The following is a 72,089-nucleotide window of genomic DNA, read 5'->3' as shown; positions in this document are numbered from 1 at the left end:
CAAAAACTAGTTAAATCCATTAAAGTATAGCACTAGTAAACGGTCCACAATCAACTGCCAATGGTAATACGTATTAACATATTTTAATTTCAAAACAAATCATGGGGTTAAATCTGATTCCACGATAGTACTTATGCAGTATAAAAATAACGATATTAGTAAAGAGTTAATATGAATTATGTTAATAGGAAATTAAATTAAAAATAGTTTACTGTACATAATCTAATTTAAGAAAAATAACGATAATAATGAAATAAAATAATGCAATAATAAAAAGATGGTAACAAAAAGTTTTTTTTATCGTAATCCTGGATTCTCTTGGGTTGAACAACATGGCTTTCCTCAATGCTGCCTCCAGAAGTGCGATAAATACGTATTATAAAACACTCCAGTTTACATTTTTGGTCAGCAAACCACATATGACGAAATGTCTCAATTTTATTTTTCAGACCTGCTCCCCCTCAAAAATTCCCTAATCTCTCCGCGATATCTGTTGTTGCCAATTAACTGATAGTAGTCATAGCTTACCTTTTTAAATGTTGTGTTCTTTGCATAAGGAACAGTTTTCCGTATTCTTTCTTTTTCCTTACTTTTCTTTTTTTCACCTTTTCACTCTGCTGGAAAGGGACTCCATGAGCAGTGTTTGGCACAAGCTACGTGAGAACAGCGAGCAGCTCTGAAGTTGACCGTTTTCAAGGCCAAAGCTGACAGTGACATTTTGATAAGGTCACTGTCGCGTGACTCACCCTTAGGGAGTGAGTATGCCACAGGAGTTGCATTGTGTTTTCGTATGATACTGTGATATTTCTTTGGCAGGAAAATAGTTTTGTAAGGAACCAAAGACGACTGAATATAAAAACATTTGAAAGGTATACTCGGCCTGCAACAATTACATGCCGGGCTTTACTTTGATTAATAAGGACAACCACTACCACAGTACATGTTGTATCAGGAAAGTTGTAGTCTACGTGTCTGCTATGAGTTGGTCAGCAGGATCTATACACAGCAGGCTTGACTTTTGTTTGTTGAGTACAGCACCTGAAATCCATTCATAATTCGATATGAGTGTTTCAACATGTGACAGTTCTTGTGGTTTGTTAACCCTTTGGAGATCTAAACTACTAAAGTAATGTCTTCATTATTCAATTTAAAAAGAAAAAATAAACCTTTTTCTTAAGGATTTTCTGTTTTTTCAAGTCTAGAGGCATTGTAGAACACGTTATGTATGGTTTCGCGCCTTTCTGCGTCGAAACATAGGAGGTGATGACGTAAAAACTTTAAAAAATATTTTGTTTTTAGGCCGATATTAATTTTTTGGGCGGACTTACTTTTGCACCTAGAAGATTGAAATTTTGCACACACATTCAGTCCACCAAACAGTATTTATCAAATTCTTTCCAGGTCTCTGCTTTAACACTGGGAGTCCATAGGGGGCTAAAAAAATATTTTTGACCATAAAATCTTTTTTCGCGATTTTCACGCCTTAGATACACGATGGGGACATGTCAATGGTATCGTTTGAAAGGCAGTTCTATTTTAAAGAGAATAATGTACAACCCACGATCCTAGGAAAAATAGAGATGTCTCAAGGAAATTTCTACAAAAGATCCTGTTTTATACGGGAAACTGGGCTATTATGGGTATATTATTTTTTTGGCAGGCTTAGTTTTGCACCTAGAAGATTAAAATTTGAAGAAATATTCACTCCACCGTAGTTTTTCCAGATCTCTACGTTAAAAAGGGGGGAGGGTGTCCAGAGGGGCAAAAATTTTAAAAGGAAGTTTTAACGAAAAACCTCACACTTTGCGATTTTCCCGCCTTAGATACATGATAGAGACAGGTAAATAGTACCGTTTAAAAGGTACTTCTATTCTCAAGAGAATGATGGTGAACCATGATCCTAGAATAAACACGGATGTCTCAGGAATTTTTTTATCTGCCATCAGGGTCTCTTGCGGTAATCTGGAGGCGCTGTTGGAATTATTGATAAATTAAATAATTTTCCTGCCCTTACTATTCAACATTGAAACTTAAAATTTTGTACATACATATAGTATTTTTCAGTGCATTTCAAGATGTTTGCGTTTACATGGGAGTCCAAAGGGACTAAAAAAATTTTAAAAAATCAGAGAAAAATTCTCATTTCTCTCAAAATTGCTCACAATAGGGAAACGTAAATGCTACACTCCGATTCAAACACATTGCGACAGCTAAAGCCGTGTAGTTGGGCCACCAAATATACACATTCTTATCCCATAATCGTGTCAGGTAAAGAGACCCATCTCTCACCTCCTTTCTTCTCTCCCATACTAAAATTTGCTAACAACATGAGCGCAATTCTTATTTCAAACTATACATGTATTAGTATAGATAAAACGAAATAACAAAACCGAGACGAAACAAGATTCATAGGTTGATGTAGGAAAAAACTCTAAAACTCACGATGAAAAATCGAAAGCAATGAATGTCTATTACACAGAGATTCAGAAATGAGGCAGACAGAGAGAGAGAGAGAGAAGAGGAAAGGAGAGGAGAAGAAGAAAAAGTAACGGGAGTACAGATAAAACTGTGGAATTCAAACGTAGTAAGAAAAGAACCTAATATTATAAAGTTCCGTTTCCGGAAATCCAACAGTAATATAAAAATAACGTTTGCTTTTACATATTTTTTCAAAACTATTCGAATATATAGACGATCCGTTAAATATTTATTATGTTACTTTCATAATGGATAGCATAGTCAATTTCAAGTAGAACTGTAGATCTATGTGACACATCTAGGATAATGTCAAAGTTTAACACACACGCTTTGTTTCCGCGTGGTTCGATTGCAAATTTGGTAGTGTTCGTTGGACGTAATGGTCCAAAATACATTCTAATATACCCAGTAGATAGCGTTGGTCATATCCGCCATTTCATACTACTAATGCAAACTGAACGAGAAAAACGAAACGAAAAGAAAATAGAAAGAAAGACAAAAGAGAAAATTGAGGAGTGCTATTTTATTGCTAAATATCTATCAGATATATCCTATACTAAAAGTCCAAACTGTATCGTAATGGAAAGCTACAAATGTTGGAAAGGAAAAGTTTATGTTTCTCATAGATATAGCATCTTCCAAACTTCATCGTGAATAAAACACATTGAATTATAGGATGGGAAGAAATATTGTATCGAACTAGTATAAATAAAATTTTGTTTCCAAATAACCAAAGAGGTATCATTTTCTAGTCTTTTTCGAAGATTTATCTGTTCCAAACATCCAGCATTGATTTCATCTCTTCCGAATATAACGTAATTTGCACAGATAGAAAGAACACGCTAAAAGCTCAAACGCATCATCGTGTCAGTCGCATGATGTTGGTTACGTTATAGACCACCACTGGATCGAGGAATTTAAATCCGTAGTGCCCCGGTAATTCAACTGAGACTCGGTAACACAGAGGATAAAAAAAGTGCTTTTTCTTATTCCCTTGCGTTTAAACCGTATTTCTGTCTGAGATAACTAAGACCGTTGATGTCATCCCCAGCGAAAAACATGACGCCAAAGTTATCAGTTAATTAGATTTTCCGGACGAGGGACATCAGGCTTCTGCTCCGTTTTAACTTTGGAATATGAAGTGCATGTATGTGTGAGAGGGAGAGAGGGAGAAAAGGGAAAGATGCAAAGACAGGATAGACAAACGTCAAGAAAGAAAGAGAGACGGGACGAATAACTATATGAAGCATACTTATCATTGGAGTGTGTGATGTAGAACGTACACACTATTTACTCGAACTATCGCCAGTGATGCCTTGTAAGTTCTTCATCAGAAGATGAATCTCTGTTTGCAACCATTATTTTATGCGAAAAATCACACTACCTGATGATGAATCGAACCATGATTTTCCATTCGGATGTCTGACACATTACCATTACACCACCGATAGCTTTAGTCAAACTTTGTTTAACAAATGATTTAGTGTTTCTTTCTGAGAACGATAACACGAAAAGTGCATACTGCAGATCAATGATGTCTTTGGAATGTCCTGGTAATTCCCTTGCCCTTTCCCAACCAACATTCGTAAATCGTCTCTATCATGATACAGGTGTTTGCTTTCATATTCTTACGTAATGCTTGTCCAGTATGATGAGTCGATTCTTCACAATCACATTGTAAAAATATTTACTTTGATGTGAATAAGATTTGAACCTATGTTAGATAGCTGTATTATTCGTAAGGCTTCTGCGTTACTCCAACACTATCATGCCACCTGAAATTACAAGCCAAATATTACTTACTTTAGCTCTGATCTTTGGAACGAATCAAAGTACACAACGAAATTGATTTATTCAACGGCCTAGAGAGAAATTAGTAAGGATATGCTTACTAATAAAGGATATGCATGTAATCCAGGAAAACTTACAGAAATGAAAAATAGTTTTCAGTTATTCCGTCGTGCAAGTTCAAAAGTACGTGAATAATAACAATAATTATAAATGTATACATTCACAGTATAGTAGATTATTATTATTATTATTATTATTATTATTATTATTATTATTATTATTATTATTATTATTATTATTATTATTAGTATCAATTACCCGCTTTGTTGGGTTAAATTGAGAAAAAATAGTAATATAGTCTGTTACTCAGTCACTGTTTAGTATTACTAAAGCCCTCTTTGACATTGGTCATTTTCTATGAGTTTTATATATCCCCTCCCCACCCTATGTTGTGGGGCTATGCATCTGCAGTGTCATTGTTGATCTCAGCGAGATGGAGAACTATGAATTCGACACTGACGTTGGTTATTTCGATCATTTTATATGTCTCCCCTCCTCCAAGTAGAGGGACTGTATTTGGATTTAGACAGCATCAGATGTGTTACTGTTAATCTCAGCGACTCCAAAAATTACAGATTCGCCACTTATACCAGTAATTTTTCGTTCTTTGCTAAATGTCGCTCCCCTCTCCATCTCTTAAGTTCCACGATCCATGTGATATGACAGAAACCATCTCAGGTTCGAACTTCATCTAGGTTGAAAATTTGATCAAGATTGGTTTAGTGGTTCAAGAGTCATTGTGTTTTATATATCCCCTCCCCATTTAATTTCATTTAATTTAAATTAATTTAATTATTTATTTTATTTATTTATATATCTCCCACTCCCACTACCCTCTCCAAGTTCTCCCGCGAAAGTGAAATGAAAAAATAAAAAAATATCATCTCAGGCCCGAACCTCACCTATAATACTAATTTGATCGTGATGGATCCTTTGTTTCGCGAGTTATCAACTTTTATTTATACATTTTAACTTCTCCCTCTCCTCAACCCTACGCTATATCGTCAAAGTAAATAGATAAATACCATCTTAGACTCGAACCTGATACGTGTTGAAAATTTAATCGAGATCGGTCGGGTGGTTCAAGAGTGATGAAGAAGCAAAGACAGCCACTTTCATTTCCAGTTTTTTTTACACATATCTCCCTGTCACCGGTCCCTACGTTGCACCGTCAAACTAAAATGACAAAAGTCGTCCCAGATCTGAACCTTGTCAATGTTGAAAGCTTGATAGAGGTCGGTCTGGTGGCTCAATAGTTATTATCACGTTTCCACTAAGATTTACCGTTAAAAATAAATGATAAAAAAGCTTCCCAGACCCGAACCTTATCAATGTTGAAAATTTGATCCAGATCGTTCGGGTGGTTCAAGAGATTAGGAGCCACAAACAGACTTACTTTAATTTTATAATATAGGTTACTAGCTTAACCTGCGCTCTCTACACAGCGCATCATTCGCATATGAGCATAAATGTCCTTATCATTCCTTACAACATCTGTGCATGCTCCTTTACAGACACAAGTGAAAGACGTATTGATTAAAAGAAAGCCAAGGGGTATCATAAAGGGGAGACTTTTATCGATTACTTTTTCTCAATATCTCTCACCGTTTGCAAGATCTGAACCTGCTTCCGGTTGGAGTTTCTAATTCATGCATGAATCGTGTTTTCGTTTCTCTTGCATGCAGTATGTAATAAGCAAATACATTACATACACAATTCATTATAATGTCAGTTATATATGGAGTTCATTGGGCAAAACACTTCCTCCCCCCAAAAAAACTGGTTCATCTTAGACTGGAGAAATGGTTATCCTTCCTTTTCCATTATTATTTGGCATGAAACAAACGCCTGAGACATATACAACCCCTATAAACAAAAGTGTGGTGTTGGAATGTAAAAATTCTTAGGATGTGATGATTTAGTTTTTTTAATTTCAATACTTCCAATGTAGCCGTAAAAATGTAATAAAAAAATAGTGCCCATGTTTTTTTTAATATTCAATTAGAACTGGACAATCTACATGAAATTTGCAATCGATCAGTGAAAACTTCTGGAGCCTGTAATTTCCGAGATCTCATTGTCGAAAGGATTGGACACAAACATATAAATGTAGTTTAAAAGAGCTCCAAAAATGGCAGCACAATTCATTTGCATTTATTTCGAATAAGGTTTATTAAAGGCAAAGGCCTTTGAACAATAATTTAAATGGATAAACTTTGTGAAAAATATTTCTTTAAGTAATTTATTTAAAGTACACTCTTTTAAAAATATTTGCTTTTGTTATAAACGTGAAATCACAAATAACCGTAAATCAAAGGTTTGAAAGCCAAGGTTATAGGTCAGAGCTCGGTCGTTTTAATTGGTAACGTAGCATATTAATAGATAGATTCTTATTATTTTTTAATCAGTGGGCACTTATTTCTCTCTAGACCGTCGAACAAATTAATTTGGTTCTGCGCTTTGTTGCAAATAACGTTACAGGAAGAAGCCGACTCGTTTCGGCTTGCAATTTTAGGTGGAATGGTAGTGTAGGGTTAACGCAATGGTCTTATGAGTAATATTGCTATCTAACATAGGTTCAAGTGCTGTTCACTTCAAAGTTATTTTTCTTACAAAGTGATTGTGAAGCATCGACTTTTCATACTGGACGAGCAATACGTAAGAATGTGAAAGCAAATACTAGTATCATGATAGAGACGATTTACTAATGTTAACTGGGAAAGAGCAAAGGAATTATCAGCACATTCCAAAGACAAAAACTCATCGAAAATGACCGATATCAAAGAGGGCTTTAGTAATACTAAACAGTGACTGAGTAACGGACCATATTACTATTTTTCTCAATTTAACCCAACGAAGCGGGTAATTGATTCTAGTAATATAGTAATAATAATAATAATAATAATAATAATAATAATAATAATAATAATAATAATAATAATAATAATAATAATAATAATAATAATAATATACTATACTGTGAATGTATACACTTATTACTATTATTATTATTATTATTATTATTATTATTATTCACGTACTTTTGAACTTGCACGAGGAAATAACTGAAATATATATTTTTTTCTCTAATTTTTCCTGAATTGTATGCTTTTCGTTTATTGGTCGGCACTAATTTTGCTCTAGACGATCGAATAAATCAATTTCGTTGTGCGCTTTGATTCGTTCTAAAGATTAGAGCTAAGGTAAGTAATATTTTGCTTTAAATTTCAGGTGGCATGATAGTGTTGGGGTAATGCAGTGGTCTTACGAATAATACAGCTATTTAACAGGTTCAAATTATATTCACGTCAAATTTAATATTTCTACATTGTGATTCTGAAGAATCGACTTATCATACTGGACAAGCAAGAAAATGAAAGCAAACACCTGTATCATGATAAAGACGATTTACGAATGTTGGTTGGGAAAGGGCAAGGGAATTACCAGGACATTCCAAAGACATCAGTGATCTGGAGTATGCACTTTTCGCGTTATCGTTCTCAGAAGGAAACACTACACCATTTGTTAAACAAAGTATGGCTAAAGCTATCGGTGGTGTAATGGTAATGTGTCAGACATCCGAATGGAAAATCTTGGTTCGATTCCCCATCAAATAGTATGATTTTTTCGCATAAAATAATGGTTGCAAACAGAGATTCATGTTCTGATGGAGAACTTACAAGGCATCACTGGCGATAGTTCGAGTAAATAGTGTGTGTGTTTTATATCATACACTGGAATAGTAAGTATGTTTCATGTTTCGATTCGTCAAGTCCCTTTCTCTCTTTCTTGACGTTTCTCTATACTGTCTTTGCATCTTTCCCTTCTCTCCCTCTCTCCCCCTCACACTACATACACTTCAAAGTTAAAATTGAGCAGAAGCCGGATATACTTGGCCCGGAGAATCTAATTAACTGTTAACTTTGGCGTCATGTTTTTCGCTGGGGATGACATCAACGGTCTTAGTTATCTCAGACAGAAATACTGTTTAAACGCAAGGGAATAAGTAAAATCTCCTTTTTATCCTCTGTGTTACCGAGTCTCAGTCGAATTACCGGGGCATTACGGATTTGATTCCTCCATCCAGTGGTGGTCTAACCTAACCATAAAACTGACACGATGAAGCGTTTCAGCTATTAGCGAGTTCATTCTATCTGTGCAAATTACGTTGTATTCGGAAGAGATGAAATCAATGCTGGATGTTTGGAACAGATAAATCTTCGGAAAAGTCTAGAAAATGGTAACTTTTTGGTTATTTGAAAACAAAATTTTATTTATACTAGTTCGACACAATATTTGGTCCCGTCCTATAATTTAATGTGTTTTATTGATGTTGAAATTTGAAAGATGCTATATCTATGGTAAACATAAACTTTTCCGTTCCAACATTTGTAACTTTTCGTTATGATACTGTCGACTTTTAATATAGGGTACATCTGATAGATATTTAGCAATAAAATATCACTCTTCAATTTTCTCTTTCTTTCTTTCTTTCTCCTTTCGTTTAGTTTTTTGTTCATTTTCCAATAGTAGTCTGAAATGGAGGATATGACCAACGCTATCTACTGGGTATATTAGAATGTATTTTCGATCAGTACGTCAAACGAACACTACTGAATTTGCAATGAAACCACGAGGAACTAAAGCATTTGTGTTAAACTTTGACATTATCCTAGATGTGTCTCGAAGATCTACAGTTCTACTTGAAATTGAGTATGCTATCCATTATGTAAGTAACATAAAAATGTTTAAAGCTTCTTATATATATTCGAATAGTTTTGAAAAAGTATGTAAAAGCAAACGTCATTTTTATATTTCTGTTGGATTTCCGTAAACGGAACTTTATAATGTTAGGTACTTTTCTTACGTTTGAATTCCACAGTTTTATCTGTTCTCCCGTTACTTTTTCTTCTCCTCTCCTCTACTCTCCTCTCCTCTCTCCCTCTCACTCTCTCTGCCTCATTTCTGAATATCTGTGTAATAGACATTTCAATTTTTCATTGTGGGTGTTTCAGTTTCTCCCTACTTCAACCTATGAATCTTGTTTCGTTTCGGTTTCGTTATTTGATTTTATCCAAAATAATACATGTGTAGTTTGAAATAACAAATGCGCTCATGTTGTTAGCTAACTTTAGTATGGGAGTGTAGGAAGGACGATAGATAGTTTTCTTTTTTACCTGACACGATTATGGGATAAGAATGTGTATATTGAGTGGTCTAACTCCACGGCGTTAGTTGTCGCAATTTTTTGATGCGGTGTGTACCATTTGAAAGGCTGCTATATTGTGATAAAACGACGTATGAAGCATGATCCTACGATAAATAGGAATGAAGTTGCTTTACTGAATGTCTGTAATTTCCTTTTAAACATAGCACACGCTGTAAATCATAGCTCACTCTGTCTCAAACAGATGATGTGTCACAAACGAGTTCACACTCTCATTTGTAGTAATATTCAGGTCTAAGTTAAGGTCTAAAATCATAACCTTCTACATTTAATAATATTGTGTGATATGGAATATGACAAAATTAGATATGGGTTCGAAGTTGACCCCACTCCAAATCAATGCAATAATGCTAATTGTAACATATTTTGCCTCCGTCCACGCACGTCGTTATTATTGTTCTGTCCCAATACTTTTGACTAACCCTGTATACCGCTCCACATGTGTCTTCTCACTGCAAAATTAAATTAATCTTTTTCACAGAATATTTTTCATACTATATTTTGATTCAGGGATAGAAATCGAATTTTAGATCTAAGGGGAAAGTCAATAATGTATAACGTTTGAATAGGCTATGTAACAAGAATACAAACTCCGAAAGACGGGAGTGCACATGAACTTTAATGGAGAATGACTTAACAAATAGCATTTCTTGCAGAGCAATCAACAACCAAACAAAAGTTAAATCACCATTCAAATTTCCTATTTGTTACTAATAACTACATATATTTTTCCTTCTTTGGAAAAAACACTTTAACTTACCAATGGAACAATATACACTTGTGTATACCTGATTTCCATTCATGCTTTCATCTCAGGCTTTTAGCCGCGTAACCGGGCCCTTCTTACGCGGGGCTTTTCTCACTCGGGACTATTTTAGGAGTGGCACTTTCGACTTGAACTCTATTGGCGCAGGGCCGTTTTGACTCCGGCCCTTTTGAAACAGCACTCTTTTGATGCGGGATCATTTGTCGCCGACTTCTTACCCGGGCTCTTTTTACCCGGAGCCGTTTTGACTTGGACCATTTGACTCTGGCCCTTTGGTCGCCGAGGCCTTTTGGCACGAGCCCTTTAGTCGCAGGACCGTTTTTGACTAGGGAAGTTTTTTCATGGGGCCCTTTTGAGTCGAGCATTTCGGTCCTCGCCCTTCTGACACAAAATATATATTCACCTGCTGAATTGCGTTGGCAGGGAGAAGTTATGAGTAAATAGATGATCAACGTTGGAGGGCACAACTATATTAGTCATATATATCGTTCTCCTGATTTCCACTCCTAATCTCAGGCTTTTTATCCGTAGAATTGTATTTGCCGAGCCCTTTGTCGCGGGGCCCGTTTCACTCGGATCATTCTGACGCGGGACCGTTTTGACCTTTGCCCTTTTGAAGCGGGGTCCTTTTGCCCAGTCTTTTTGATATAAATTCCTTTTGACACGGCGTCTTTACTCGCAAGGATCTTTTGACCCGTTCCCTTTTGAGGCGGGGTCCCCTTTGATCCTGATTTTTTGACATAAGTCCTTTTTGACTCGGACTCTCTTCTCTCGATGATCTTTTGACCCGGGCCCTTTTGACGAGGGAACATTTTGACGCGGTGCATTTTTGACTCGGGCACTTTTGTCGCGGGGCTTTTTAAAACCGAGCCCCGTTTTGACTCGGATCTTTCTATCCTTGCCTTTTTTGTCGGCCCCTTCTGACATGAAACCATATATACAGTATATAACGTAGCAGCTGAAATGCGAGGGACAGGGTTCGGGTATGAGTAATCGATTATCCAGGGCACAGTAAATGTGTTACTCCACTTTTCATATCTCCTTCCTTCTCTTCTCTCTACATTATATCTGGAGATGTATGTCCTGACTAATAAGTTACAGTGGCGATTTTGAAAGGTAAGAGAGTATACGCTATCAATGATAAATGTTATGGCTTTTAATATATACATATAGGGCAATAAATCGAAAATTTCTTTATCGGTCTTCTGCTCCCACCCCGTTCGAAAAAATCCTGCGGGCGTTAGTGATTATCATGATGGTTAATTACTGTATTATATTGTGCTATACACGGAATAGATACTTCTGTGTTTTATTTAATTTCAAGAACCTTATTTACATTTATTACGGCCCTTGCTTGACGACAGCGAAACATATTCACGTTCAGCATATTCAGTTTCCATTCTGAAATAAGGACAGTGAGACGAATGAAATAATTCACGCATACATTTAGGACTTAGAAAAGTGTCCTGCGAACATGTCGTTTTAAATTCCTGAAGAGTGAAAAGCGCTAGTAGCAGTTGTTAGCAGTTATTAACTTAATATATAAGAGAAAAAATGAAAAACTAAGAATACGAATCTTTTCAGAGATGACAGTTTACTGATGCTTCAAATTTATACCTACGTTATTTCTCTAGTCAAAAGAAACACTCTTCAAAATTAATCACAATTTCTTATGCAACCATCCCTTCCTTGGAGTACGGCGCGGTCACTTACCTGTCACGGCGATGTAAAGGCACTTTTGGCGACGAGGATACATACATTTATTGAAGATACTAGATGAGGCGATAAATATTTTTAAAAAATCGAGTCGAGACGAGACTTCTACAAAAAATAAGATATGAGACGAAAACGTTTTCTCGTCTCGACTCGTGAGTAACAAATAGATAAGATACGAAGTATTTAGATATAGAGAAAAGACATCTTTAGGATTTTATATTATTAAAGTCTCGAAGTGCAATCAAAATGTCAGCAGGAGTAGAATCTGATCGAATGCAAAATAACTAAGTAACTAACTAACTACTAACTAACTAACTAACTAACTAACTAAATAAATAAATAAATAAATATCCATTCACTTGAATGCATCTCTCTTCAATCAAATCCTTTTTGATTGGAGGGTTAGTTTTACCCTCAGGAGCGATTGGAAATGGCCACGAACGACGATTGAGAAACAAAAACGCATCTAATTTGAAAATTCGATATTCGAAAATAGAATTCGATATTTGGACATTTGTTATTAAACCTTACCGCGAGAAGCGAATAAAGAATAAAACACCTATCTCTAATGGAAGTGGATTAGAATTTAGAAGTGAACAGTCAGTAACTTTATTAGAGCTTTAAAATATATTCAATAATAATAATAATAATAAACTTGTTGCAACTGCCAACATTTGTGTTGTTGGAATACATGATTTTATGTCTGTATTCCGGCGCTGAATAAGGTTTCCAATTCTTTCTGTTAGAACAGAAAAAGTTAGTGTAGACATGCGATAGTAAGTAACAAAGTTCCCATCGTCTTCACGTAGTTTCTTTTATAGTGTGTAAAAAAGTACCTTCTGCATTACGCACAGCCAATAATGGATTAATTCAAAGCTTCCGTGCCCTACGTCTCTTGTTCCTACGACATAAGTATAACAAGATATCTCTTGTTCTCTTTTTCATGTCCTTAACTACCTCCCAGTTCTCACTTCAACGCCCTATACTGCCTCTGAGCGCCGGCTTTGCCAGCCACGTGTTTCAAGCATTGTCGGAAACGACTTTACCGTGACTTCCACCGGTGCCGGCCTCGTGTGCAAAGCACGTCAGCACCGGCCCCGGTATTGCCAGGTCTTCCACTACAGTCTTCGTATCTCTCCCATATACTTTTTACCTTTCACGAATATTCACGATTTCTCTTACAAATTTTAACCTAGAGACTTAAAATTTTTAGAAAAGGATATTCATAATCTATCGAAGGCAATACTACGTGCTGATTTTTATTTAGAATTTTGTTCATTGTTGAAATTGCTTGATTGTTGAAATGGGTATATAAATCTTAACAATGGGACTATTTCAACAATAAAGAAAATTCTAAATAAAAAATCGGCACGGATTGTTCCCTTTGATAGGTTATGAAGTTCCTTCTCTAAAAATTTGAACTCTCTAGGTTGAAATTTGTAAAAGAAATTGTAAATTTTCGTGAAAGGTAAAAAATACATGGGAGAGATACGAAGATTGTAGTGACATCTGTCGGCAAAACTTGTCCCTTTACACCAACCTTAAACGTGGATAGACCTTGAGGAACTTGTAACAAAATACCCTGGATATTAAAATCTAGAGATCGACACAATTACAAATAGGCCTAATAATTCAGTAGAAAGCAGAGCTACTAATGTTGTATAGCAGTTATCAGATATCAGAATAAAATAGGGATGTTGCAAGTTTAATGTGTTAAGCATCGGCGACAGTAGGCGTAATTTTTGCCCTGGAAATTTTGGAACCAAATTTTTCTTATAAGTCGGACAATTTATCACTGCATTAAAATATTTTCATGATTATGCGTGCATACTTACATAAGGGGGGCGCGGTGGCTCAGTGGTAGAGCGTTCACCTCCGTGCTTGGGGTCCCTGGTTCAATCCCAGCTCGCGCTGGAACAAACACCGTGCTCGTGGGTTTTCTCGGAGTTCTCCCGTTTCCTCCCACTTTCTTCATTCCACCATTTCATTCATTTCTCATAATCACCGTCTCCTTTAGTCTATCCGGCATAACCGTGGGACATAAAACTTAAAGATTTCATTTCATACTTACATAATAGAATTTGGATACTAACGGTATTCGTGATTCTGATTTGTGACTTTTTTTCACGAATTCATCATACTCAGACGTAGGCCTATTTAGGCCTTGCTTCTTAGTGCTGTCATCGTGTTTACAGCCTAACACTCAAAGAAATCTCTTTCTTATTTACTAACACAAAGGTTTTTATTTTTGTCAATTAGTTCTTGTTTTGTTCTTATAAATAAAATAAGAAAGAGATTCATTTGATGAGCATTGGTCTGCAAGTATAATAACAGCCTTAAGACTTGAACTCTGCAATATTCTTAATATTTTATTCTGATGGCTGATAACTCCTATATGACGTTAGTCATATAGCCTACTTTCTATTGAGAAGGTAGGCCTACTAGTAGTCAAAGACCAGATTTAAATATCTGAAGCATTTTATTACAAGTTCCTCAAAGTCAACCCACGTTTAACACATTAAACACTGCAACATCCTTATTATTATATTCTGATATCTGACAACTGATATATAGCATTAGTAGCTCTATTTTCTACTGAATTATGCCTACTACTAGTCAAAGTCTAGATATTAATAGCTCTTCATAACCATCATACGTTTTTCTAAAGGGGAAGAGCGGTAGCTTAGTGGTAGAGCTTTCACCTCTGGTGCTTGGGTGCCGGGTTCCATCCCAGTCCTGCCAAGTAAACCTTGTGGTAGACAACTACCTTGTGCGTGGGTATCCTCGGGGTTCTCCCACATTCTTCATTCCACCATTTCATTCGTTATTCATCCGTCTTCTTTAGCCTAACCGGCATAATCGTGGGACGTAAAGCTTAAAAGATTTCATTTTTTCTAAAGGAAAATGAAATATTTCTGAGTTGATTTCAGCCATAGTAAAAAAACATAACAAGGAGAGACACTTTCACCAAAATTTCGTTTACCAATATTTCTGTGCTGAAAAATTTCCTGCGCCGAGAGTTTCAACATAGGAGGAGTTGGATTACTTTCTTCAGTAAAACGAAGTACTACTCTTTTGTTTGTCCAAACCGTTTTCCATTTATATTTTAATATTCAAAATCTACTTCATGTTAACATTCAAAATCTGGTTTTAATTTTTGTCATATTTTCTGTTCGCCATTTTTCAGTTGTTTTTTTTTTTTATTTTATTCAGCTTTATTTTCATTTGCAATTAAATTAGTTAACCTATAAATGTATTTAGTTATCATTATTGTATACTTTATTGCATTAATTATCTTATAATATAATTATATTATTAGTGGTGAGCCTATGTCCGGGGAGCTTTTGTCCGCTTTTGCATTAACAAAGGTGAGCTTATGCCCGGTGAGCTTATTGTCGGCAAGCTTATGTCCAGTGATCTTATGTCTGCGACCCTTTGATATTCTTTGTTGTTTTGGTGAACCCGTGCGCGAGCAATCCCAGTGGAAAATGGCCATCTATTATATACAGATATATATATATATATATATGAAATATAAATTATATTATTCAGCACATTAATATATATCTACGTAATATAAATTTCAATCACTTGAATGAGAATCATATTAACCCTTACTTTTGTTTATGTAGTACATGAAACAAACTGTCAGTGTGAGGGAGTTGATAGAGGGTAGCTGAGGGCGAGGAAGTCGATTGAGGGTGAGGGTGGTTCAGGGTGAGGAAATCGATTGAGGGTAAGGGTGGCTGAGGGTGAGGGAGTCGATTGAGGGTGAGGGTTGCTGAGGGTGAGAAATTCGATTGAGGCTGAGGGTGGCTAAGGGCGTGTGTGAGGGAGTCGATTGAGGGTGAAGGTGGCCGAGGGTGTCGATTGAGGGTGAAGATAGCTGAGGATGAGGGTGAAGGTGTCGATTGAGGGTGAAGGTGTCGATTGAGGGTGAAGGAGTCGACTGAGGGTGAGGGTGGCTGAAGGTAAGGGTGAAGGTGTCGATTGAGAGTGAGGGTGAGTGAGGGTGAGGGTGAAGAAGTCGACTGAGGGTGAGGGGAAGAGAGTCGACTGAGGGTGAGGGTGGCTGAGGGAGAGGAGAAGGGAGTTGACTGAGGGTGAGGGTAGCTGAGGTTGACTGTTAGGGAGCCAACTGAGGGTAAGGGTGGCTGAGGGTGAGGGTGAGTGAGGGTTAACAAAAACGCCCATCTCTTCCGTGGGACGTAAAACTCAAAATTTCATTTCATTTCATTTTCAAATGCCCATCTCTGATATATAGCGCCCCTTGATTGTAGTACGAGGGGGCTATATATTAGGTATTACTGCTTCTTTATTTGTTCGAGGGAGCCCCTACACAACGAAGGGTGACAAAAAGAATAGAAGTGTCTATTGATTCTAGTGGCGGATCCAGCACGGACTCCTGGGGGAGGGGGTGAAGTGAAAGATTCTTTTGATGATGTGAAGCTGTCACAAATTACCATTTAACTAAACTAAACATAATAGAGGGGTGATTCGGAACCCACTTATTTCAAATTGATGAAAAAGTTTAATTTTTGGATTCATATTAAAGTTCTGGTTGCAAATGAGAATTTCAGTCCGAGTGGTCAATGATCAAATCTCGTGGGGCTCTTCGGTGTAGATATTATGACCCCGTATGGTAAAAGGCAAAAATATTAAAATTCTTAAAACTTCCAAAAGTTTTCATCTATTTTAAAGGAATTTTTGCTTCATATTAAAATGTCGCTTCCAAATGACAAATTAAGACCGAGTAGACAATGATCAAATCTCGGGGGCTCTGCAATGTAGTAAAAATAATGACATCTATATCGTGATCCTGTTGGTGACTCACGAGTCATGGCCTAAATATAGCACAAAGTTAACGCCAGATACTGTCGGATCTCGTAGTCGACTAAGCTAGCGCAACATGAAAGGAAAATTGGTTTCTGCGTGGGTTCAAACCCTACCTAAAGAATATTATTATTATTATTATTATTATTATTATTATTATTATTATTATTATTATTATTATAACACTTCTTTTGTAAAATAAGATTAAAAATAATATTCAAAAAGTGATTTAACGATTATTTAAAATTTTCATTAAACTAATTTTCCCCCCTTACTATACAATTCCATAGCAAAAGTAGTAGTAGTAGTAGTAAAAGTAGTAGTAGTAGTAGTAGTAGTTGGAACGGGTTAGAATGCAATTCAGCATTCATTAGTTTCAATGCGATGTTGTCAAACGTAACTCGCTTACAATGCCTTTTGGCTATGGCTGTATATTTCGAAAATATGCTTGCTGTTCGGGGTGAAGTTCCAAGATTCAGCATTGACTAGGAGTTTTTGATATTAATATCTCTTATAACAATGATGGCAGTAGACAAAAGTTAGCCCGTGTTGAAGTTTTTTGCTCCTAATTTAGTTATTTTACTGTATTATTTAACGAATATATTGAAAATATATTTTTCAGCAGGAACGTATGTAGGAACTTATTTCGGGAGCGGTCCAAATCTATTTGGTGGGGCCCGACTACAATATTGGGATTAATTATAATAAAAGTTTCGAAAATAACCCCCAAAATTAGGTTAGATTTACAGAAATGTTGGGATTTCAGAGGGTATCCAGACCCCCTGGACCCACCCCTAAATGCGTCCTTGTTTGTCAGAAACGTTTCCTCATTTCGAAACCATCAGAAACTTCGAATATATAAAGGAAAAGGAGTTATTTTCGATAAAGTATCACTTCAAGGAGACGCGACATTTTTATTGGACATGGTGATACCCCACATTAACAAGGTCAAGAATTCATTCCCTTTGGATCTTTGCCATTGCGCTCTATCGAAAGGTGAGGATTGTGAAATGTTGGCAGGAAGCAATATTGAACAGAACTCCACAGAAATCCATGCTGAACTTTCGTTTATAGCTACCCTTTGGTGATTTGGCCTCAAGGTCAATCGAGTGATAATCCAGTTTTGTCCCTGCTCTTACGTCGTGTTCGTGTTACTTCGAACAGTTTTGACGTATTTGTTTTCCAAACTCCACAAGAACAGACAATCAGAGCTAATTATAGCATACATTTAAGCAAGTATATTTGTCGTGAAATTATTACACGCACTACCCAAAGACTCTTAATATATGAATCTATACATTTATTTATATAGATAAAGCAAACAATGGAAACTACCTATCGAAAGAATAAATTAACAGCACGATCATAACGAAAAGCATGCCTCGTAATATAACAGACTTCTTTCGCGTAAGAAATCGAAACTCAGTTGGTCAGAACAACTAGTCTGAACGAATTAGTTTATTACTTCGAGTCCAGTACGAGTAAAGGTTTTCATTACTATTGTTTCTCCTTTGTCATGTTAGTTAAAATGAAATTGTGGCATCGCGTTATCAAATCTATTTGGTTAGGTAACTTTGTGTTAGCTAAATTTTAAATATCAGTAACCGTCGAAATTATTTCATTAACCGATCAGATACTGAACATTCCAAATACGTCAAACCAGTAGCATAACATGGATCAACGGATCAACTAAGAGGTACATATACCTACAAGCGCATAGCTTGGAAGTGGTTAAAAGGAGTGCATAGGTAAGTTTTTTGTCTCTCTCTTTGATACACACATATATTCATATGGGGTGTCGGGTGTGAGAGAGAGAAACTTAACGCTAACCTTCTTGGCGATCTGTTAACATGCTTTTCGCACTTGGTAAGCATGGCTCCTGGCTTGATTATTCTCATGAAATCAAGAATTTAGGTGCTAAGATAGCTTAAGTGCTACTTACAAAAAAAAGTTTCAGACCTGAAGGTTTGATAAGGGAATTATGGTTATTTTAATAGCAGCAATGTTCTAAATTTGATTTCAGGTTGAGTCAGAATTCACACAAAAATACACTCCCCTGGAACTTCTCTTACAGGATCACAGGAATAGATAATCTGCTGGGTTATTTGTATCTCAAAATTAGTTCTGATGAACTAACACATGCACAACATGTAACAATCAAAATTATATTAATAGTACTTATTATGTCCAGATATAAAAATTGTGCTACTATTTTTACACTGAAAATTCTTGTTTCAGTTTTTGTATAGATAAAAAATGATTTATTATTTACTAGGTAAAGTAATGGAAAATCAATTTTCCCAAGGCGATTAAAGTTTTCGACTCTTTTTGAAGACTACGATAGTTATTGGATGCTTGATCTATACCTAGGCAGAGAAGGGATCTTCAAATTTTACAACCAGAATGCTACTCAAGAAGTATAAAATATGCTTTGAGATGTCAATAGAGAATGAAAGTTTTCTGAAAAAATTCTGTGGTCAGAGACTAAAGCAACACGCAAACGTATAGAATTGATGCAAACATTAACTTATCTCCTTATATCTAGATCATAAGAGGGTGTGAACTACCCTTAAATTAAGTTTTTTTTTTAATATTTGCAAATGCTAGGAAGCAACATATGTTTGAGATAGCTACTTCTGGAGTACGTAGGTCCGCATCCAGGATATCTGAAAAGTGTCTTGATCGGTTTAGACCAGCTTTTTATATCTTGTTTCATAATCACCTACATAAAGAACAAAGATGAAATTCCCTCCTTAGCAATAAACTGATATATAGGTTACCAACCATTATTGGAGAAATATAACAACTGGGGTTCAAATATCTATGACCAACAAAGTTGGAAATGTGCATGTTTCATGACCGATAAAATAGCAAACTATGACTTAAAATCTGTTCAAATACACACGAAGTAAATAATTTTTTACTGAAAATTTATTTAAACTTGAATCTTTAACAAACATATTTCTAAGAATAATAATTTGTTAAGACATTTACGTAGTTATTTTGGCCTGAATGAATATCTATAAGCTCTGAAGAATAGATAACAGCATATTACTGACATTATAAGACAAAAGCTGTTATAAGACAAAAGCTGAATGACCATCTCCTCATTCCTAATGATAACAGATATCAATTTGAACAAAAATGAAACCCGTCTAAAATATGATCAAAAAAAGCCTTTGTATCACTTCAAGCCCACATGACCTAGTGCCAAAATATGTTTCAAATGTACATATATGTAATCAACAAAATCATTTTTTATGACAACAGTCAGAAATATGTTTATATTTAATTATACATATAAAAGGATAACAGGAAGAAGATATGACCTCATAGAAATACGAGTCTTAATAAAAAACTTTATTTGTAATATGCATCTTAACTCCGATGTTGTGACTGTTTTTACAATATAATGTCCACCGACGTTTGTCTCTGATGAGGAGACAGAAAATATTGTACATTAATTTCAATGTCACTGTTCGTTGAAAAGTATCCCAGATTATTTACTGTGTCCTCTGTCATAGAAAATGAAGGTATGATATGCTTATCTTCTTAATGTACCCGACAAACTCTTTCAGACACTTTTTTTCCCGCAAATATAGAGCCCAGCAGTAGGTATGGGCATGGAAATAGGAAGAATTCGCACTATACACAGCTCACTCAAAATAGAAGATTCAATTTTTAAGTTGAAAAATACAGAGGGAAGTAAAGTGTTTTATTAATAACTAAAAAACAACTAAATGCTTTAATTTTTCATATATGATTGTTTGGCAAATTTCAAACTTCTCTCGAAAAAATGATGTACCCGGTAAATAAAAACTAAGCTGTCGTGAGGGAGCACATTCTTGGGTATCCCAAACCCCTTGATTAAGGCACTGCATACGTACATTGAATCTCCCCTGGAAGTATTTAGGCATATGTATGCTGCATGTGTTGTGTCTTCTTTTTTATGCCAATTACCTGTTTAATTTGAATTATAACTATATTGATGAATGTGTATGTGTAACTGAATGTGCAGGAATTGACATTATTTATGTCTTAATATGTGATTTTTTATTTCAGTTTCGTTGGTGAAGACAGCCAGTTGAAAGTTACAAAAAAAAAAATCCTTTCGAGGACATTTTTGATTTCTAAATAAGTTTACTACACTTTTGAATTGAAAGACTTTTTAGACAGAAAAAGAAAGTTTTATTTGTAGGCCAAAAATTGTGAAGCAAATGGACATTATAACCAAAATTGAAGTCAATTTTGTACAGTAAATCACGTGAACACAGTCACTATTGTCCATTATAATTTAATTACATGGAATCCATGTATTCTTAATTATACAATCACTCTTTGCGTACACGTGAGGAAGAACTACACGTATTATAGACGCGTGTAATTAGTGTTTAATTGTTTGTCTTGTAGCAGATATTATCTTGAAGAGTAAAGCCAAACCAAGGGCGAATGTACTTTTTTCTTTGTTTGTATAAGATTTTTAAAATGTAGTTGAGTAATTCTTAACAGCCGTTATTTACTTAATGTATTCCAGAGTTAATGTAACACAAACATAATATCCGCGTAAAAATCAAAGATCTGGTTGCTGAAGTACATTTTGCAATGTTTCTACAAGTACTGCTCGATTAGTATCCACTTTTTATCTACCCTTTATTGTAGACTTCAATGTTTTGATTATGTCATTTTTGTTTCCGCAGGTACGTTGGTACGACGAGCTGTGTTTTACCTCTACAGACGTTGGATGTAGCCAAAATTAGAGGCGTCTATTAAGGGAGAGCATTTCGGGAAAATCAAAAGTTTTGGTTTCTTGCCTGGAACTAAGGAAAGAAAAGCAACTTCTTCTACTGAATTAATGTTGTATATTGTTATATTAAAATATACGTTTAATGAATGAGTTCAACGCGAGAAAACTTTATTTTTCCCGATATGACTTCCCTTACGAGCTTCCCCTAATTTGGACATTCGACGTCCCTTTACATTTATAGCCGCACACACACATATTGTCCACCATCTAGTGGACGTCCCTCTATATACTTATGGAACATCCCTCGCTATACGTATGAATCGTCCAGTGGACGTGCCTCTACATACCTAGGAACGTCCAGTGCATGTACCTAAACGTTCGTTTTACTTGCGTTTTCTTCTACGGCAGAATACTGGGCGTCTGTGTACGTTCATAAAACTCAGTTACTGCTATCCACACGAGACACATTGCACTTTTATACTAGTACGTATCGGGTGTCCACTGGGCACACATTTGACTTCCTGAAGGTTTACTGGGAAAATTTCGACAGAAGATTTACCTCTATTAAGGTTCAAATCGATGACAAGTGAACGTCTATAAACGTACGTAAATGTCTTCATAAGATATACTGAACATCTGCTTTCGTCCGCAATGTCCATCACTGACCCACTGGCTCTCGAAAAATCGGACATGTAATGGACGTTGTATGGGGTACTATTAAGTTCTATACAAACGTTCAAGGACATGCTCTGAGTGTTGTGTTAAGGAACACTATATGATCATGGTGAAGTATCAATGGATGTTTACTTTCTCATACACGCAGTTCGCACTCACATGTTGATCCATCTTACATTCAGGCGAACTGAATCGGCTAAATTCCTGGATGATACTTAGACGTGCCTGCACTGTTTGGTGTTTTGCAAAATTTGAATTTGCGAGAATATTTGATAAACACATGGCACCTGTGAGCTTCATGATCTTTATGTTTTAATATCCTTGGCAGTGGTTGATCTTTTCCAAAACCTTTCTTCTCCGAACTCCTTCGATATATCAACTTTCTCATTAGTGTGTGCCAACATGTTTTGCCAAAATTGAACTTAAATCGCTTTTCACACACTGAGCTTTTTTTCTTTTGTTAATTTTGCACAAATCGTTACCCGTACTTTTGGCATGGGAGCTCCTTCATGGCTAAACGTTTACCTTACGCACCTTTGATTTGGGGATCTCGGGTTCGATTCCCGGCGGTTTAAGTACCACGCTAATAAGAAGGTTCACATAGTCTCGCTGAAGAACGGGACATTAAACTCAAAATCCTTGCCAAACTCTTGGAATGGATGAGAAATTTAACCTATATGTATTAACGTATGTATAAACAAATGCAGTTTGACGAAATCTCTACTCACAGTTTCCCCGTGTATGAGATTTTGTAACTGTGCACCTATATATGTTTAGTTAAGTTTGAACGTCGACAAAATCTTCACACCGCTGGCGTAAGTAATGTTTTTCACAGGCATGTATCAACGTATGATTAACCTACTTTGATCTTTTACCCAACTTCTTGCCACCTTTGTTATTTTGCACATGTGTTAACACGTGTTTAGCTAAGTTTGAACGCTGACTAAATCTGTTCCCACACTCTTGGCATGTATGTGGTTTTGCACCAGAATGTGTTAACATGTGTCTAGCTAAACTTGAACGGTGATTGAATTTGTTTCCACATTCTTTGCATTTATGAGGTTTTTCCCCTGTATGTACTAACATGTGTTTAGCTAAATCGGAACGTTGTGTAAATCCCTTCCCACACTCTTCGCATTCGTGAGGCTTTTGACCTGTATGTATTAACATGTGTTTCGCTAAACCGGAACGTTGGCTAAATCCCTTTTCACACTCTTGGCATTTGTGAGGCTTTTCACCTGTATGTATTGACATGTGTACACCTAAATTGCAACGTTGACTAAATTTTTTACCACACTCTAGACATGTGTGGTGTTTTTCACCTGTATGTATTAATGTGTTTAGCTAAACTTGAACGCTGAGTGAATTTGTTTCCACACTCTTGGCATGTGTGAGGTTTTTCATTTCTATGTATTAACATGTGCTTAGCTAAAGATGAACTTTGACGAAAATTCTTACCACATTCTTGGCATGTGTGAGATTTTTCACCGGTATGTATTAACATGTGCGCAGCTAAATTTGAACGTTGGCTAAATTTCTTTCCACACTCTAGGCATGTGTGAGGTTTTTCACCGGTATGTATTGACATGTGTTTAGCTAAGCCTGAACGCTGACTAAATTTACCACCACACACTTGGCATGTGTGAGGTTTTTTACCTGTATGAATTACCAGGTGATTAGATAAACTTGAACGCTGATTAAATTTTTTTCCACATTCTTGGCATGTGTGAGGTTTTTCACCAGTATGTATTAATGTGTGTGTAACTAAGCTTGAACGCTGACTAAATTTGCCACCACACTCTTGGCATGTATGAGGTTTTTCACCAGTATGTATTAACATGTGCTTAGCCAACCATGAACGCCGACTGAATTTCTTACCACACTCTTCGCATGTTAGATTCTTTAAACCTGTATGTATAAACATACGTATAACCGAATCTGAAGAGTCAATTAATCCCTTTAAAAACTTTTGGTTCCTGTGAGGTTCTTCACCGGTATGTATTATCATGTCTCTTGTCAAAATTGAATTTCGACAAAATACTTTTTCACACTTCGGGTAAGGTAAATGTTTAACACTGTCATATGTTAACGTATGTCTTACTGTATGTGATCTACTATGTCCAGGGTTAAACTCCTTGCAAGCATGAGATTTTTCATTTGAATGCGAAATTACCTTTTGTGTTCTGAACATATTCGCTTTTGTGGAGAGAGAGTGTGTACGGAACCTGTAACAAATTCAGTAAATTAGAGAGTGGAAATCTAGGTACACTATATGGAAACACAAACAACAAAAAAAATGCAGAAGTTTCCATCTAAACTAGAACAACAAAAATATTGCATTTATAACGTGAGGAATTTCAACGTAATCATAACTTGTACAACCGCGAAAGTGCGAAACCTCAGAACTCATCAAAACCAGACTTTGTAAGGGGTCACCTGGTTCGTAATTAATCTTCAAAACAACTCAACGCGTTTTATGACTTTCTTCACTGACATTTATTATTTGACCTTGAAAAGTGTATATATAATTAACATTTCTGCACCTATAACAAAATATATGGACCTTCATACACACACTTCTTTACTTGCCAAGATGTGCACGAATAAGTACAATTATTTATGTCGTTGCTATAGTAACAACAACTCTTATTTTAGTTACCGTTTGCAAAATAGTAATCTCGAAATCTCTATATATCTTTCTTTCTCTTTTATACATTATAATGTTCACATAATTCGCCTCTGATCCCTTTCTGAAAATAGGCACAGATTGCCAATGATACAACGTTATCGTTGTAGATGTCCCCTCGAACGGTACTTCCAGAATAGTTTTACTATGAACGAAAGAACCCCGGGTTAGATGTCATGAAACAGTTACCTTCTGAATAGCCCTCATATATATAATATCACCATTAATATACATACATAATTAACTTTTCCATTTATATATAATATAGTATAACATAACATATTTTTATATTTGTCAAAAAATCTCGACATTAACAACGACGAATTACAATTATAATTAAAGCTATTCAAGAATTAAACCTAACTAGTAGTTTCCTTATAGGGTACAAAATTAACTATTCCTTCATATATAAACAACACTATTTACAAACAAAGATCTTCATTAATATTAAATATTGATAGGATCAGAAGTCAAAAAAGTTGGAACCTATAAACGCATTAATGGTCATCATTTAACACATTAATAAACTGAAAAATTAGAAGATTCGATATTCATTATTCTTATTCTTTCCATATAATAATAAATTGCATCTATTTCATATATCTGTCATTACTTTCATAAGTTTACATTAAAATTACGATCTTTTATTTTTAAATATTCATAATATTCAAATGAAATCCGAATGGAATAAAAATACGAAAACAATAGTAGCTTCTTACAATAAAGTTCTTAGATAATTTCTTATCAAGAAACACAAATCAACATCTTCTCAGTTAATGCTATGAAAGGAAATTGCAACACAACTATAAAGAATAAATTCAATAATATTTTCAGTTAACTGCCAATAATTAACTTGCTTTTCAACGTGCATTTTAATAATAGATTGAATGAAGAATACATTAACCATAGACGTGAGCAAAGGTTATTTTAATACAAATCCATCGGACGCCTTTGTGACAGTTCAAGTTACCTAACCAATGCATCTTTGCTTCTTATTTTGAGGACTTTCGTCATCTCCGGTATTTCTACGTAATCTTCGTTGAACGAGATTAGACCTTGCACTTACATGCTTCCTAGGCAAACATAATCGTACTTCACTACTAATGTTAGTTTCGGTTATGTTCCTGGTATCACATTTTTCGTCATTGATAACACTACGTTTAGTTCTTCTTCGTTTCACTGATGGTGAAAGATCATGAATAGATCGGTATTTGTCCTTTACGTGACATCCACAGTGGTCTTTCCTACCACGGTTTACTTTTCTTCTGTAGCTATCCTTGGTTCCATTATCGGCATACATGGATCTAACATCACCTTTTACATTGGGATCACACTTTAATCTCCCATGGCCACTTAGAACTTGGTTACGAAGATTAGTTTGATGTAATCTATTACTGTGTTGAAACTTTGATGTATTTTCTAAACTTTGCAGCATCATATTTGAATGCTGGAAACCAACACACTGCATCTCATGCTGTGAAAGCATCCTTGGATTGTTCACTGACATTAAACCGGTCTTTTCGTTGAATACAAAATTCAACGGATTTACTTCATTCGGCCACTCCATACACGCACTGTTGAAAACACACGTATTCTTTCTACATCTCATGAATATTGGAATCAACTTATTTCTTGCTAGCGGGTAGCGCAAACAGTTAATAGCGTACTCAAGATAAGGATAATCATAACCTTTCACATACTGATACATACCAGAGTCTTCGCTACAAATATCAGTAAAGCAGTCAAAAACATTCAAACTAAGAGAGAAGTTCGGATAATCCGATCTAACAAATACAGCAGTATGCTTATATGAACCTTCAGCTAGTCCTATCCCAAGTTCCTGCATTTGATCCTGCTTACCATCATTGCACTGCTGAAGTCGCTCTCGCTTCTTATCATCGCATTGCAGCAATTGATCTAGTTTTTGGTCCCAATTTTCCAGTTTCTGGATCAGCTTCGCATGATGTTCATCGATACGTTGACTAAAATTTGCAAGATGTTCATCGATAGATTGGTTAAAATTTGCAAGATGTCCATCGATACATTGGTTAAAATTTGCAATACGTTCATCAATACGTTGAGTAATCTTTGCTTGGTCCTAAATCTGTTTCTTGATTTCTATCAATAAGTCCATTATGTTATCTGAACAACTCATGTTGCTCCCTTCTACTTTTCTTCAAAACGAGACAATTATCTCCTGGGTATACGGCACCAATTTTTGTAAGGGGTCACCTGGTTCGTAATTAATCTTCAAAATAACTCAACGCGTTTTATTACTTTCTTCACTGACATTTATTATCTGACAATGAAAAGTATATATAATTAACTTTTCTGCACCTATAACAAAATATATGGACCTTCATACACACACTTCTTTACTCGCCAAGATGTCCACGAATAAGTACAATTATTTATATCGTTGCTATAGTAACAACAACTCTTATTGATTAATAAAAATGGTAATTCAATATTCTTGAGTATCGGTTGTCAATTCAAAAATAATGGTTCTTATCTCTTCTCTGTGGAAGTAAGTATAAGAACTGGGAGGAATACTTGAGTAAGCAAACTTTATTAACACTGAGGGAGATTATATGAAAATGCAAAAACACAATAAAATTACATTGAAATAAAGTAAATTTCGTAATCACAAAATATTATACACGAGAGACCTTACTTGGCTCAGATTCTTCTCTAACTAAGATTTTACAAAGAGAAAAAGGTCTTACATGAATGTTAGGTGTCCTCTCACCCACATGACTGAATTTTCCCCTCGTCTTTGGCTGCTTCCGTCCCCCTAGCCAGCCTGGATATTCTCCTTATATTCACCACTTTATCTCTCTTTAAACAATTAAGAGGCCTTGTTCATTTTTTATCTTGTCCCTTAGGCCAAGTTATTTGAACAAAACATTTTACTAGTTCATCTTCTTAAAATTCATTTAACCACAGATTATCTTATCAATTTGTTTTTTTTTTTAAATCTGTTTCCCAACACATTCCTCCACTGAAATAGTACAGGATTCGAATAACACCGTTTAGTGTGTGTCTGTCTTATCCATATTTTTTTTCTTTTTTTTTTAAATCTGTCCTGGTAGTGAGCTACTTAACACTATCACATAATGTATTAGATTCAAAATAATGTGAATCATGTTATAAAAAAAAAAGAATTCGTAAAGGAATAAACGAGAATAGGAATCACAGTTCACATTCACAACATCACACTGTATCACTGTATAACGATGTTCTAAACTGCATCACAATTTCCATGAACACAAGAATATGGCATGATCCAGTCCTCTAGTCCGCTGAAAGGGGGGATAGACTGTCGTCCATTGGGGGTGAAAATTTCCGGGTGCTCGTCACCTGGACCTCCTCATCTGGTAATACACTCCGCCGGAGGAAGGAGTATAACAACCCGTTGTTGGCTTGAAGTACCATGATAGTCCATTGGCAAGTCTGTTTCTATGAGAAATCACTACACGAGCTTGGCAGTAGGTTGAATGGGTGTGGGAACCATCTTCTTCTTTGGAGTTTTGGAGGAGACGTCTGCGTCATCCAGCATGGAGAATAGAACGGAAGCAGAACCCAGCATGGAGAATCGGACCAATGTGCACCATCCTGTGCGGCCCTCGATGTTGCTTGAGGAGATGTCTGCGTCGTTCAACGGAAGCAGAATCCACCATGGAGAATCGAACCAATGTGCATCATTCCTCGATGCTACTGGTGGAGGCATCATTGCTTGAGAGGATCAATGTATGAGAGGTATGATGAATGACGTGAAAGAAAGGAAATAAAGGAGAGGCTTGTATGTTTGTTTGGTGCGTAGGTGGGTGGGGTATTGTTGTTATACCAGATTTATGCGATAGAAAAAAGACATGCTTTTCTCAATTCAAGGCAAAGACATGACAGCAAATTCCCAGTGCAATTATAATTGTATATTTTTTATATATTTTGTCGGTGTGCGTGTGAGAGGGTTATATAAAAGGATTATAATTAGATGCAGCAAATTACAGATCTGTGGGCTAAGAGAAGGTTAATATGTGGATTAGAGATAGGTTCATAAAGGATAAATGTAAAAAAAAATAGAAGAAACCAAAAATATTTGGTTGAAGTTTCGTTTTTTTTTTTTTTTTTTTTTTTTTTTTGTGAATGGATTCGCCAGTACTGTGATCCTGGTACCTGGGGATAGGTACTTATTATAAAACACAATTACTAATTCTTTGTGGAGAATAGTACGGATTAGCGATGGGAAGAAGGGGTTCTATCACCTGTCGAAGGGGGATAGCCACATGCTGTCTAACTTGGTAGGTTTTGTGTGCTAGGTATTTTTATAACAGCATAGCCCTAAAATGATTAACAATAGGAAAGAGAGGGAAGTAACTGTAATTATTATTATTATTATTATTATTATTATTATTAGTATAGGTATGATGTATATTCTGTATATCAAGAGGCTTGTGGTGTTCTATGTCTTCTTTTGTGGCAGCGTAAGTTGCTTGGTGCTAGTATTAGGATGTTGCTGTGAAAATGACCTCTGGTAAAAGTTAGAGACTGAAATGCTTCATATTGTGTATGAACTTTCAATGACATATAGTTGTTTAGTTCTGGGAAGGAAATGAGTCCGTGATCTTTTTTTTCTTTTTTTTTTTTTTTTTTTTTTTTGTATTGTTTCTCGTTGACGGAAAATGGGATGATGAAAACAAGGCGGACTAGTAGCTGCGGGGTAAATCGTTTTAAAGCTTTTTGTATTATTCAGCATTGTTTTTAAAGTACTATGCAATACTATGGAATTTCTCTCTTTTGCCCGAAAGACATGAGGTGTTAAGTTTAGTACTGCAAACGAACTTCCTTGTTATCAGATGAACTGAAGATGATTATCTAATTGTTACTTTCACAATTTTTCTTGTTAGTTCTGCTCTTTATTTTTTCTGTATTTTTTTTTTGTTAAGTATGAGATAAACTGAAATGAACGTTATTTAACAATGAGATAAATTGTCCTTAGAATTGTTTATAAAAGGAAATTGGAATGAACTGGAAACGTGTGTCATTTGCTGCCTAGTTATCAATGAAATTTCAAGGTTGGCGTAATCTACAACGGAGCAATTTGTTGCCTACCGAAAACATAGTTTTGCCGATTTTAATCGTATTTTTACCTTTTAGACGTTATGTCTGACGTGTATGTTCTTATTGATCTGTTCGTCATTTATGTCGCCGAGGGCGTATATACGGAGCTAATGCGTTAAAAATTGCCTTGATAGAAGGACACAGATTTGTGAGAATATATCAGTGTCAATTTGAGTAAAGCAACGACATCAATTTAGAAGATAATAGGTATGTTTTCTTCTTTTGTTAAATTTGAATTTTATGGTTATGAGAATTGGAGTTAATGTTGGAACGTGACTTTATCAATATTGCATGAATTTCATTAGCTTCCTGTGCATGACTTCGCTTAGGAAATCGACATGGCCAAATATCTCTGAAAAGAGATTTTAGGTTTCAGGCACAGGAAAAACGAAAGGAGCGGATGCCTTGAAGGCGACATGACCCACAATGAGATTATGAGGTTTCAGCCGTTCCTATTAAGTCTTAATAAAGTTTCGTTCAGAAACGATATAGGATTTTCATTCTGTTAATGAACTGGTGTAGTTAAAACGCATTTCTTCTATCTTATGAGAGTTGAATGTTATATTTATTTTGTGATGTTTGTCTATAAGAACAGATGTCTCCAATTGAATTGAAAGAAGTTTTAATGAATGGTTAATGATGTTCGAGATGGTTAGAAGGAAGAAGTCGTTGTTCAAAATGACAGCGATTATTTTGTCTATGAGATATTTGATAAAGAAGGATGGATGCATAGATGTCAGTGATGACGTCACAATTGGAGTCTCTTAAGTAAATGATAGTGCCGAACTGCATTTCTGATGCAGGTGAGTTCGGCCGTAAGTTTCACAGCGTTGTACGTAACGTTTACAAGACATGCGTATGTAAGATAGCTGAATGTAATCCGGTGCTCTGTAATGTGAGGTTATTGAGGGTGGGTGTTAGTCTATATTCAACCCCAGCCTTTTATTTCCTTTTCTTTCTTTTTTTTTGTTTTTTGGTTTAGAATCCTGCTAAGGTCAATGTTTCATTTTATTTGTGTTACTGAGAAAAGTGAACAAGAAGTTATGTTTTGGTAGTTTTCTTTTCGTAAGTTGAAGTGAAACAACTGTTAATAAGAATCGGTATTCAATTTGGGGAGGGGACTTTTAACCCACTCAATAAGTTATTCCCTCTTCTTTGCACATTCTCTTTTATCAATTTGAATTCATCGGCTGAAAGGGGTGGGGCGTTTTCCCCCAGTTAAAAGTATTTGTGGTTTTTATTATTGTTCTTTGAAAATGTGACTTATGCCTGAAAGGCAACGTAATGTATGTCTGTTTTCAGGCTGGTTCAATTCATAAACGTTAGATGCGTGAGGCTTAGCCTCTGTCATTGATGTATCCCGGTCTCTCACTCGGTGCTTATGAAATCTACCGGGACGTAATTTGTGTCATGCAATATTAGGTCTAAAATGTAAAATGAATTTAATCTTGTACTATTATGAGAAGGGTAGTTGCGTAATGTAATGATTAGGAACATTTAATATGTCAATTATCTTAATAGGATGGGTTTAAAACTTATGGGGTGGTCGCGAGTGTTGACCTGCTGGGTAGGCCCGCATGTTAGTGGCGGCCTATGTCGTCACTTTTTTTGATGTGTATGTAAGGAGTATAATGTTGAAATGTTGGGTTTGGTTCAAGGCAAAATACCGGGGGTCGGGAGTATGAGTACCCTTTCAACGTAGTAGAATTTTTTTTTCCAGAATATGTATACCTATAACCTTACAGTTCGTTGTCCTGCTATACGTTCTGGATGTTATCAGCAATCAGCGTAAACCTCAGCTGCGTGGGTTGTTATGTGCGGAGTACAGAGATTTTTTTTGGGGGGGGGGGAGAACTGCATTCTCGTTATCTGTGAGAATTCAATTTGAAGGTGCAGTGTATATTTTCATAGGAGGATTAAGTGAATCATGCGAGTGGGAGACAAAGGCGGCAAGCTTGCATGAGTGTGTCTGTTAATGAATGGGAAGGAAAAGGATAAAGGTCAAATGTGAATGAAGGATAGAGTGAATGTAAATCACTAATCCTATTGCTAGACCGTTTTGAAAGCGCAAAATCATGACTGTTTGAGATATTAAATCTCCTTAGGGATGTTTGTTAACAATTTAGATGGGCGAAGGAGAGACACTTAATGAATGGCAGTGAGTTTGGTCGGGAGTAGTGGTGCTCAACTTTTCGTTACTAACCATACGCTTTTATACCATGCACTTAACGATCGTCAAAAGATACATGCAGCGTGTCTTTACAACTCATCTATGATGCTTTAATATGGTGAAACGATAATTATTGCTGCATGAGACAACATAGGTAGCGACACACTGTTTGAGCACTACTGTTTTAGATAATCACAATATGGTCTTAGCAATGTGGTTGAAAAAAAACGCGTGGAAAGGATGCAATGGAGTTATATGAGTTGTTTGCAACGGAGATTGCGTGCTTTGTGGGAGTGGATTGGGCTATAAGTTTGATTCGGGTGGGGTTGTATGCCATGTCTGCTGCCTATTCCTTGATGCCGCGTAGGTATTGGTTATATTTAGTTTCAAAAACTATTTTTCTCTGTGTCTGGAATGTATAGTTTAAGTCTGTTCTTCGCAACAGTAATTATTTTCCCTCCAACATCAATCTGATATGAATTTTCATCGAGTTTATTCAGAACTGTGTGTGGGCCTGCATAAAGTTGCCTCAAAAGTACACTTTCTTCCTTCTTTGTGCTGAGTCTTTTCAAAAGAACTTGGGAACCGGGAATGAATTGGGTGGGGGTGTTTTTTGTTTCTCTTTTTATTTATGCTTCTGAAAGAATTGTTCCCTCCTGAATTCTATTAGGTCTCGTAGTTCTTTGAGCATAACTAGCCTGTCATTGATGTCAGTGGTAAATGTATTATCACGAAGAAAGTTCTGAATTGGGAATCTCACTTCCTATCCAAATAAAATGTGAAATGGTGAAACCCCAAACTGTGTTAATGGAGTGTGATTAATTGTAGCCGTAGCCTTGTGTAAAAGCAATGGCCACTGTTTGTGGTCCTGTCTGGTAAGAAATTTGAGGGCTGTTTGTAAATTGGAAATTTTTGATTCAACTTATCCTATAGATTTGTGCAAATTCGGCAACGCGTATATAGCCTTAATGCCTAGAGAATTGAGAAATGCTTTTGATTTGGAGTTCACGTGACTACTTTGCTGGTCGAGACGTAAATTGCGCATGACGCCGTAGGGTTTAATTATTTCAGTTGTAATGAAATCTATGAATGCATATGTAGTAGGAGATTTTATAGGCTTAGTGACCGTAAATGATGATACTTGTTCCACACCTACATAAAAGTGTGTGTATTCGTCACCCTGTGATGGCATAAGTTTGCCACATATATCTATGATCCAGCAGTCGAAGAGGTCACCCGTCGGTATGGGAATGGTGGGATCACTTGAATTTCCTTGTGTGGGTGGTGAAGTGGCCGATAATGTCGGCCCTGAGCTATGAGTTGGGGGATGAACAACGGATAGGTTTGAAATGTTAGTTAAGGGCGACCCATTAACTTGAGGACTTGATGTAACATTGTTAATCTGATGAGAGAAATGTTGTGAGGTGGGAGCTGGTGCTGGGGGGTTGGAATGTAACCAAGAATTAGTAAGATTGTTTGTAACCGACTGCATCTCGGTGAAGTTTACACCTGATTTCCGTGATTGAACTGCACTGCGCGTTAACGGCATACGGAATCACTCAACAAAACAAAAATTATAAGGATTTTAATGTATAAAAATAATTGCACTGAGAAACCCATCAGCCTTAACCAAGAAATAGAGAAAAAAAATTAAAAAAGAAATAGAATCTGGTATAAAATATGTAAAATCTAGCCAAAAAAGAAACTGAGCATTAGCATGTTGCCACGGGAGCCAAGATTAATAAAAATGGTAATTCAATATACTTGAGTATCGGTTGTCAATTCAAAAATAATGGTTCTTATCTCTTCTCTGTGGAAGTAAGTATAAGAACTGGGAGGAATACTTGAGTAAGCAAACTTTATTAACACTGAGAGAGATATGAAAATGCAAAAACAATAAAATTACACTGAAATAAAGTAAATTTCGTAATCACAAAATATTATACACGAGAGACCTTACTTGGCTCAGATTCTTCTCTAACTAAGATTTTACAAAGAGAAAAAGGTCTTACATGAATGTTAGGTGTCCTCTCACCCACATGACTGAATTTTCCTCTCGTCTTTGGCTGCTTCCGTCCCCCTAGCCAGCCTGGATATTCTCCTTATATTCACCACTTCATCTCTCTTTAAACAATTAAGAGGCCTTGTTCATTTGTTTATCTTGTCCCTTAGGCCAAGTTATTTGAACAAAACATTTTACTAGTTCATCTTCTTAAAATTTATTTAACCACAGATTATCTTATCCATTTGTTGTTTTTTTTTTTTTAAACTGTTTCCCAACACATTATTTTAGTTACCGTTTACAAAATAATAATCTCGAAATCTCTATATATATCTTTCTTTCTCTTTTATGCATTATAATGTTCACATAATTCGCCTCTGATCCCTTTATGAAAATAGGCAGAGATTGCCAATGATACATACAACGTTATCGTTGTAACTTTGAGGAGAGCAATAAATCTGTTCTGCTTTTACACTATCTTATATGCGATACCAGGTTTTAAAAGTTAGTTTTTTCACTTTTTGGGGGGGGGTTTCGTTTACGAGTATTCACACGCAGGTAGAATCAGATGTGGGAAATTTAATGCAACCAAAATCTAAAATTCCATAAAAAGTGGAGATACAAACCAGGCAGCAATATAAACTTGCTGCTAGTTGTCACAAACTTGCCGTTGCAAGGTCAATTAACTTGCTGCAGGCTATATTATGCAAGCCAATTAGCTTGCTTCAAGCTTGTGGCAAGCTAGTTAGTTACGTCTGGGCAAGGCTTGAGGCAAGCTTGTCTTCACAATTTAAACACAAGTCAAATTATCTCAAACGCAAGCTAAGTATAAGCGTATTCTCATCAATGGCAAGCTTTATTAGGCTTATTGCAAGCGAAACTCACGCCAAACAAGTTATATGGAAGCTTGCAGTAAGCGAATTTAGATAAAACAGTATGAAATCAGTATAATTTAACCGTCTGACTAAATCTATGCTAGAATATATTGTTCCCTCACCTTCCCAATTATTGACGCTTACGCACAACCGTAAAAACACCCAAGTCTCCGATCCGCTTCTGCAAAACATCAAAATAAGCATAATTGTTACGGTTTAGTTCTGACATGCAGCGCGCCGTTGCTTCTTACAAATATCTAATATGTTGCTATATTAGCCGCGAGTACTTGAAATTTCAACCTTTTTAAATAAAAATGCAGAAAAATGTTTATCCTTTAAACACAGCGTTCAGATAAAGTTTATACTGTAAGTAAAACTTGAAGTTTATATTAAAATATCTGCAACAGTTCTGTATTCTTTCGCGAAATATGTAGGCTCAAATCTGCTGCCATCTGTGTTCACATTTAAGCTTTATACATAAATACTACTGTGTTCACATTTCGTTATGCCACATAGTTACCGAAATATGAGGAAATAAAGAGCGACATTATAGGTACGTGGGACTAGAGTACTGCAGTACTATACGGCACAATTAAAAAAAAATAATGGCACAATTAAAAAAAGTTTGTCCTTTATTCAAGCTGAATGCTAACAAGACGCTAACAACGCGAACACTACCTTGTGTCGCCGAAAATTAAAGAGGTCAGCGTCACATGGTTTTTGAGAACAACTGAAAATCGAACGCGCTCTGGCTTTTAACTTCAATCTAAACAAAAGCGTCTCGCAAGTGAAGCATGGGTTGCCCGCACTACAGCTTGCGCTAAGCAGAAATAAGCTTTTGTGTATAAGCCAAAGCGAAATAAAATCAAATAAAAGCGACAAGCAAGCTTGCGGCAAGAAACATGCTGTCTGGGGAGGTTTTGCACTTTTCCCCGATAAACTGATTTATAATCCTATTGTAATATTACATAAAATCTTGTAGATATTAGGAAAAGAGAACTATTGAGGTGTTTCAGTATCATTTGTACTCTCCAAAGAAAATGATGTTCTTTCATTTGATATCTCAAATCTCATCTACATTTATCTATCAGTTATCGGACAAACATCAAACTAACACATATACGTTACACTATGGAATGAACATCTGATTATTACTGGTGAAAATGGTAGTACGCTCTCACTGACAGTGCTTGTGTACTATATCAATAATTTTGTGGTATAACGTTTAGTAATTGCGAGAGATTTTTGCAATTACAACTACCAAAAACTGTTAGTATTATGACAAAGAAAGAAAGAAGACTATAACCATTTTTAAAATCTTGCACAAAATACGTTATTTCAAGCAGTATACTAATCTGTACTAGTGCATCTAATATTATTTGCGTGGTCTGAGATATTAAGTTTTAAACGCCATTACAATTTTTAAGCCTATTGATACACATCTATGCGAAAAAGCACTCTTCCTAAATAAAAAACTTTTGAGAATGCTACGCCCTGAATATTAAGGAAATGAAAGAAGCTTGGTATATATTTAATTATAAGAGAAAGGCAGCTCTACTATATGAAAAAAGTTGTTGTTGAGTACCTACCTTTACCTGAATTTTTATGTTACTTTCATTCAAATTGGTTTCATAAGGAGAGCAGGAGGATGAGAAAATATACGTTAAAAATTATAATCTCATCTGTCTCTCTTGTTAAAGAAGGAAAATTTAGCATAAGCTTATCGTTTAAAATAAAGGGTTGCATGCACAGGTGTATTGGAAAATGCAATATTTCAGAGCGAGAAGAGTAACATAAAGCATAATATTTATCAGTACTTACAGTTGGGATACGACTTTTCTGCTATAATTTCAGGAAACGCGAGAATAGCTTGAAAGTATACACTCCACAGATGAGCACTCTATCTCCCATTTTTGTTACTCTTTATTGTCTTTTTACGTTACTATTATTACAATCAGTGTTCTATGAGTAACAGAACACTTTTAAATTGTATGCCAAAGCAGAGTATCTGACAAGTGGATTACGATTACGAAAATAAAATTCCAAATCCAAATATTTTTTGTTAGACTTATATCTTATGTTTTATTAATGTCTTTGAAAGACCGGAAAATTGGCGATTCGAGATAATTTGGGGATAAAGTTACAAACATCTATACGTTTGTCCGGTATGAAAAATATCACGTTTGTAGTTCAGAAATTTTCAGTTCCCATTCAGCCACGGAGGTTTTCTCTTAAACAAGCCTCTATGTATGGAACACTATCGCAAAGTACCCATATCAAAAATATCTACAAGAATTGGTTTGAAATGCGTACTCAATAATTAGGTAATCATTCCTTCATTAAGATGGGTGCACTCACTTGTTTTTCTGGGTACTTCTAGTCTATGTGTGCCGCGCCACTTCCAAAATGTTGATTATTAATTTACGTTCGACGTAGGCCTATCCCGCGTAACTATTTCTCGAAAAGTATTCCTTCCAACTATAAAATTTCGTAGCCATGTAACTGCATTATCAATCTGAACCAGTTAGTGTATATAAAATTTAACATTACCTTTGCGGCCCAACTGAATTTGAATTAGTGGTCATTAATTGCTTGTAGTCATCACAGTAAGAAGCACAAGTTTCTTCAACCTCTACTTTTCTTAGTGTTTCTATATTATTTTCAAAGGCAGGATCTTTTACTACAAATTCAGATTTCGCCGTATCAATGTTTAATTTGACATCCGAAGAATACATAGCTACATCCTTCTCTCTTGTTTGCTCTCCTTCGGTCGTAGATATTAATTCTTTGTTGTCAGTTACCATTTCGTATGTCCATCCTTTCCCTTCGAGTGGATCTTCCTGAGGAAAACCATAATCAATTTCTTCTTTGCACAAAAATTCCAACTTAACAGACGCTTCACAAGCCATTATGGCTCCAAATTTTATACGAATTTGTTACTGTGCTTTATACTTCCATTGTATTTTATGCTGCAAGTGTTAATCTAATGACTTACAAGAACGTTCATAGAAACAATTTTATACTTGCAATCGAACTTGCACTCAGATCTTTAAGAAATTACAGAATAATAACTGTTATAAAACAACACGTTTGAAGAACTTCGTTGTTTGCTTCTCTACTCTTCATAAGACTATTATCAGTCAAATAGGTCGGTGCACCAGCTTTCTATCAAATGTGCTACTATTGCTAATTGGTCAAATCCGTAACTCAAACAGAGGATTTATGATTGAAAAACAAAATAGAATAATATACAGGACACAATTGGGAAGAATTGACACAAGTCGGGAAAAAAGTCAAATTCAGAAAAAAGGCAAAGTCAAAGTCGGGAAAGAAGTTCAGACAGGGAAAGAGGGCGAAAAGCCAAGGTGAACAGGGCAAAAAAGTAGAGGAAAGTGGGAAGTGTGAAGTGGAAATTCAAAAGAGAAAGAGTATTAAAAAAAGGGAATGTATGTACGTCTAAATGTAACAGAAAGTGTAAGTGTAGTGTAGGTGTATCACTGGGCCCACTTAACTCCTTCCTGTTGGAGCACCACTAGCTACGAGGCAGTCACTATCACAGCCGCTGTCGAACTGTTGTTTGCTTCCTAAAGCCTCTATCAGTCAGTGTTGCCAACAAGTTAATACAAAAAGTCACTAAATAGGAAATGAAATGACTCCAATTTTGGGTGAAAAGTCGCTAAAAATTTTTTCGTTGAATTTTGCCTCTTTTATATATATATATATATATATATATATATATATATATATATATATATATATATATATATATATATATATATATATATATGTGTGTGTGTGTGTGTGTGTGTGTGTAAGATACGTGATAACTCAAGCCATAGTACTATCTACGCTACAAGAACATATATGAAAGACTCATATATAACTAATAATTATTTCACTTTTATACATTTTTAACTTTATGATCAATTTTGCTTCAGCGAAATCAAAAATTAGTTTAGAAAAACGAACAAAATTAAAGGTCAAGAAAAAATCTTACACACTTCACTTCTACTCACGCTTCTACAGATAATTTGTTTGCTATCGGTAATGTATTATTTGTGACTCTGAACGGAAGTTCTCTAAACTAAAGGACATTAAAGCTGGGATTGGTCTCCATTAAGAGGTAACAGCTCTCAAAGCAGAAATATAGAGATAAATGTTATGTACTTTCCCAGGTCGGCAAAACCTGCACTGGTTCAAATAAACGAAAGGAAAATAAACATATATCTGAACTGATTCGACCTAATAGAACTTATTTTAGAACAAGTTGTTCGTAGCACAAAATTCGCTAGATTTGTAAGTAAGTCGCCAAATCGTCATTCCAAAATCACCAAAAAAGTCGCTAATCGGAAAAATTATTTTTTGTCGCTATAATGGAAGGCGAATCCCCTAGATTAAGCGACTTTTCCCCCTAATTGGCAACACTGCTATCAGTCACAGACAAAGGATATCCTTTGTCTGTGCTATCAGTGTTGGTAACTGATACATATGTCTGAAATTATAGTAATTACTTAATTTCTTAATGAATGAAAGTTCCGAATTTAAGCTACTTATTATTAATTAACATATTAAAATACACTGACACGTACTTATATTAAGAGTGTGCCTACTTATGTTTTGTATGTATGTAGATAGATAAAAACATCACACAACTAGACACGTATGCACAAAATAATATGCTGACAATACAAAAAGTTGATGAAAAAATGACCCCAATAAATTCCTTCAAACTGGAAGAATTTCATATGTTTATGGAATTTAAAAATAAATCATTGGTAGTGATTAGTATCTAAAAAAGTTGAACTTCTTTGGGCTAAGTTCTGATCCCTTAAGTCCCTATTCTACAACTGCTTGAAGTTCGAAAATGTTATTGTTCCCTTCGTTTACCTTTATCTTTAATATTATCGCACAAACAGCAGCTTGAATGTGTCTCTTCACTCTTCTCACTTTCATACCTTCATTCTCACCGTCGCACAGTGGGGCCGAACCAGGCAATTCTTAGCAAAAACTTGAAGAATGAAGTAAAAGATTGACTTGATATAATTTGTTATAATGAAGCCTTAATAGTGTACACGTAAGATAGTGTGCAGGAAAATAAGTGATAGCAACTTACAATGAACTCATGGGACGTGTAAATTTGGTTATCCGCTGAAGCCGGAGAGAAGATAGGAAATTGATTTTGAATGCGACTATTTCTACATTGCGTGTAGATATTCAGTGACTGGTAAACATGGTGACACGACCGACATGTATTATCGTTTTGTATATTTAGAATATTGATGTGATGTGTAGTCAATAATCATATTAGCAATGATGCTAATATCATTATCATATCCTTATGATAATCCCCTACTTAATATCATATTTGGAAAATGCTGTGGTACTGAAAGCATATAAAGTATGGTCAAACGATAGAATGGCATTTTACTAGAAAATATGGCATAATATGTCTGTGATTTTTTAATATGTCGTAACAGAAACATTGTTCTTACTGTATGCATAAAGAAAACCTGCACATATTTGCATGTTTGGAAAATATAGCACATGAAAATGTTTGAGGAAAACCGTATTCTGGATGCAATGCTGCTTTTGAATTGAGCTGGGATGAATGTGAGAACAAGTGTTAGGTTATTAGACATGCACGCAGTGACAAAGTTGAATATATTAAATAGGTCGATTCTGGGAATTTTGCCCCCAGACCCATCTTGTTTCCAACATCTAGTCACACTTCTCTGTCATTCACCAACAGAACTAAACTCTAGTCAAACATATTTGATTAATGGCGGCGACATTTTGAAACGCCAATGCTAAACAATCTATGAACCATATTAAAATGGTGTTGATCAATTCAGTATTGTGTTTTTGTGATGCATGCACAGAAGTGACATTGGAATCAACTGTAATGAGCCTCCGCTCGCTCCAGCTCAGAGTGTTCCAATCAAGCTATGAAATGAGCTCACGTAATGCACGATGCAATATATGAAACAACCTGAACAGGTTACTGATGCTTGTAAATCATAATATGTTTAATGTATCTGATAATATATTCATATCGAGAACTTGTGATGAGATAATTTTTTATGTATTGAAGGTCCTTGCATCTTCATTGTCATAACGAATCCTCCACAACTTTGAAATAATTTTGAGAAGCAAGAACTTTTCTTCAATTTTATTACTCTTCAGTTGTAAAATGAATAAGTACACTCTTTCCTTTCATACATAAGAATACAAGCCAATCGTAAATTGCCAAATCAAAGCATATTGCCCACGCGTTTCTTTATGCCAATCATATAATCTGTTATATAATTTAGGCGCGAATATAAGGGATATTTCCTTTTATGATTAAAACTCTATGTTTTTGATTAAATAATGTCGAAATAACATTATTGTAGCCACTGCATACGCCGAACTAATTGATTTCAATTTTCCGCTTCATATTGCATGTCACGTCATCACTGTCAAAACGCCGAACACGACTTTGCTCGTTTCTGATTTTGAAAATGCTCATGCGTACACTATAAGCCATTACTCGGCACCTTGTATACCACATGTTATTAAGAAATCATGTATAATAAATCTTCAAGTAATAAGTAAAAACTTGTTGTGACTTATTTAAACTCTTGCATTGCGAGCGAAGCGAGCAAGAAAATTTTTAAGAAATCTATGTATTTCATTGATAACCTACAGCAATATTTATCTAATAGGGCGCCAATACTTTCTGGGGGCGACTCGTCTTTTACTCATGTTCAACATCACTTTTCGCCCTTGCTCGTGCGGCGCCCCCTGCTGTCAGCGCCCGGGGCGGGCGCCCCGCTGGCCCCCCTTAGCTACGGCTCTGTTTGTAACATGGATGAGTTTGAAGGCTACTCTGGTTTCAGGCTATTCTCTTGGATGATAGAACTGAGGGATTGGGAGGAAGTATGAAATATAAATAAAACTTAATGACTCCTGAACTACTCGACCGATCTTGATCAAATTTTCCACAGAGATGAGGTGTAGGCCTGGGATCGATTTTATGATTTAAATTTGACGGAGCACCGTAGGGAGGAGAAGCAGGGGGAGGTATATAAAACTCAATTTATATAAGACTAAAAGTTACTATTTTTGTAACTTAATAACTCTTGAAGTATTTGACTAATCTCAATCATTTTTTCAATATATATAAGGTCTGGATCTACAAACAGTTTTGTAATTTCACTTTAACGGTAGATCCTAGGGAAGTAGGAAGGGAGGGGGACGTATAAATCAAAAGTAGTAAAGCATAATAACTTTTGAACCACCCAACCAATCTCGATCGAGTTTTCAACATATATGAGGGTCGGGCTTTGGATGTTTTTTATCGTTTCACTTTGATAATCCAGCATAGGGGGGAGGGGAGATATATGCAAAAACTAAAAATAAAAATGACTGACTGTGACTTCATAACTCTTGAACCAGCCCACCAACCTAAATCAAATTTTCGACATACGTAAGTTTAGTGGCAGGGATTGCTTTAGGCTATTCACTTTGACGAAGCAACTTAAAGTGGGAAGACGGAGAGAAATTTGAAAAAGATCAAAAATGACCAATATTAGTGTTGAATCCATAGTTTTCGGGGTCGATGAAAGAAACAGTGACACTTCCCCACACAGCACACCGACGTCCAATGTACGTTCATTTAACGTTCGGGCAAGGATTTACGGAATATGTGGTTTTGGCCCATACGACAGCTAGTGGATGTACAAAGGACAGTACACGTGGCACAGTTGCCATTCGTTCACTGGACGTTCAAAACGTACATATTAGGTCCATTTCTGGCACCAAAACGAACTAATTATGGACGTACCTACGTACAATGGACGTTCAGAGAACGTGCGTTTTTAGTACATACTACGTCCACAGGATATACACAGGACTGTCACTTTGGGGCATTTGCCATGTATCAACTGAACGTCCACAACGTACATATAATGTCCATTTTCGGAGCTAAAAGGGACCAATTATGGACTTCAAATTGACGTGGAGGATGTCCATATGTAGGTATCATTGGAACCTGAACGTACAAATTGTGATTAATTATGGACTTGCACTGAATGTTCTAGAGGACTGCCACAGAAGAACTATTTACTCAAAGTCCACTACGGAACCCATACTATCTTGAACTAATCCATTTGTAACACCACTTTTACCATACGAAAGTGATAACTAAATAAACATATTTCCATCAATTTTTACTATCAGTCAATAAATACACACGTCAACATTTATACTATAAAGTTCTATATTGCAAACAAAAAAACAAGGAGACATTACTACGGTCATATTTTTTTAAGAATACATTTAGGACTTCGTACTGTTCCGGTCAAAATTCCTCTTCTGTGTACCTAAAAAATAATTGGGTTTCGATTTTTATCTACTGAAAGGTCAAACTGTTCGAAGATTCATTATTAATAGCAAATCTAGTTTAAATTTTACATGAATTAATTCTTTATTTTTGTCTAACACAAGTTATATCATATATTTATTCTTGCATTACTGATCCATCTCCTTTAATAGAAAGTCGCTGGGTTTCACATCGTGTAAATAAAATATAAACTATTCTACATAGTGTAGTCATTAATAAAAATCTGAATAAGTATGAAATAGGATGTACTCTATTAAATTATTTACAGCTATGTTAAAAACAACAATAATAATCCTTCAAAAAATAAGAACTCAAAATGTAATTAACAAAGTAAAGTATTCTGCCCATACGCTTCACTTAATACAATTTATTAATTTAACAGCTTGAAACCTGCATTCTCTTCCATTCTCTGTAAATACATAGAAAAATATCACAAACTGAAAACCCTATCTAAACTCCTTCGTTTCCCAGCCGCCCACTTTCCCCATTTCTAAGTTTGATGTACAAATCTCCCTCGATTCAGTCTAAAGTTTCAGAAAACAGACAAGACAGCTACGCTTCACTTCTCAGCAAAACCTTTTAACACTACCCCCAAAAACATTTTTTTTTTTTTGCATATTATCATACTCATAGGAGAATATTAACTTCACTCAAACTATGACGTCCCTTAATGGGCGAGGACGATTTAAATTGTTGAAGTTATATACATTAAATAATAAGAAAGGTGTAACATAGACAGAAACGAGTAAGATAGCAATATACTTTATTGTATTACCTCTAAGTACATCTTGAAGTTCTTAACAGTACTTTTTATATTGGAGCTTTCGTAGATAGACTGGTCCGCAATATTTCTTTTTTAATATATTGAATAAGATAGTAATGAACTTTTTTCCCATAAGAATGATATCAAAAGTTTGTTATACCTGGTATGTATAACAATTATTGTGGAGACTATAAAAGGTATTATAACGCCTAATGCTGTAACTAAACAAAATACTTTAAAAAAATAATCATATTTCAACTTAGTAGAAAAAAATATATACTCAACCTATTTAGTTTACACACACACACACACACATATATATATATATATATATATATATATATATATATATATATATATATATATATATATATAATATTTAAGTATTATATTACATTAGACCCAATGATTGGCTGACACCTTATGAAGTTCTTTCTTCCTACGCTCCACTTTTCTTTTTTCTGAAATTAAGAAAAAGGGAAAATTAATTCTTGGTATAATACGCACCAAAACGATCAAAATTAAAATCTAATTATGAACTTGCTAAGAAAGGTTCTTTATATTTAACTGTAAAGAGTAAAAATTACGTAACTGGGACCGCGACCAAACCTGAGACCTTTGGGCTTTAAACTATACAAACGAAACTCAGAGCTATATAAAGTTACAATTCCAAAATGTATTATTAGTAAAATGAGTTCGCTTAAGCATTATGAAAGATTAAACACTTAAAATAGCAAATTTGAAAAAAAGCTATTTCTTCTGTACAATACGGAGAATGTGTTGACATGAATAATTGTGTAATGGAAATGGAAAAGGCTGAAAGTGCCAAAAAAATAAAAAATCGATTTTTTGCATGGAATGTGTTGTAAACGACATCGCCAATAACCTAGAGAAGGTCCAAAGTGTCAGAAAAATTCCTTCTAGTTTCTAGAGCACTCGCAAGGAGCAGCACCTTAAAGGATAAAGTACAGTTTTAGGAAGTTTTTAATGAATACTGGAAATTTTACTTTGTGGCACTTTCAGCCTTTTCAATTTCCATTACACAATTATGGAACGTTATAAAATTATGCTAGATGAGTGAAAAAGGAAAGAAAAATTAAACAGTACAATGAAAATCAATTGAGAAATCCATGTACTTAAAATTATTTTTCTCTTATGACAACCTACTATACAATTACATATAAGTGTTGGAAAAAAGGTGAAAAATATTAATAAAACCAAGAAGAGATTCGAAGTTTTCTACCGTAAAATAAAAAAATAGCCACCAGGAAGGAAGAAAAGTAGACACCCTCTGATTCGTATGATATGTGGGTGCACTGCATCTAATATGTTCAGTGTTCTTACAGGAATCAACCTCCAAAGGACACATGAAGTCTTTCTAATTATAATGTTTATGTCTAATCCCTAGACTTCGGATCTTAAAGTCTAACAAAGTGTAAATTAAAATTTTTAGATGAATCTTCTTCAGGGCGTTATATTAACACTTTGTAAGTTATTGCGCACTTCAAACTTTGCCTTTCTAGAATTTTTAAATAAACTTTAAACTAACAAGTATTATAAGGAATGAAAATATTCGTTATCTGGACTTGTTAATGCTAGTTGAAATTTGGTACAGCATATAGCATAGCCTATTTACTTTTCTAAAACTACATGGAACATATTTTTATTGAAAAATCCTATATTTGAAATAGTGTAGAGCGTGACATCATTTCACGTTCTCAGAATGACACTGAGAAAGAAATATTTTGACTTCTGTTGATCGACCCCACCCACCACAAATTACAAAGGAACATACCACTTGGAGGAAGCCTTGTCATTGTGATATGGAAAACGTATTCACCATTAAAGATTACGATTATTATTTAGTGTGTAAAACTAATTTCAATTTCAAAAGCATTTAGGACATTTAGGAACATCAAGGATTTTAAAATCAAATCTAGGCAATTTTAGATGCTAATATCCAAATTAGTACATTGTAGGTTTATAAAATTAGTATATCTTTGCTTATATAATCTTCAAATGTAAAGAAAATAGTAAATTTCTACATTAATTATAAAGTAATAAAATACGATCAAATCTAATCCAAAGCCCTCTTCAGCATTTTTCCTGACTTTTAGAGTTTCTTCTGGTTTCATTGACTGAAATCCATTTCCTTGACTTTCCAGAATGTGGACACCATACGTTTTAAGAACTCGTAATTCCCATAATTATCAACATATCGGAACCAAATTTTGCACAACATGGGTATTCACAACACTTTATAAGGGTGGAAATCAAAATGATCTAGTAAAAAAAAATTCAAAATGGCGGTCGGTAAAACTTCAATTCGCAATCACGAACAAATCTAAACCCAATTTCAAACAAAAATGAGTATTTCCAATACCTTTATTATATCCCCACCTTTCCGGAATAATGTATGCAAAGGTGGCAGCGCAAAGCTGAATGCTAGAGTTCTGTTTCTAAAGTTTAAACATTTCTATGCATTTATTTATAGTTTCGTATCTTAATCTACTAGTTATGTAACATGAATACATATGCATAGCAAGATGTTTGGTGAAACTATCAATTTTCTTTTCAAAAGTATTGGACCCTGAGTAAACACCCTGACATATACTTTTAAATAAAGTTGAACGGGCGACTGTAAGCAAGTATACTATTCCTTCAATACAACATAGCTGCTTAGTATCGTAGAGTTTGTTGTCAGAGTACGCTAAACTTCAGTTTCTATTCTGTACATTATCTTGTTCGTCTACCTGATGTTCTGCGCAATACAGTAAAACAACAGTATATCATTTCACTACTTTGGAATGTTTGTGGAATTTTATTACTTAAAAATTTACGTGCCCAATAAATTATAGGAACTAACCTTTGTTCTTTTCCCTCCTGTCTCTCCTTCGCTCGTCGCAGCCACTTCTGAATTGTCGTCTCCACTTCTTTTTCTGTAACTGTCCAGCAAGCTTTCTCTACGGATTCTATGGAAAGAAGAATAAATGAGTTATAGTTGAGTCTCCGTGTATTATTTTGATATTCTAACATCTGCAGTTATAACCAGAAAATGTAAAAAACAGCAAGTGAAGAATTTGGCAATTTAATTAATCATGTTCGTTTGCCTCTAACTTTTAACTTCGAAGAAGACATGATATATTGTGTGTAATTGAAAGAAAAATGTTATAAGATAGGTATCTGTAATCGAGTTCAAAACTGTTATCTAAGTTTGAGCCCATTTACTACCAAAATATATTTATCGGACATTAAACGTGCAACATAAAAAGGCACTAACGCAAAGATAGCAAGCAGGAAAAGACCAAATAACTGCCCTTCTAATACTGTGTAAATATCTACCCACATGTCAGCGATGTGCTTTAAATATTTTTCGCTTTGCTCTGGAAATTTACCAGGACTAATTCTTTTAAAAGGAAATAAACATATGTGGGCCGTTCCACACCAAATTATCAAACTAGAGCACATTTTCAATCTTGCACGACTCTTTTCTCCGAACTAAATTTTATTTTCTTGTTCTCCTGGATAAAAGTTTCATCACCTTTCTTAGAAGAAATGACCAAGGCAATAACAATTCTATCAGCGTATCATTATAGCTTACTTTTTAACCTTTAAATATTAAGACCAAAACCAAATCGATAAATTAATTAGGTTAGAATGAACAGAGAATATATTAGAATACAGTTTAAATAAATAGAGATGCAATATTTTTCCCGAATTTAAATATTTCAAACACGCGCCTCTGCCAAGATGCTACACGCATGAACCTAACTCTGCATTTCTACTAGGACAGTACTGCAAGTGACATTTATTTCTGGAGATGTTGAGCTATGGAATGTGTGGACATGGAACAACCCTGCCACATATCTTCGGGCTTAAAGAAAAACTGATCTTGGGTCTCACACGAAATAATCCATTATTTGTTCTGCCGACAAAGCTGTTATTTGCATGGATATTATAATGAGACTAGCATCGAAAGAAGTACACTGTGAAGAAATATTCGAACGTCAATCATGTTTTGTCCTGCCGCCATTTTCAATCTAAATATTATTTAAGCGAACATGGATGTTGCTTATTACGACGGCACATGCCCCACAAAAAAAGTCTCTTGAGACTGTAAATTAGAATAAAGTTTCAAATCAGTCTATGGCTGGAAACTGTAACGGTCAAAGCATGATTTTTTTTTTAATGGAGCAATCGCAAATTCGCATTAGTCCAAAACGCACAACTTGTTTGTTAACAACACCATTCAAATAAGTGATACTATGCTAATATCCAAATATTCAGTTAAAAACTTAAAATTTTCAGACAATATTCAGTTAAAAACTTAAAATCAAACCGGCGTTCATATTCAACGTGTTAAGAATACGATAATTTCTTTAGTGTATCCTTTTCTGATACTCTCATTGCAATATGCATACTAAAAATATGTTATCGACAAAACAAATGGTGAATTATTTCATGCATCACCCATGTCAGTGAAGTATTTTACCTTAAAACCGACGACATATTCATCATAAAGTAGGCTATATAGAGCAAGTAGGAAAAAATATCCAGCCATTCTGATCTAATTACTTACCAAAGACATCTTTTATTCTTAATTTGCCAAATGCGTTCTTGCCTTTGAGACCAGAGTAACTATACCTCACTGCCACAACATCACTTAACAAGCGTTTCATTATTCTTATCGTAGCATCTTTTGCATCTATTCCCCAACTTTACTAACCTAATTCACCTAAAAAAAAGAAAAAAGAAGATTACTAGGCGTATTTAATTGAAACTTATGCGCAGTAGGAAATAAAGGAAGCAGAATGGCAAAAAAAAAAGTCCAATAATAAGGGAAATTAAAGTATTAACATTTAACACACTAAGGAATTGAAATACTGGAGGTTTCGTCCGTGATGGCAGGCGTTTTCTGAAGAGAGGAAGAATCACTATAAAAAAAACAAAACAAAAAAAACGGGTAGAATGAAATACACAAATTGGCGACGGTCTGCAACTTTGTTTTTGTGGTTCAGCATCTTCAGTTTTTATTGTGCAGTATTTTGAACATTTAGCTTACCGTATCTGCAGATGGGCCTTATGCAGAGTAAATTTGAAGCATGATTAGCGCCATACTAAAGAGTTCACATAACATGTTTCCTTCAGTAGTCAGGCCTTTAGCATTACAATATATGTCAAAACGATTCTGCATAAGTCAGATTATGTTTAAACAGATAAACATTGCAGCATAAAATAATGCCGTCAAAGGACTTAAACAATTCTCATTTCAAAAAACGACGCGGCATAAGTGATTCTAAAGGCAATGGGAAAGCAGGCGAACAGGAGGGGTAAAAGAAGAAATAGAAGGGTGGAGTAAAGGAACCTGTGCTATTGTCGATTGGGGCCAGGGGGTCATCTTTAAATTATTCCTCTTTTAGTTTTCTTCTTATTATTGAATCTCACCATACACATTATTGTGTTTTGTTCTATGCAATGTCGGTAGAGACTCTAATTTTAAGCACCGCTGGGCGAGTACATGTTCACCCAATTCCTCTGAGCAGATGAGAAATGATGCGAGAAGCGCTTTTGAGTGAAAGGCAGTCACTCGTCTTCGCATGTAATGGTTGGCTCGTGGAAGACCGTAATGTGCAGACTGCTTAACTCTGACAAGGAAACTAACAATGAGGTCATATCGGAATCTACCCTGAAACTTCACTCAGAGCAAGGAAGTACTGTACAAACCCCACACACACTAGAACAGCTGATAATTTGAACTAGTTTCGGAGATATAAGATATCGAATGCGTGGGAAGATGAATTTGAGAGGCCTATATTCCCAAAGCTTCCAAAACTATTCAACGTAGAGACTGCGGTCTAAAACTTTATAAGTAAAGCCTGTTCTGTTCTACTTAAAAATATAGGTTTCAAAACTGTGCAATGCGTGCACAAAGGATTTCTCAAAGGGGCATTTTTGGTTCGTCATCCCCTTTAACCCGGGAATCCTTGGATGGGTGAAAATTTACCCAATGACATTTTTGACTAGTTGCCACTTGATGACAAGTTAATCAAGTTAGTTGAGCATTTGTGTATTTTCATTCCAACTTAGCGAGCTTAGCAATACGAATTGATGTAGATGTTAGAGGCCGCGATGGTTCAGTGGTAGAGCGTTCACCTCTGATGCATAGAGTCCTTGGTTTGGTACGAGCTTGCACCAAATTAACTTTGTGGTAGACAAATACCGTTTTCGTGGGTTTCTTCGGGGTTCTTCCTTTCCTCCCACTTTCTCATTCCACCATTACTTTCATTTCTCACCATCACCTTTTGCCTGGCCGGCAGAACGTGGGACGCAAAACAAGATTTCATTTTCATTTAGATGTACGTGTTATATTTGGATTCAATATCTTCTGTTAAGACGAAACTAAACCTCAACTGGAATCCAATTAATACGAGTACATGCACTTTGCTGGACATAAACCCAACGTGATTAATGGGAACCTAGACTTAGATATAGAAAGATTTACGCTAGTTCATAGTAGTAATATCTTACACTATCGATCCGTAAGCTGGAGACAAATATATTTCCTGATGAAAATTTGTTTGGATAATGTTTAACCTGAACATATAGTTAAGTAATGTGAATAACTTATAACCATTGCAGGTCGGAGTGGATTGATCTTTAAGAAATACTTATGAGTGGCATTGTAGTTTTGTTACCTTTACCATCTGTATTGTTTTGCCAAGTTTGGGTTCTCAAGTATTTGGATTTGGCATTGTGTCACTATATACTTCAATTCTGCATTGTATTAAAAAGATTGTGCAATTTGCGATTTGTACTAAATTTTAGTGTATTCTTTGAATTTCTTCAAGTTAAAAATTGTGTCATTTTCATAATAATGTTCCATGCTGGAACTGTTGCTGGTCGTAGAAAAGTAGAAAAGCAAAGGAAATATAAGAACCTCCTTGATAAATTTATTTTTACTTCAATTGCCATCGAGAAGTAGGCAGACGCATTTCTATCGTTACTGGAGATATTCGTTCAACATCTTTCCTAATTCAACGCATATCTATTGCTATCCAACGTGGCAACGTGTCGTCGGTTCTTGGCACCTTACCACATGGAAAAGAACTAGATAAGGTATTTCTTCTCTAACACTAAGGACAACACTGAACATTTATACAACTGGACAACATACTATACAAATAAGATGTAATATCATTGGATGGCGTAGAAAAGCAGACAGTAGCACTAGATATGATGCTGTTGATAGGTGGTTTTCTACTCCTTCCTTTGGTTCGACTATCGAAATATATTTCCTGTTGACTTAATTATTTTTTCTTAATTGTTTCGTAAATTTATTTAATGCAATTGTTACAATTTTATTCAAATTATTATATTTTTCTGTTATTCTGTTAGCAATTATTGTCCCATTCCTTATTTATGCCTGTTGTTATTTTAGTTGAATGTCGAATAATTTTGAATTGTAATAAATTTCTCATTTCCAATATTTTGTTATTTATTCTTAGTATTTGTATCCTTAATTATGTTAATCTTTTACATGTCTTTTGATAAAAAGATTTATCAGTGTTCTGACCTGTTATCAATCTAATGAACAAAATATCAGGTTACCTAAAGTATTGAGCATTTTGCGCATGAGATGGCGTTCGTGTCCCAAATCGCATGGTATATGAGTCGCAGCGGGTTAGGTCTAATGTCGTTTGACAGTTGACAGCGAGACGTGACTCTAGATGTGCGAAACGTGTTGGAATACTTGTAATCAGATATAAGGTCTTATGTCGTGAACATGCAAAACTGATCAACATTTTAGAATTTGGTTACGATAAAGGCACAAATTCTGCTCAGGCCCGTAAATAAATTTGTGTTTCTATGGACACAGTACATTATCTAAAGCAATAGAACGAAGATGGTTCTGCCGCTTTCGTTCTTAAAACTTGGATGACCAAGATGCTCCTTACAGTGGGTGTGCAATCAGAGAAAAAGTGGTTGAGAAGCTCCCAAAATGCGATCGAGCAAGTGCATATAAGCAGCCACGACATCGCTAATGTCTCTAACATTCATCCACCAAACAGTGCTAAACCACTCGGGTATCATATTATCTGACTCAAATATTTACTGACTTGGGATTCCGTCTGCGTATCTCTATCGAAAAGTTAGGCCGAATGACCATTCTTTACTGGATGAGGGAGCCGAACCATTCTTGAAGCGGTTGACCATGAGTGATGAAGAGTGGATAACCCACGACAACAATGTGCGAAAAAGATTATGGTCAAAGCGAGGAGAAGCTCCAAAGTTTGTAGGAAACTCCACGCTGAAGGCATGAAAGGTTTTGCTGTGTATTTTATGGGGTTGGAAGGGCATCGTGCATAGGAAGGCGGCACAGGGCCTAAACGGCATAAGACCTAAAACTCATTTGGCGGCACAAGGCCTAAACGGCACGATACGTATACGACATAAGACCTAATTAGCACTAGCCCTAGAAATCTTTTGTAGCGCTAATATCGCGACCGTGCCAAGAAAACTGTCAAACTGTTAGTCAAAGTTTTAGACAGCCATGTGCAACAGCGGGCCCGCGGGCCGATTGCTATCCACATAAACCTTTCATCTGTTCCGCCTGATCCCTTATTGCAAATGCATTTCTTACGTAACCTCTTAACCTATATTGAATTTTTTTCCTGAATAACTTATGTCCACCTTAAAAATATCCTTCGCGTTGAAACATTGAATTTACCACCGTACAATGAGAGACTAATTGAACACATAAAGGATCAAGTTTCCCATTAAAATACTAAGTAAATAGATTTTTCTGCGTTTCTTTAGTACATAAATGTTTTGGTTACCGTTATAGCATTTTGCCTGTTCCTGTGGTTTTAACATACAATGAAGAGGTTTCTTTAATATGGCTTTCAATTCTTGTGAAAATGTTATATATTTTCTCGTACAGCCCCCGACACTACCAAAGGCTTTATGATTGGCCAACCCTCTCTTCCAACTTGCACATGCCTGGTTTTAGATATACTGTTCCATATTACAGAATCCAATTCTAGGTTAGGTCTTACAAGTAATTTGTATAAGTGCGTATTATATCGATTTGAAAATAAAAATAAAATAAAATAAAGCTTATTGTCATTTCTTGGTCTTTGCATGATAGGATTTATATGGTTACAAAATTTTAACTGCCTGTCAAATGTGATTCCCATAATGTTTGTTTTCTTTGTCTATTTCCACATCATTGACTTCGTATTTACTAACATAATATGGTGTTTTAGTTATATACGTCATAAATTTTGTTTTCTTTGTGCTGATTTAAAGTACGGGTGTATTACTTTTACACATATATTTATCGTATTCAGGTTTTTCTGTAGCCAATAGTCATAGTCGTTACTAACTACTTGTTACTAGTTATTATTATTAATAATAGTCTTCGTGTTATTAATATAGCTGTTACAGTTTTAATTAACTACGTTCGTGACAGTATTTTGGCAAGCTCATTCGTAGCTAAGCGGTTAGCGTACGCGTCTTTGGCGTGAGAGATCCGGGTTCGATTCCCGGCAGGTGCTCATGTGGTTCGGATTGTACGTTAATCAGTAGGTTCACGTCGCATATAGCCTCGCTGCTGAAAGGTACGTTAAACTGGAAATCAAATTAACTGAAGTATTGTTGCATCTAGTTACTAATGAAATGCTTTATCAAATATTAAGTCTGTAGTTTGTAGCATGGGTGCCCAGAGAAATTAACAGGTTGTAATATAACCCATAGTACAGTCACGAAAGAAAGTATTCTTTAGTTGAGAAAATTTCTTTTCCTAATAACTCAACAACAAATTAACCTATTAAAGTATCGATTTTGGCAAGTTATCAAGTAATAACTATTCTAAGGATAGCAACAAAAAGATCCAAATTAATTCATTTCTTCCCGAGTTATTGGTAAATGAAAATTTGTCAACTGGCAAATACTTTCTTTCCCGTGTATACGTCATTGAAATTTCAGGAGATCTTTGAAAAATAACTTGATTGAAAGTAATGGGAAACTTAAAAATATATTTAAAATAAATGTAATTTATACAAGAACAACACCTTTTAATCAAAACCTCAACCATGGTAAGGGAAGGGGTGTATTGAGGTACGAACCATTGAAATAGTTTAGAAGCAATAGTTATCTTTTTAAGTTTATGATTTTTACGTTCTTATACAACTTGGTGTTTACGAAGGAGGTATCCAACTTTTATAAGATTGCCAGATTGAACTGAACGTAAATGAAATAAAATTGAAATAAACATTAAATGCACACTGTATGTAGAAAAACGATTTAAACATTAAAAGGGGAGTAAATTTAAAATTGGAAGTACAATTTATGTTATTCAGTATGCTTACTACATCGATATGTATAAGCGGAAAAATCAACAAATAACGGTAGATTACAAATATGCAATGGCGGCTCGTGCTTTGAATTTTAGGTGGAGCACAATATATGACTTCGTTTTTCATTATTATTATTATTATTATTATTATTATTATTATTATTATTATTATTATTATTATTAATAATAATAATAATAATAATAATAATAATAATAATAATAATAACGATTTCTTCATGGCATACTTCTAGCATGCAATGGAGAAGCTGATTTTGTATAATTTTTTATGTACTCTTAAAAAATGTTGCGTTTTCTAAATAACTCTTGAGAGCGCTGTCAAGTTCAGCACTGAAATTAATTAATCCACTAAATACGCCTGGATTTGAAGAAGAGTCTGTTTCATGATGTCCTCTTAAAGCCAGTTGGAAGGCGCCACAAAACCAAATGCAATTGATGCTAATGTTGACTACGTACCTGTTTTGCGTCACGTTTTTATTGTGATTCTCATTGGTCCGCCTATAACCTGCATCTAATTGTGCAGCAATATTCAAATTTCCCAATACAGGGAGATTAATAACATGTTTTATATGAGCTGACGAATTTTCATGTTTATTATTATTATTATCTTGCCGTGCAGATGCTGGATATTCACAACTCCTTTTTTACTCCATGCATCTTCTCCCACCCCGGACAACAAACAAGGAAAACAAAGGATTTTTAATTTCACATCCACATAACCACTTATGCTGTTCGTACAAGTTGAGATTCAACTTCCTCGTAAATGATCGATGGAAACTTCTAATTACTTGCATTATATTGAGAGTCGGAATTGGCTCTCAGATATTTTTTTCACAAGCACCTTTACTTCTAAAGTTCGTTTTGAAAATGGCTCATTCAACAGAGATGTTACAGAATTCATCGTCACTTCACGTATATCAGGAACAAACACGTAATTATGCAATTACAGCAACCATATTCCAATGAACAACGAAGACCGGCACAATCACACAAACATACAACAGTACAAGGTACGAACAGATTCGACAATTTGATCGTGAACATACTCCTATCCGACTCCAAATATGATTTTTTCGTGTGATTTACACTGACTGAGCAAAACTTATGGGATACCCACTTAATATCTGGCCGGGCCCCCTCTGGCCCTGTGAATTGCATCGATACGGCGTGGAACGGAGTCTGCAAGTCCCTGGTACATGTTCGGAGGCAGTTGACACCACACAGTCTGCAGAACGACAGCCAATTGTGGCCTCTTCGTGGGTTGAGGATCCAATGCCCGGTGCCTGAGTTCAAGGGCATCCCAGATATGCTCAATGGGGTGCATATTAGGGCTTCTGGGTGGCCAGGTCAGTCGTTGGATCTCACCTGCATGCCCGTCGAACCAGTCACGGACGATATTAGCGCTATGTGGCCCCGCATTGTCCTCTTAAAAGATTGCAATGTCGTCAGGGTGTTAAAGCATCAGAAACGGGCTTCGAGCAGCTGACGATACCGCGGAGCAGTTAGTGTGTCTTAATGAACAACCAGGGGGGCATTCCATGCCAAGAAAATGCGCTCCACATCATGACTGATACCCCACCAGGCAGAACCACGCTCTCTTGACATGAGGGATCGATCGCTTAATGCGGTCTACGCCACACACGGTGCCTCCCATCGTGATGGTACAGTTGATAACGTGACTCGTCCAACCATATGACGTTACGCCACTGTTGCAATGCTCATCCGTGGTGATTGGTGAAACATGCAAGCCGGAGTATCCGATGATGCTGGGTTAGCAGTGGCACACGTGTAGGGCGACGGCTTCCATACGCATGTTCCGACAGATTGTACACTGGGAGACGTTTCTAGCTCAGCCATTGTTGAATTGGGCCGTGATTTGTTGCACAGTTGCTCTCCTGTCTCTGTTGACCACTCGTCCCAGGTGTTGCCGGTCTCAGTCATTGAGGACCCTTTTCCTATTTAGATAAATATCCCCATATATTTATCATGCCGTATGTGAATTAGATCTACACCCGATAATAGAAGTGGCGGTTAGTCCTACAGTTACATGATTGTGCATAGACATGACGTGGGTAAATAGAAACTTGACTCATGACCCACTAACCCACCATGCACCGTGACCCATGACCCACTGAACCTACGACCTACCATAACCCTCTCCGACCCAGCACCCACCATGATCCATTGACCCATCATGACTCACTGTGACCCATCATCCAACAAAACCCATCACCATCAACCTTGACCCATGATACAGGCCTTCCACTGACTACAGAGTTTACACTTGAAAAAATAAAAACAAGGCTGTGAAATTATCACTAATCGGAGTTTGAATTCTAGCTCACGCACCGCTCTGTTACAATACTGGTGGATCTGACCTTTGCGACATTAAATGGTAAAGTGTTCGTCATTAGCCAAATTACAATGAATTTCAACATAATTACCATATATAATTATTTCCTTGTAGAGCTACAATTGCTTTTCAGTGGAAAATAGGATGAAATTTGAATGTCTCAAATCAAGGTAAAGTACGCCAATGTAAAGAGGAAAAAAAACACAGTGTAAAATTTTTCATATAATTAGCATACCGTCCAAGACTTAAAATTTCCAAGGATTAGAGTTTACTGTACAAATATGATGCTTGTTTTTCTCCCAGCTTTATGGCTTGATTGCCTTTTGCTCTGAACGCTCCATATAAAAACATAAGCTTCAGCTACTATTAAGATAGAAAGCAGTGGATATAAAATTCGAAGCACTTTTTTCTTCTTTTTTTCTGTTTTTTCTCAATTAATTACACAGTTCTACGACCAACATGGTGTCCGGGACATTTTGGTCCTTTCTTATAGGTTTTGGGGCGATGAGTCCGAAAATCAAGTCAGAATTTGCCCATCACGACACATTTTCCTTTTTAAAAAATCATTAACATTATTATCATAAAGACATCTCAAAAGATTAGTAAACTTTTACGTTGGCAGCCCTGGTGATGTCTCTAATTGTTACAGAGACATGAATGATACCTCGTTGGTAAGTTATAGAACACATATTTTAACGTGGTATTACTCGTGCTTCTACGCTCCATACCCTTAGAGGAAGATTATGAAGAAAATTGTTTTCCTTATTTTCTTTTACTTTCGGGGCTCTAGTAACTCTGATCATTGGCGTACACACGCAAAAAGATCTCACATGCAGATCAGACATTGAATCCACGCACATAAAAAATGAGGGGCGTAGATCCAATGGCAAGGAACTGAAAAATTCGGAACCTCGATCTTACTATGGTCACCTTGTATTTCCTTCCACCACCATTTTCCCCCGTTTGGCAACCATGGCAACGCCAAATTGTCATAGGGACATGAATGATATCTTGTGGGAAAGCTCATGGAACACAGATTCCAACGAACTATCATTCATGCCCTGCCCTCCAATACTCTTAGAAAAACATAAACACAAACAAACTATTTGCTCAGCAAATAGTTTGTTTGTGTTTAAGTATATACAAAGCAAAGCTTCTACTCATGGAAAATATTACCTTAGAAAAAGTAGAATACCATAACACTGTTGCCAAAACTAAAGAAAAAGTTTTGAATAAAATTCTTGCACTGCCTAAGGATTCTGCTGAGTTATTAGGATCTCGATTGAAATCAAAATAACCTATTTGCGCCAGGTACAATGTTTTCTTGGTACCGGTCTCGTAAAAAAACCTTTTCCTAATTTCGCCCTTGTATATTGTGATATTATTTTTGGTTTGATGGGACAGTTGGAGGTTGTTCAACGATTCATCTAAAAACAGTCTAAAAGATGTTCTCCTGCATAATAGCAATGCATACGGTGTATGCATCCCTTGCAATTGGCCACTCCACTCACGTGAATGAAACGTTATGAGAGTCTGAAATTAGCACTGGAGAAAATAAAGTATGAAAAACACGGGTGGTTGGTATGTGGTCATTTTAAAGTGCTCTCTATGTTATTGGGACAAAAGCGGGTTATACTAAATTTCCATGTTTCCTTTGCTTATAAGATAGTTGAGACAAAGAAAGTCATTGTACCGACAAACAGTGGCCACAAAGAGATGCTCTCAAACATGGACTGGCAAATGTGAGTGAGAGCCTAATTCCTGCTAATAAAGTTCTGCTTCCACCGCTGCATATCAAGTTACGTCTTGTAAAGCAATTCATCAAGTTCTCCTTAAAGATGATGAATGTTTCAAGTATCTGTGCTCCAAGTTTCCAGGTTTATCTGTTATCGGTGATCGGGTTTGTAGGGTGTGAAGTACATGTAATCATACGTAAATGAGTTATTAATTATATTTTAATGTATTCTTCAAGATACGTACACGTTTCTTCTACCTTCTAGTTCTATCGTTACACACAGAATACTCACTAAAAGCAATGACGCAATGTTGCCATCTAACGATTCCCCCCTTTTGCGTCATTGCGCTAAGCTGATACAATTTTCATATTTTCTTTTACAAAAAATATCTTTTCACACACTTTTTCGATTTTTTCTTTTGTCACTCTTTTAGTTAACATATCTGCTATAAGCTCTTCTGATTTCGCATGACATAATTTTATTTCCCCTTTTGATACCTCGTCTTTTACAAAATAATATTTTCTATTTATATGTTTTGTTCTGCTCTTTACTTCTGTTCGATTTATCCAATCTATAGCAGATTTGCTATCAGTTTCTACTGTTATAGATTCATCTATACATTCTGTCATTTCTAACTCAGTTAGGAGACTCTTTATCCACTTTAATTCACAAACACCTTCACATATGGCTATAATTTCTGATTCACAAGTAGACAATGTTACAAGATTTTGTTGTTTGCTTTTCCATGTTACAATACAATTCCCAATTTTAACGAAATATCCAGAATACGATTTTGCATTTTTGTTACATTCCAACTAGCATCTGTACAAACTATTAATTTTCCGTTTCCTTTGTAAAATTTTAGTGAATATTCCTGAGTTCCCTTTAAATATTTGAATACCCTTTTTACTGCTGTTAAATGCACTTCTCTTGGGTCATTATTATATCGAGATAAATAGCTTACACAAAATGAAATATCTGGTCTCGTTGCTACAGACAAACACAATTAGAGATCCTAACATTTCCATATACATTGTTTTATTTACCTTTTTTGAATTCTCATATTGGTCTAAATCTTGACGACAATCACCTGGAGATTTTATTGGATTACAGTCTTGTAACTCGAATTTTCTTAGTATCTTCTTAATATAACTCTTTTGTGATAATTCAAAACCTTCATTCACTTTGTTTATTTCTATACCTAAGAATGTATTGGAATCCTTGCATTCTTGTAAATCTATGTACCTTAGTATCTTTTGTACTACGGCATTAATATATGAAATATTTTGACATAAAATGATAAAATCATCGACATACACTCCAACATACACTATCTTATTATGTATCTTCATTTTGTATACACACGGATCACTCTGTAATCTTTGAAAACCTACTTCTGACATGACTTTGTTCAATTCGTCATTCCAACAAACACCGGACTGAGGTAGTCCATATATACTTTTGTTTAATTTACATACCTTATCATCATCGTCTGGACAGACGAACCCTTTTGGTTGTTCCATGTATATGTCCTCTTTTAAATTTCCGTATAAATACGCAGTCTTTACGTCATACTTCTTAATTACCATTTCACGTTTCGCTGCCAAAGTTATTAGCGATCTTAGTGATTCTAACTTCATCACTGGAGCAAATGAGTTTTGGTAATCTATACCTTGTTTCTGATTACAACCTACTGCTACTAATCTTGCCTTTCTCCTCTGTAATGTACCATCTGGATTTTCTTTTATATTAAATACCCATTTACTTCTTACTATCTTCATTCCAGGTTGACGTGGAACTAAAGACCATACATTATGCGATTTCAGCGATTCCATCTCTTCTTCCATAGCTTTTCTCCATTGAGCACTGTTTTCGTCATCCATGGCTTCTTCATACGTTCTGGGAATACCTTGAACTATGAAGTTAACTTGGTCTGTATTTTTTAACCTGTCAGATCTTCTTACTCCTTGTGCCATCAACTCCTCTTCATTTCTTTTTAAATTTTCAAGATGTCTTGCTCTTAATATCTGTCGTGTATCTCCCTTCTTTCTACCTGGTTTCTTATGTTGCCTTTGTACATCATTACTTGAATCTTCGGTTTCTTCATCCTCTACTCGCGTGTCCGATTCTTCTATGGATGTTACTTCTTGGTTTCTTCCATCTTGTTCATCTTCAGTAATGATTGTGTCTTCATTAGTAATGGGTTCCTCTGGTCTACTTGTTTCTAACAAGATATACCTATCTTCATCCTTTCGTGTTTCATTTTGCTTGTCTTCTAATAAAGATGCACCACTTACCTTTTCATCAAATATTACACTTCTTGCTTCATTTATCTCACGCTTGACTGGATTATATAACCTATAAGCTATCCTATTCCTAGAATAACCAACAAATATCTCCTTTTCTGCCCTATTCTCTAGTTTTGCCCTTTTTTGCTTTGGGATGAACTTATATGCAACACACCCAAATGTTCTGAAATGTTTTACCGTTGGTTTCTTACCGCTCCATTTCTCTATAGGAGTTTTATTCTCCTTATCTTTATTAGGAATACAGTTCTTAATATACACAGCTGTAGCTGCTGCCTCTGCCCAGAATTCTATAGGCAACCCAGAATCAATTAGCATTGTTCTCACCATATCAAGTACTGATCGATTAGCCCTTTCCGCTACGCCATTACTCTGAGGACAATAAGGAACTGTTAACTGATGATTAATACCTTCTCTGACAAAATATGTGCTAAATCTTTTGTTTACAAACTCTGTACCATTGTCTGACCGTACAGCTTTGATTGTGTTGTTTGTTTCTTTCTCATACCTATTCTTAAATTTTATAAAACAATCAAATGCTTCATCCTTGGATTTTAAAAAATAAACAAACATACGTCTACTATAAGCATCAACTATTATGTACATGTATTTTGCTCCCCCTAGGGACTCCTTTTGGATAGGACCACATAAATCCATGTGGATTAGATCTAGTGGTTTCTCTACATCATTATCATTTATAGGGTTGAAACTAGACTGTGTCATCTTACCTTTTACACACGATTCACATAATGTTAGATTTTTGTACTCACTTTCATTAAATGTAAGGCCTTTCACCATTTCAGATCGTTTCAACTTCAGCATGTATTCAGAATTTAAATGACCTAACCTTTTATGCCACATACTCATTTTATTTTCTGGTGTGTCAGATTGTATTATTAAACACGAATCTTCATTCTGCTTATTTTCTGTTTTAAGAACATACAAGTGATTTCTCTCCTATCCTTCACCTACGACTTCATTATTTTTGTTGTAAATTCTAGCACCACATTTCGTGAACACCACTCGATTTCCCTGCTGCACTAAACTTCTCACTGACAATAGATTAGCACGCAAATCAGGAACAAATAACACATCACTTATTTTTATATCACATGACTCATTTGTTGCACTAATGTAACTTGATACCTGAATATCACCTTGCACTTCCGCTACCACTGATTTACCTTCTACTGCAAGTTGCACTTCATTTGTCACATTTCTTTCGTTCAAAAGCCAATCCCTTTTGTTCGTCATATGGGATGTACATCCTGAATCAATATACCATTCCACTTCTTTTCCTTCTTCGTTCCTTTTTACCGTTGTGTTGAAAGCACTATATACTACATTTTGCTTCTTCTTCGAAATCGTATCTGATTTTTGGGTTTCATCACTTAGATTCTTTTTACCAAACTTCTTTTTTCTTTTTATTTTCTGGATTATGCCAACATTGGTATGCTAGGTGACCAATCTTTCCGCAAAAATTACATCTTCTTGCTTCCTTCTTTCTATGTGCTTCTTTGCTTTCTGCCTTGTACGCCTGTTCTACATGTTTTGTATTTTCCATTCTATTTTCTTCTTCTTTTAGCACTTGTTGCACTTCTTCCAAACTTGCACCTCTTTGTGTTCGTAGCACCGTAGCTACCTTCTCGTATTTACTATGAATACCCCGCACTACGTGATACACAATCTCCCTTGCACCTATAGGCTGACCTAATGCTGCACACCTTGTTGCAATGTTCCTTGCTCGTAGAATGTACGCATCAATTGTCTCTTCGGATTTCATTTGAATGCTTTTTAGTTCTAACCTGAGATCTATTATTTTATCATCAACATTACCTGTGTGTATTCTTTTTAATTCGTCCCATACTTTTTTTGCATTCGTTTCGTTTATGAACAATCCTGCCTGTTCCTCTGATAATGTTAAAATAATAATACTGAACGCCTCATCATTTTTACGTATCCACTCTTTGTCTTGTGTTTCTTGCACTGAGACATCTTTAAGTATAATATCACTATATAATCCTTTTGTTCTTAACAACGCACTTACTTTTAGTGACCACACATTATAATTGTTCTCTGTTAGGAGTTCAATTTTGCTAATGTCACTCATTTTGTGCACTTGTTTTTTAAAATGTAAAATCACTTACCCACACAGAGAAACCACGCTCTGCTACCAATTTTGTTATCGGTGATCGGGTTTGTAGGGTGTGAAGTACATGTAATCATACGTAAATGAGTTATTAATTATATTTTAAAGTATTCTTCAAGATACGTACACGTTTCTTCTACCTTCTAGTTCTATCGTTACACACAGAATACTCACTAAAAGCAATGACGCAATGTTGCCATCTAACATTATCAGATAGAAAACTGAAGGAAAGCATTTTGGTTGGACCTGATACAAGGAAACTCGTCACCTACCCTCGTTTTCTTGAACGTATGAATGACACGGAAAAACAGGTTTGGATTGCTTTTGTAGAAGTGGAAAAGTTCTTGTGCAATCTGAAAGTGCCAAATTACAGGTAAGTTGTCCAAAATATGTTGGCAGTGTTCAGAGCTCTTGGTTGTTCCATGAGCTTAAAAGATCCATTTCTTTCGTTTTCATGGTGACTACTTCCCCGAAAACTTGGTAAGCGCAAAACAAAGGGGGCGGTTCCATCAGGATTTAAGGGTAATGGACAGTAGATATCAAGGCAAATCGAATGTTACCATGTTGATGGACTTTTGGTGGATGATTGTCAAGGACATTCCAGTAATATCCTAAAAAAACAAAAATGCACCAGGAGAGGTCTACAAGGCTAAAAGAAGCCCTTCCATAAGCATTAATACAGGTAACTTTTATTCCAATTTCATAAATGTCTTGTAGTTATTAATATAGTCTTTTCGCTGAATCTACGATAGGTATTGGAATGATTTTGGGTATAATATTTCATGATGCGTAGAATGATTTTGGTGATATTTTGTTCACATGCAAGTACAGCGCAGGGTGACCAACCAAAAATAAACATTTTTTTCAAGAAAGGAACTTTTTCGTATATTCTCGGTACCTAATTTCCCTCCTGGTGTTGGGTACCGGAATGATCGTATAATTGTATGGAGTCATGGTGTTAAGGAATAAGTTGATATAGAATTTATTTCTCTACTGCAGTTACGCAGGACAATTACGGAGGAAATTTGTAAATTAATTACGATGAACTGGGGAAAATTTTAGGAGGAAATAGGTAAAAAAATATATATTTTCCCCATCTCAGTTTTATCCTATCCTGACCAAATTTAGAGAATATATTACTAGTGTTTAAAAGTTATTTTTCGAATATAAATTATATTTGTATCACGCATAGTTCCTAACCAACATTTTATGAAAGAAAAGAATACTTTCTCCAAGTTTTCAGTCCATAATTTCCCACTGGTGCATTTGACTAAAAGTATTCGTACATTTTCTAAAGGCGTGTTCTCCGACGATTTAAGAAAAAAAGTACGACTCAATCCTCTACGATAATCGGGGAAAGGGGGCAATACCTTACACAAACACGAAAAAATTGACGGATTTTAAAGGGAATTATTCATTTGTCTGAAAACCTGAAGTGATGCAGGCAAATGAAGGCCATTTTCGGTTTCAGCACGTCGAAATCAGTACGAATCAGCAAACATATCCAGAGCATCAGAAAACAAATTTAATTTGCAGACCTGGTTATATTTCAAATGTGATTGACCCGAATCCGAACTAGCTATCTAATCTAGTTATCCATTTAATATTAGATAATCTCGATAATTTTTCTGCAAATCAATAAAATTAATATACAGTGGATCCGGGGTTACGAACCTAATCCGTACTGCAACGCTGTAAATTTCTTCTCGCTATCTATTACCGTTTTTACTTTATAACGATCAACGTTAAAACCGAAAGAGATTGATTTCCGCCATTTCCGGTTTGAATAGAATGTTAAGAGAAAAAATGATACCTATTTTTAGAGTGTTAATTCGATTAGAAAGACGCTTCTAGCTATCTCTTATAGTTTATATCAGTAGTTCTAAAAGTGGGGTCCGTGGGACCTAGCCAGGAGGTCCACGACGCCTAAAAACTTAAATGTGTTTTGATAAAAATGGAACTCACAGCTGTTATGTAAAAAGTATTTTTTCAGTTACTAAAAAGAAAGCAATTAGAAATTATACCTACGTTTGTAGATTTAAATGTTTTCCTACTTTACAAAATTTCTGTCCTGAAGTTGGTTAACCGTTATATAGGATTACTTCAAGTGAGAGAAATTCCTTCTCTGTTAGAACAGTTCAAAAACAGTTCCTTCTTTGTTCAAAAATAGATGTACATTAACTGTACGACGCCTCAGAATTTCATGGATTTCATCTTCAAATGGCGGAAAGCTTCCACTGCTACCACCAATTCCAGATTATTTTTTTTAAAAAAAGTAGTAAATGTTAGTCATTCCTGTGCTAAAAATAAGATGAGAAACCACTCCCAAAATATATTCCTAGATCCGCCAGTGCGAGTAACTCTTGACTCAAATTGATTTGTGAGGGGCCGCGATGGCTCAGTGGTAGAGCGTTCACCTTTGGTGCTTGGGGTACCGGGTTCGATCCGCCAAGTGAACTTTGTGGTGGACAAATTCCGTGTGCGTGGGTTTCCTTAGAGTTATCCCGTTTCTTACCACTTTCTTCATTTCACCATTTCATTCATTACTCATCATAACCGTCTCCTTTAGCCTAACCGTCATAAACGTGGGACGTAAAACTCAAAGATTTCATTTCATTTTCAAATTGGTTTGCGTGTGCGCTGTGAGTACGAAGAGTTGTCTAAAAAGGCATTGCAACATTTGATGCCTTTCCCTACTACTTACTTATGTGAGCAGACCTTTTCTACCCTTTGTAGTATTAAAACCTTAAAGCAAAATTGTCTTAATGAGGACCTAAGATTGATGGCGACAAAAATTATTCTAGATTACAACGCCTTTATGAACAAAGACAAAGAATATCATTCCTCACATTAGTGACCCCACATTTGAGAACGTTGTTTATCAAGCGAATTTCCTAAAAGGAAATTTAAAAAAATGTAGTCTTGAAAGTTATGGTATTTTCAATTAAAATTCCGTTCACTAGGAAACAATCAAGTAGACTTATCTTTAGAATACTTATTGCATTATTTTTCTTGATCTCTTTCTTGTCAGTAATAATTCTAATTAGTATATTTTTAATACCATGTGAAATTTAAGATAGCATTGCAAGGGAGTCCGTAGATTTCTTCCCGAATGAACAGGGGGGTCCGTGTTATCGGAAAGTTTGAGAACCACTGGTTTATATACATGTAGATCAGTATTGAAACCGGAAGTGGTAGTGTATTTCTATCATTTCCGGTCTCGGTAGAGAGCTAAGGATGAAGGCAGGGTCTATTCTTGGGACACTTAATCGACTACAGAAAACCATTACTCGCTATCTATTAGTTTTTATTTTATAGTGATCACCGTGAAAACCGAAAATGGTTGATTTTTGCTACTTCTGGTTTGAGTAAAGGGTTAAGAGTTAAGAATGTACTTATTCTTAGAACGCTAAATCGATTGCAAAAAAAGTAGCTTCTCGCTATCTTTAATAGTTTTTGCTCTATGTAGACTAAAACAAAACCGGAAGTTGTAGTGAATTTCTACCACTTATAATTTTAGTAGTTTTAAGTATGGAGATGAAATGTATTTTGGAAAGCTTAATTAATTGCAGAAAACTGTTTCTCGCTTTCTATTACAGTTTTGGGTCTATAATGATAAACATTAAAATCAGAAGTGATTAATATTTACTACTTCCGGTATGTGGATCACCTTCATTAACGAATCTCTCAGTGATCATTACTACAGCTATCGATATAAAAAAATAAAAAAAAGAATTATAAAGTTCGCTTTCGTTCAAGAGTTACCGTGCGGAGCAAAGGTCGGACGCATTAAATATTAACGTAAGTTGAACTACGTGATGTGCTTAGTACTGTATGATTTAATCTATATATTTGACATTTTATACTGGAAGTTCTGGTCTAAAACACACTGATTATACTTACCTTCTGTAAGTTAGCTACTGAAACTGTAAGGGTCCATTAATAACCAGTCTCTGAACTTGAGTATTGAAATTATTGCATTTACGGGACTTTCGCCCACACCAAGCATTCACTTCCCCTATTAATAACGTACAGTATTAGCTGAACGTACCAGTTTCATTGCGTCAGACAGCAATTGATGAAAATTTGCCGTGCTGATAGGTACTAAACTTGAACTAACTTAGGATTGTCACTATTCATCTCAGCGACTGCAAACACTATGGATTGGACAGTTTATTTTTCACACCCTGTCCCCCCATAGCAGCGGCTAACATTGGACTTGAACTTCTTCTTGATTGTCACTATTCATCTCAGCGACCCCTAAAACTATAAATTTGACAATAATGTCTGTCAATTTCAATATTTTACTTTTTACCTCGGCCTTTCCACCTTCCATGCCGATCCAGGCTAAACTTGAACTTGAACGGCTTCAAGATTTTCATTATTCATCTCAGCGACTCTAAAAGTTATGGATTCAACACTAATCTCGGGCAATTTGCATATTAAATTCTTCTCCTCCCACTCGCCCTTATGGTGATGGGGATAAGCTTGCACTTGAACAACTTCGGAATTATTACTATGCATCTCAGCGAACCAGAACAGTGTAGGCTCGAGACTAATATCAATCGTTTTCGATTATTTTATATATCAACCTCCTACCAACTTTCCTGATATAGAAACTGCCCCCACTAATAAAAGCGAATTAAAAAAATGCTAGGACACGTTCTGTTTATCTATCTATAGCTATATATAAAATTGAAAATCACTATTTTGCGACTCTAAATCTCCTGAACCGCCCGACCGATCTCGATCAAATTTGTAACATGGATGAGGTTAGAGTTGGCGTGGGTCAATGAAAACTTGACCCACGACCCACGGACCCACTACGACCCACGATCCACGGACTCACCACCCACCTTGACCCACTCTGACCAACCATGAACCTTCTCATCCACTGTGACCTACTCTGACTCACCAAAATCCGTCATCAACTCTGACACATGATCAACGGCCTCTTCTCTACTGACTAAATAGTTTACACTTCTAATAAAATAAGGCTGTGAAATTGTCACTAATCGGAGGTTGAATTTCTACGGTCAATCGCTGAAGCACCACTCTGTTACAATAACGGTGGATCTGACTTTTTCGATATAAAATGGTAAAGTGTTTATGGAAATTGAAGCACTTTGAGGTGGGAGGTAAATTAGTGTGTGCCTGAAATATACTTGTACTAGGAGAGTATTCTTGCAAGTATTAATTTCTCAACGCATTTCAAAAGAAACTTCTATTTGCAGGAAAATGCCCTCGTACAATATGAAAAAGCTTACGATTTGTTAGTTCACAGTATTTTTCTCACAAAAGATTTGAAAAATCAGTTATTCATGGCGTATAAAGGTGCTCGGGTACCCTCTGTGAGAGCATCTCAACAAAATATGCTCATAATTATAATTTGTGTTATCACTAAAACATCACGTTAAATTTAAGTTACAAAAATGAAATCTTTGAGTTTTACGTCTCACAGATATGTCGGTTAGGGTAAAGGAGACGGTGATGATGAGTAATGAATGAAATGGTGGAATGAAGGAAGTGGGAGGAAACGGAAGAACCCCGAGGAAACCCACGCACACGGTGTTCGTCCACCATAAAGTTCACTTGGCTGGGGCTGGAATCTAACCCAGTACCCCAAGCACCAGAGGTGAACGCTCTTTAAGTTACAAATATACATGATTGTAATTATTATGAATATTTATTCAAAGTAGTTTACCTTCTAGTTTATAAAAAGCAAAGAAGAGACAGTGTGCGAATTTTTTCCCAGGGGTGGATGAATTTTACCCATATGCGCACCCAGTCCTCGTGTATATAACTCTTTTTGTGAACGCAACAACTGTCGTAACTTTCAGCGGATGGAGATTAAACTAGGCACAAACATTGATTGTTGAAATATCTTGGATGAATGCGTTAACTATATGTTCAAAATGGCGGCAGTTCAAACTTTTAAGCGGTCGAAATGCTATCATGTATTGAGGACGATAATGGTTATCTCAGACGAATTGCCTTTTCCGACGAAGCGACATTCTTTGTCAGTGGAGTAGTGAATCGCCATAATGTACGCATTTGGGGTTCAGAACCCCCCAGGGAGGTAAGGGAGTTCACCAGAGGCAGTCCAAAGGTGAATGTATGGCGCGCGTTATTGCACGATCGAATTATCGGGCCATTCTTCTTCGCAGAGGATAACATCACATCTGCAGTGTACCTGGATATGTTGCAGCTGTATGCTGTTCCTCAGCTGCTTCAGTATCACCCCGATGTCGTTTTTCAGCAAGACGGTGCACCACCTCATTGGGGTTTGGACGTCCGTGCCTATCTCGATAGGACACTTCCTGGGCGATGGATTGGTCGTGATGGACCAACAGCTTGGCCTCCATGCTCTCCTGACATAACCCCATTAGACTTCTTTCTATGGGGTTATGTCAAGGATGAGGTCTACCGAACACGTGTACCAGATCTTGAAACCCTGCAGCAACGAATAACCACAGTCGTTCCATCGATCCCTCCAGTGATGTTGGCTAATGTGTGGATGGAAATTGAATATCGCCTAGATGTACTACGTGCTACCAAGGGTGCTCATGTGGAAGTGTACTGATGTGGCCAAAACTTTTATAGTTTGTAAACAATTCAACACCAGTTTCATATTTCTATCTTATTTCTAGCCTGAGTTATCAATTTCTGCAATCAGGGAAGGACTTCTCGGACACCCTGTATAATAAATGTGCTTTCCGCTAATACAGAAAACTATAAATCAAGTATTTGATGTTCGAGAACGTAAATGGCGAGGAGTATAATTTAATTTCTTTTTCAGTAACACATTGCATTGCAAATAGTGATAAGCAATATTAATGATAAGTAAAATAATAATAATAATCACTAAAAGGTGTTGTTTATGGCAATTCCGTATCTTCCTCAATTCTCTATCAAACGTAGTGATTGAAATGCCATATCTCCGTTACAGTAAAAATATTAATAATTTATATCCAGAGAACGTGAGGTGGTACAAGAATGGGAGCAACGTTGGACACTATGCACTCATAAGTTCCACCGAAAAAAATATGTGGAGGCACTAGCCCCCCAAAAGTAAACAAATGAAAATAAGCGATTTCAATTCAAATAATAGAGAAAAGCATCCTTCGGGGCATCGTTATGCGGAGTCATGCGGCGACAGTATTTCTCTCCACAGGCAAAATGTTAATAATTGATATCGAGAGCAGAAGGTGCTAGAAGGATAGGACCAACGTAGGGCACTGTGGACCCATAAGGCGCATGAAAAAAATATGAGGGGTACGCGTAGTGATGGGTAAATTGCCGGGAAGATATTTGGGAATTTATCCGGGAATTTATGTTCAATCAGAAAGAAAATTGCATTCTATTACTATATTATGATTTCAAAGTTGAATTAATTTTTATATCACTGCATATGATTACTGTTGTCCACAGAGGATTCTTTAAAATGTATATTCTGAACGATACCATGTTACTTTATTAACACTTTATAGCATTTAGAGAGTACGCATAAATGTATATTTATTTACAATATGTTCTATCAATTAAATATGTGTGAAAAAATTATATAGTGACAGTTTAAATTTATATGTAAGTGGATTTGCTCAACTTGACTCTATTAATGATATTATAAATACATTAAATTTATAAATGTTATAAACTAATTAGATTGAGTAAATGCTAGAAGATACATGTCTCACCAATTTATCAACATTTGCGCATACATATTTATGTTCACAAACTTTGAAAGATACTTATCTTTATATTTTAGCACGTAACATTGCCATACACGACCTTTCATTCCACCTATTTCTCGAAATTCCATACGTTAATTCACATGTAGAAGAAGTCCGAGAACTCCTTCAGAAATTCGAGTCAGAGAAAGGAGACAGACCGAGATCTATTACTAATGGTGGTTGAGGATTTATTAATAGTACTTCATCTTTATTTCTACATAATTCTAAATTACTTTACAAAATGGTTCCTTTTCATCATTTGTAAATTAGTACTTTGCCAATTTTGGCTGTTCTTTAGCATTGGCAGCCAGTTTTTGCACCTACTTTTCTGCGATATTCTATTCCAATGCTTTTGTTGTATGGTTTCATACGTTAAATTACGTTACCAACATTAAATTCAGACAGTGTTGCAGAGCGAGCGTTAGCGAATGAAGGGGGGTTAGAGCCCCGCATGGCACGTTGTTTTCTATCTTCGTTACCAACAATTCACTTTCTTTTCCTCACATAAATCACTTCCACTTACCTTTCCCTTTTGTATAAATCCCCTACTGCCCTGAAAATAATGTGTTCGATACTTTCTTGACTACTTGAACATCACTACCAACTCATTTCTTCCGTAAATCATCCTACTTTTTGTTAGTTTTGGCCCCACAATTCTAAACAATTACCTTACTTTTTAGTGCAAATGGAATTGGAACTTAAAAAATCATATTATTAGTTATATAAAGTACCGTCAATTAATTTTAATTTTTTCAAACCTATAAATTCTTTAAAACCTAGAAGTAAATCATAATATATTTAAATAAAGTAACTAGTCATGTGGTTCTTATAATTGGGAAGATAAAGTAAAGAAATAGAAATAGATACCTTCCCGAGAATTTATAGGGCAGCGAAAAACCCGCGAATATTCCCATTTTTAAATTTCTTCCCACCGGGAATATTCTCACTGCCCATCATTAGGTACGCCAGCCCCCTCACTTTAATATTAAATTATATTGTGCGAAATTTACGCATGGGTCAGCCAGTAATAGTTATTATTATTATTATTATTATTATTATTATTATTATTATTATTATTATTATTATTAATCAACAGCGTCTTTCACTAAATGCGCAAGTTTGACATGGAATCAAAGAGTAGATCCAT

General features: G+C 35.7%; 1 protein-coding gene across 1 annotated transcript; it reads right to left on the bottom strand.

Annotated features, from left to right (window-relative positions):
* Nucleotides 1–19,870: 19,870 nt before the first annotated feature.
* LOC145680256 (uncharacterized) lies at nucleotides 19,871–38,700 on the bottom strand. Its single transcript, XM_081750602.1, has 2 exons — nucleotides 37,695–38,700; nucleotides 19,871–24,515 (listed from the first exon to the last, which is right to left on the bottom strand). The coding sequence occupies exons 1-2, from the start codon at nucleotides 38,051–38,053 to the stop codon at nucleotides 23,609–23,611; spliced, it is 1,266 nt and encodes a 421-aa protein (XP_081606728.1). The 5' UTR covers nucleotides 38,054–38,700; the 3' UTR covers nucleotides 19,871–23,608.
* Between the last annotated feature and the right edge of the window lie 33,389 nt (nucleotides 38,701–72,089).

This window comes from Thermobia domestica, chromosome 3 (genome assembly GCF_964235325.1).
Source record: "Thermobia domestica chromosome 3, izTheDome1.hap1.1, whole genome shotgun sequence".
Taxonomy (NCBI): Eukaryota; Metazoa; Arthropoda; class Insecta; order Zygentoma; family Lepismatidae; genus Thermobia; species Thermobia domestica.
The sequence above is the reverse complement of the archived record's forward strand: the minus strand, read 5'-3'. Positions and strand labels throughout refer to the sequence as shown.

Coding starts and splice junctions, on each gene's coding strand:
- LOC145680256 (XM_081750602.1), bottom strand. CDS start 38,053: ATGGCTTGTGAAGCGTCTGTTAAGTTGGAATTTTTGTGCAAAGAAGAA. Junction 24,516..37,694: donor AATTCAGTTGGGCCGCAAAG/GTAATGTTAAAT, acceptor AATTTGTTACAG/GTTCCGTACACACTCTCTCT.